This window comes from Strigops habroptila, chromosome 15 (genome assembly GCF_004027225.2).
Source record: "Strigops habroptila isolate Jane chromosome 15, bStrHab1.2.pri, whole genome shotgun sequence".
NCBI classification, from domain to species: Eukaryota; Metazoa; Chordata; class Aves; order Psittaciformes; family Psittacidae; genus Strigops; species Strigops habroptila.
In genome coordinates, this window is record NC_044291.2 from 1,606,326 (window position 1) to 1,676,754 (window position 70,429).

At 49.2% G+C, this 70,429-nt stretch overlaps 1 protein-coding gene across 3 annotated transcripts; it reads left to right on the forward strand.

Annotated features, from left to right (window-relative positions):
- The first annotated feature begins 748 nt into the window (after positions 1 to 748).
- Positions 749 to 57,797, forward strand: NACC2 (NACC family member 2). Of its 3 annotated transcripts, none has more exons than XM_030507017.1 (6): positions 749 to 1,041; positions 36,351 to 37,274; positions 46,177 to 46,344; positions 49,398 to 49,503; positions 49,792 to 49,889; positions 52,236 to 57,797. In XM_030507017.1, exons 2-6 carry the CDS (start codon positions 36,413 to 36,415, stop codon positions 52,733 to 52,735), a joined length of 1,734 nt encoding a protein of 577 aa, XP_030362877.1. In that variant the 5' UTR covers positions 749 to 1,041; positions 36,351 to 36,412; the 3' UTR covers positions 52,736 to 57,797. The 3 variants fall into 3 exon arrangements, with proteins under 3 accessions (XP_030362877.1, XP_030362879.1, XP_030362878.1); XM_030507019.1 differs by lacking the exon at positions 749 to 1,041 and adding an exon at positions 29,661 to 29,695; XM_030507018.1 differs by lacking the exon at positions 749 to 1,041 and adding an exon at positions 34,761 to 34,941.
- The last annotated feature ends 12,632 nt before the right edge of the window (positions 57,798 to 70,429 follow it).

The following is a 70,429-nucleotide window of genomic DNA, read 5'->3' on the forward strand; positions in this document are numbered from 1 at the left end:
AATGCAGAACAGACAGAAAGAAGCTCGTGCTTTAACAAGGGTTTCTGGGATTCCTTTGAAATGTGTTTAGGAGACGTGGGGTGAACACTGGGCACTCGAATCACACAGATCAGCTGCTCATTTGAATATTAGAGACGCAACAAAGCAAAATGGGTTTTTATTTTAGGCTACAGGATGGAATCTGGAATGGGAATTTGCCCAAGAAGATAAAAGAAAGTGAGATAATAAAATAAATAAAGTAAAACAAAACAAAAGATAACATAAATGGAGTAAAGTAAACCAAGATAAAATAAAATTAAAGTAAAATAAAATAATAACATAAAAGAAAGTGAGATAAAATAAAAGGATAAATGAAAGCAGGATAAAAGAAAGTACAAGAAAAGAAAGAGAAAAAAAGAAAAAAGAAACTGACATAAAATAAAAGTAAACAAAAGATAAAATAAACTGAGGTAAATAAAATAAAATAAAATAAAATTAAAATAAACCAAGATAAATAAAAAATTAATAAATTAACCAAGATAAGATAATAATAAACCAAAATAAAATAAACCACGGTAAAAAAATATTAAAATCAAATATTAAAATAAAATATTAAAATAAAATAAAATAAAATAAGATAAAGTAAATAAGATAAATAAGCCGAGCTGAGCTGAGCTCAGCTAGACCGAGAGGGGCTCGCCCAAGGTGCCGCGCACCGCAGGGGCACACCCGGAGCGCCGCCGCCCCGCCCCGTGACCCGCCCGCGCCCGGCCGCGCCCTCCCCGCGGTGCCCGGTGGGGGCTGGGGGTGTCCGCGCCGGGTCCCGCCCCGCGGCCCCTCCTCCCGCGCGGGGCAGCCCGGGGGGGGCCGGTCCCGTCCCACCCCCCCCCCCCGAACCGCCGCCCCCCGCCCGCAGCGGGCGGCCCGGCCCGGTCCCGTCGGGGCCGTTTCTCGGCGGCTGCCGGCGCTGCTGGGCGAGGTCAGGCTCGGTCCGCGCGGAGCGGCCGGAATCACTTCCTGCTGCAGGCCCCGGGCAGCCTCCATGGGGCCGGCGCCCCGCAGGTGAGCGCTGCGGCCGGGCCCGGCGGGCGGGGAGCGGGGGGCGGCCCCGGAGGCAGCGCGGTGTGACCCCCCCCGGCGGCAGCACCCGGGCACCCCCCGGCACCCTCATCGGGGACACGCACCGCGCTCATCCCCCGCTGTCCTTCATTGTCACGCCGCGGTTACCGGAGGGAGGGTTGGGCTCAGCCCAAGGGGTGCGAGAGCGGGTTTCGAGGGGGCTGGGAGGAGGGAAGGGGGGACCCACGGGTGCCGGGACCCCCCCCGCCCGTGGGGAGCGGGGTTCGGGGGGGGGGGGGCGTGGGTTAGTTCCTGCTGTTTCCAAGTCTTGCACGAATGTGGGAAATCGGGAAATGGGGTGGTTATTATTAGCGATACCTTCCCGAGGAGGCTGCGGTGCCCGATGGATGGCTTATTTTCTGATGGCTCCATGCAGGCGCAAGCTCGGACTTTCTCTCCCAGGGGAGGAAAACGCTGGGAAAGGGGAGCTAGTAAAAAAAAAAAACGAAACCCAAACCCCGGCAGAACGCTTAAATTTGGAGTTCAGGAATGATCCCACGGGTCATTGGGGTGCCCGGTGCTTGCCTGGGACAGCGGCGGTGCCCCCATCCCGGCACAGAAACCACCCCAGGGCGTTAATCTGTGTGTCGGGGAAGAAGTGGGGTCCGTGGTTGGGTTTTGCTGGGTGGGCGCGTTCCCCCGCTGCCGCAGCCTGCAGCCTGCTGTAGTTAAAGTGCGTTTGCTGTGCTCAAGGACTTCTCCAAACATCTTCCCTGCTGTAGGGAAATGAAGCGCCGGCAGCTCCTCACGTGCTGCGCTCCGCCAGGCTCACCCGTACCCAAGTGCAGGATCACTTCCAGCCAAGTCTCCATTACCCACTGGGTCATTAATTTGAATATTCCCTTCCCCCCCCACCTTCCTTTCAGGAGGCATTTGTGGGCAGCTTGATGTGCTTCGTGCCTGCCAAATGTTTGCCTCGCGCCCGGCGTAATTGCGGGGCTGGCGTGCTGGTTTACCTTCTCTGGCTGAAATATTAAACAGTAGGAGAAGTTGGAATCGGGAAACAGACTGGAATGATTGCAGCCCTCATGGTGGTGGGGCCAGGGCGATGCTGGCAGTGGCTCTGCAAAGCCCTTCAGGTCCCCAGTTCCCGCTGGGGGTGACCTGGCCCCACTCTAAAACCCAAATCACCTTGGTCATAGCCTGCTATTAAATAAGCCCCTTCAACTGAAAGGAATAAAGCTGAGCCTTTCCTTATTAGCTGAACTGATGTTGTTTACCCAGCCTAGGACAGTAAGTCTGACCTCAAGGTGGGGGTAATGGAGGCAATAATAGTTTGATATGAAGTAAGCAGCAAATATAAAATAATGAGGTTTCTTGTCTTCCTCCTCCTGGGAATAAATGTCCTTCCGTAGCCATCACTGCTGTGGGTTTGGGGTTTTTCCTCCTTTAGAGGCCTTAGAATAAGGCTTCCTGGGGGGAAAGTGGTAATGTTGAACCCTAAAGGGTGGGGATGGATTTCTACAACTTAAAATTTGTCAGAGAAAACTTGCAAGGCTCGCCGCAGGATGCAGACAGTTGGGAAGAGGTAATGTTTTAATGCCTTTGGTTCCAGGCTCAGACCCCCTTCCTGTGGGTTCGCCCTTTGGACCAGACCATGCTGGCCAAGAACTGGCCCTGGGGCAGGGGAACAGATGCTGGTTCCTCTCAGTGGGTGCTAGTGACAGGTCAGTGTCCCCATGGAGTGGCTGTGCTGCTGGTCTGGGGTACACAGAGCATCGTCACTGCTCCTAAGCCCACAAAAGAAAAATCCTTCCTTGAGCTTGAAGGAGACTGCCCATAAGGTCTAGGTAGGTCCTTCCTGGACTAGGTTTAGGTTCAAATCCCAAGCTGAGATGTCAGGAGGTGCGAGGCTGCTTTGCAGCATTGTTGGTTGGCCCTTGGGGAAGAAGCGCCAAGAAATCTCCTGGCAGAGCCCGTTTGACTTGGTGAGCTCTGCGTTTGCTTCAGAGAAACCTCCAGGCTGGCGTGGACCTGCCCGACTGGGGACACAGCTCACCTCGGGATGGAGACGCTGGCCCAGGGTGCCCAGAGAAGCTGTGGCTGCCCCATCCCTGGCAGTGTTCAAGGCCAGGTTGGACACAGGGGCTTGGAGCAACCTGCTCTAGTGGAAGGTGTCCCTGCCCATGGCAGAGGGTTGGAACTGGATGAGCTTTAAGGTCCCTTCAACCCAAATCATTCCATGATTCTATGACTCTAAGACTGCCCAGTTTTCCTGCCAGGCCTCATGGAGGGCCGGTGCTGGGCTGTGGAGCTCTGCAGGGATGTGCTGTATCTGAGAGGGCTTGATGGGCAATCCCAGTACTGAAATTGGTTGGTGGCTCTGGGATTCGTGGTGATGCATGGCTTGGATTAGGGATAACCATAGCGGAACCACCTGCAGAGGGGTGATGGGATCTGCTCTTGCTTCGCTCTGTGCAATGCCTGTGTTTAAAAATACCCAGGCCTGACAAAATGGGGTTAGAAGGAGACTTCAGTCATGGGTTTGAATATTCCCAGGTTTTCTGAGCCAGCCAGCTTTTTGAGGTGGGAGATGGGCTGGGATGTGCCAGGCCAAAAGGAACTGCTCCTGGAGAGCTGCAGAGGTGCTGGGGGGGGGGGGGGGGGCTGCACTTTAATTGCCTTTTTTTGATTTTACTAATTTTCCTACGTTTGAGTTCACTTGAATGCAGTGAACGAAACAAAACACAGGCATTCAGCTGGAGGAAATTAAAGTGAATTCAAGTTCCCTGCCTTACCTAATGGCCAGAGAGCATTGTGTCTTGCTGCAATTAGCCTTCAATCGAGCCTGGGCCCAGGTTTGCCCTCCGAAAAGCAGCTTCCCAGCCCTCCTATGCTTTGCCTGGGGAAGTGGAAGCAGATCCAAGAGCCTCCAGCACCCAGCTGGGGTGGGCACACCTAAAGGAGGTGTCGTGTGGGGGTTTTTTCCATCATTTTGTTGAAATCCAGCCTGTAGAGCAATTGAGAAGTAGGTGAAGCATGCTCCAAAGAGGGTGAGGCTGTTCGTTTGCTCTACCTGACTTTATTTGTGAAGTGACAGGGATTTTGACAGGCTTTGTGTCTTTTTTAGCAAATCAAGTGTCATGCCAGGTTTGCCTGTGGATGAGATCATTTGCAAAATATGTTTCCCAGCTTGCTTCAGGCATAATTCATTGTGTCAACTGCAATTGCTCATTTGCTAGGAACTGTGATTCATTAGCGGTTTATTTTTTTCTAAGTTCGACTTGTTTTTAAGCAAATGTTTGGAGGCAGAACAGAAATTGAAGAAAATTATTAAACCTTGCAGTCTTCGTACCCAAAAACGCTGCTGGGAAGGGAAAACTTGCTAAAATGCCATAAGGAGGGAGAGGCAATCCCTGCGCTGTGCAGGATTGTGCTCGGGTTTGTCATGTGGTTACTCCTAAATGGGGACGGAGGTAATAAAAATCGGACTGCTGGGACGGAGCCTGCCACATAGAGCCTGGAGAGATGGAAGGAGCATGTGGAGCTTCCTCCTTGTTTTCCGTGGTGGGGGGGGGGTCAGCCCCCTGAAGGTACCACACTCTTCCTCATCCCTGGATTCAGCTGGGGCAGAGGCTGCCCTATGGATGGACTGAGGGGTGACGGACGGGGGGCTGCTGGTGTTTGCAGCCCTTGCATGACACCAGCTCTTGCCCTGAGCTCCTTGATGGAGGAGGCCTTGGGGCTGGTGGAGATGAGAGCAATTACTTGTTACGGTGACCGAGACCCCCCAAAAGCTGATGGCTCAACGGGATAAGATGAAGATAAATAGCCCTTGGCACATGTTCTGTGCTCTGTGTGTTCCCGGGGCTGTTGCAGACACTGCAGTTTGGCTTCAGTCTTTTTAGAGGTCCTCACGTCAGACTTCTTAAAAAAACCCAAAAATTTGCATGTCAAGTACATTTTTGTGTTACATTTCCTATGAAGACAAATATTTCAGTGCATTTTTTTCCCCTGGGTGGGTGGATGGGGGGGCAGAAATCACTGCTACTGCTTCAGCAGCCACAAACTACCCTCCAATAACAAACCAGTCTGTGTGGGCTGAACAAATTGATATATTTTTCACAAAAAAGATTGATTTTTTTAAATTTTTTTTTTTTTTAAACTTTGAAGTGATTAAGTACATTTGAAGAGAAGTAACTTGACAGGTTTTCTTTTCCCCGTGCAGCAATTCCCTGTAAAGTACTCTTAAAAGGGGTTTGTTGGTTGGGTTTTTTTTCTGAGTGTCTGTGTATTCTCTCTCTGGTTTTCTCCCAATATAAAGTTTGTAAGATTAAAAGCCAAAAAGAGCTGGGAAAGGAGGAGAGCTCGTGGTAACGTGGGGAGTCTGCTGACCCGCGGCTCGCCGGCGCCGTGCCCAGGCGCTGCCGCTTTGCTGCAGAGGCTAGTGCCAGGAGCGAAGGGCAGCAGAGCGTGAGGGGAGGGAGGTGACTCCATCAGAGTGACCATATATAGTCACTGGGATGGGATTAAACACTTCACCTCCCGGTGTCATCCCCGGCAATAAAGCCAATATCAGGATCTATTAATCATCTGCAAAACCAGGAGAAGAATAATCCTCTTTTCTTCGCAGCATCTCATTTGTAGCAATCAGGGCTCTTCTGGATCAATTGATCTGGGGAGAGGAGCCAGATGTCTTTCATCCCTGGGTGTCTGGAGACTGGATTTCGGCAGCACTGTGAAGAATAGTGTGTGTGAAGAATTGCAAGTTAAATATGACCGAGCTTGTGCTTACTCAGGCTCGTGGGCTCAGTGGCAGAGCAGTTGTGTGGAAAGGGTCCTGTGTTCGGGTGCCAGCGCTGGCTCGGCTCCACGCACGCGTTCTGATCGTGATATCCACTGGGGAAGCATATGGCAGCCTCGGTTATATATATATATTGTGTGGGGGTACATGTTTTACATGCCAGTTCTCTCTGTCATAGGACAAACATTTACGCTCTGATTATATGAAGCATTAGGCAAACAAGGGTTAGGTTTGGAAATAGCATAATTCCTTGCAGAGATGTTGTGGAAGGTGCTGTTAAGTGATGACACGGCAAAGGAGTGTTAATGTTCGGTGCTTGGTGCTTTCCAGGGTGCTAAGCTCTGAAGGGATTATGCTAGATAGAGGTGTAACATGCAGGTGTATAAATAAAGGGTTGGCATTTCAAGGCGAGCCATGCAGAAGGCAATGGCCAGGTGCCTGAAAGACACAGGGAGTGAGGCCTTGTACATCTGAAGGTGGTTAAAATGTCTCCATTGCCAAGGGAAGAGGCGGATGGGCCTGGACAGCGTCGGGTGGGAGATCTCCAGCAGGACAGGATGTGCCTGGCTGCACCATGGACCCTCTTGGGGAGAGGCTCTTTGCTTGGGTGCCAAGCTCCTGGCTGAGATCCTGCTGGAATGAAACTCCCATAGACAGGGGTGACCCCTTTCCATGGGTGCCCCTTCACTGGAAACCTGCCTCGATGCTGCACTGGCTGCAGTCACCTTCATAGGACTAAAGCTGAGTAGCATAATGTGCTTTTTGGGTTTGTTCTGTTATGGTTGGAATCACGCGCTCATTGCATGATTTTATGATTTGCTAATGGTTGTATGGAGGGTTTATATCCCTCTGACTAGATCTGCCTGCTCACAAGTTCTGATGGGCTATGAAGTAAAGCGCTGCAGGTTTTGCATGGTTCCTAGAGCTGCAGCCCAGCCTCACGGGCAGGTGAAAGCATCTGTACCTCTCAGCCACTCATTTCTACAAAGAGAAGTTGCTTCAAACTTCATCTGTCTGCTCTGCAATTATCTTCTCCTTTCTGCCTCCCTCCGTTTATGCATGCTAACACCATCAATACATGCCCGTGCTTAATGAAACATTACTGCTTAGGTTTAATTGTCTCCTAATTAAGTAAAATAAAGCTTTGCATGGTGGTTGTAACTGCATCTTCCTGTGAATCCTGCTGTGGCCACGAGCCTGCAGAGCGGGGACAGCGGCATCAGAGCCCTTCAGGAGAGGGTCATGGACAACAGCAGCAGCCTCCTGTGCATCTGCTGCTCCGGAATATCACCCTGATTAAATTAGATTAATTGCCAGGTTTAAAGCATGCTTTTCTTTGGATAAATCTCTGCATGCTTTGGGAGTGCCGCCTGGGTTATTGCTTCAGCACAGCCCCACTGGAGGACACGGATCTGGGGTCATGGTGAATATCTGCGGAAGTTAAAGGCAGGGCGTGCAAGTGTAGTGCTGAATTTTTAACTCTTGTCTGAGTACAATTCCTGGTCTTAATGCATCATTAACACGGTTTTCTGCATTTCATTCCGTTCCCATTACAGCACTCAGTTCCGTCGGGTAATTTTGGTATGTTGATATTTTTGTTGTCAGCAGTTTTTCTTTTTTTTTTTTTTTTGGAAGCATATAAAACCATTAGTGTGAAAGAAGATTAAAAAGATACATTACAATTAAAATGTTAATGAAATCGGCATCATACAACTTTTGAAACCATTTAGGCATTAATCTTTCTTGGTCTTATGTCCATTAACCCAGGCGATTCTTATTCTACACTGACCCCTGCTGAGAGAGTCGTGCTATAATTGGATTTTAAAAACTGGGGGGAAGAAAAGGAGGGAGAAAAGCCTTTTAAAAACGTGGAAGTTGTGGAGGTGGCGTTAGCCTGCTGTGTGGGTGTCCATGGGAATGAAACCAACTGAAACCAGCCTCCTCGCTCCGTCCCTCCCCTGCCCAAATCCCGCCTGCGCCCTCCCCGCCGGGGCAGGTCTTGCCCTTGAACCGCTGCTCCGCAGCCCGGGAATGCCGTGGTGGTGTGTGGGGCAGAGCTCTGGGCACCACCAGGCCGGGCTCCTCCTTGGCAGCTTGCTGTCACCGTGACCTTGGGCAGGACACAAGCACCACGATCCGCTTCGGTTTATCGGAGTGTAATGTGAGCAGGGCCGTAGCGGGGCGCGGGGAAGCCTTTTTAAGGCTCTCGGAGGAAGGGAATGGGAGAACAGTAAATAATCATTCGCCCTCAGCTTTGCCCTGTTCCTCCCCAGTAGTATTTCTACAGATAAATGGTTTGGATTGGGGTTTTTAATTATTTTTAAATAGGGTTTTTTGCAGCTTACACAATATTTGGATGGGGGCCAGCGCCCCCCCTCCCCGCCGCCGGGTGAAAGAGGAGGATTGACTAATTCACAGGCTGGGTAGTGAATCCAACAACGGGACTTCTTGACTCATCAGACAGCTCTCAGGATCCCTGCCATGGCTCCATCGGGGCCATGGGCTGCTCCAGCCTCGCCAAGCCTTCAGCCCATCCATGCTGGAGTGCTTGGTCTCTGGACACCTTCAGAGCTTTACCCTGTGCTGTCCAAGAGCCTCACATCTGTGCGATGCTGGAGAAACTGGGAAGGGCAGGTCCTTTAGAGAAGAACCCCAGCACTGGGATGGGGCATTGACTTGTTAACAGGGTGGGTGTGCTGCTAGCAAGGCAGTGATGCACCTCCTGAGGGGATGAGCTGTAAGCTGAAGGATGAGCACACCCCGATGAGGGAGGAGGGGAGAACCAGCCCTGCTTGCGTTTGTTGCTGCAAGTAGGAAATTTATTATAAAGAAAGGCTAAATAGGAATTCGGAAGCTGCAGAGCTGTCATCTTCCAGCTGCTCCACTCCGAGCTGCTGTGCCATGGCAGGCAGGAGATGGAGGGACTGGAATTTGGTGTGTTGGCCAGGAGGCCCGTTGGAGCTGAAACGTCTGCAGGGCTTGGGGGTAATGATGGCCATGTCTTGGGGCTGGATTCCTGCCTTGCGAAGCACAGAGCGTCCTCCTGGCACCTCATCACAGGGATTTGGAGGCTGGATGACCAGAGTGATGGAGGCGCTTCCTTGGAGCTCTGAAGTCGTGGTTCACACACAGCAGAGACTGGGGTTTAATGGTTTTATTCCCTCTTTATGTGGGTAAAAAAGAAATTTATAGTGTTGTTTTGTGTCAAGTGTTCAGGCATTGTGTGAATTTATAACCTGAGAGAATTTGGGATGAGGATCCAAAATCATCTTATTTGACAGGAATGGGGGGAGACTTCACTGGAGCATGACCCAACCCATCCCAGCTCTCCTGGTTGGATAACTGGGGGTGTCTTGCTGGCACAGGGGTACCCCAGGATGCTGTTTTGTGCCCGTGGGTGAAACCAGCAGTGCTTATGCCAGTGCTTACCTTAGGGGGTGGGAAGGGAAACCACCTCCCCAGAGCAAGTGACCTGCAGAATACTCTGGCATGTTCAACCTCTGTCTGTGCCCTCCCATCCTGCAGTCCCATGGGGATCCTGCATGAGGAGGGCATTCCTGAGTGCAGGAGAGCTGGGAGGCTCCAAGGGTTACCTGCAAGTCTGGTCTGGAAGCCCCAAGAGATGCAGGCAGGTGATGACCACCACCCGGGATGGGATGGGAGCTGTGGCATCAGTGTTGCCCGCTCCTTTTCCTGCATTGGCATTGAGGCTTCCCGTGCTCTTCCATCTCTCAGCATGGTGGCAGACCTGCAGGCAGGGAACAAAGAAATTCCTGTTTGAAATCCTGGCTTATTTTATTGATGTGCACTGGCAGTTGTAGGCCAAGAAAGAGGGAGCAAAGCAACACAACCCCAGACAGTCCCAGTGCGTGTTTCTGGCCCAGCACACAGGTGGGACTTGTAGCAAGGTGTATTTCTGTGTTGCAGCCTGAGCAAGCAGCGCACCAGAATCAATATCTGAGTAGTCCAATAAAATCTATGGGAATTTCATTTCAAGCCATTTCAAGCAATCTAATAACTGGTCTCTCAGATGACTGTTGGGTGATTTGGTTTTTGTTGGGTATTTTTTCATGGTGTTTTTCATTGTATGACTGTAAAAATGCAGATTGAGCCCAATGTACCTGTAATGCTTTGGTGCTGCAGTGTCAGGGTCCTGCCCAAGGGCAGCGAGGGCTGGAGACCCCACGTTGCCAGCTGGGATGACTTGGCTCTGGGTGGTTTTAAGATCCACTAAGGGTGGTGACAATTCTGCTTCCAGATTGCAGTGCAGCACAAAGCAGCTTTTACATTCTTGCACAGCATTATTAAGATTTCTAGTCCCATTTCCTTGAAGGTCCATGAATTGGTTTGGGGAAGAGCCCGTAATGTGCCACCCCGTTCTGCTCCCCAGCAGGCAGCAGCCTGGAGAGGAGCACGGGATCCGGGCGAACCTGAACGCTTTCTAGCTGGTCTGTGGTCTGAGAACCGACCCTGGTGGTTCTTCGTCTGCCTGTTGCTGGATGTGGTTGGACAAACTCTGGAAGTCACCAAAACTTGTATGTTTCTGGAATGACCACAGATCTCCATTACGATCTCTATACCCCCTGCAGCAGCTGAGCAGACACCACAGCCTTGCCGAGCTCACTCTGACGCCCAAGAGGCTGTTTTCTCTGTGCCTTGACTGCACAGATCTGGTATTTGAATTTTAGACTTTGTTTTGTAGGTGGGAATAAACCACCCACCCTCCAGGCTGAATGATGCCCTGTTGTATATGATAGAGACGTGGGCAGCACTAGCCGGACTATATGTACTTTCCTCTGTGGTCCTGCTGATGCTATGGGTAGAGGCTGGGGACACTGGCTTTCTGGGGCATGGCAATACTCTTGGGAGCACAGCCTATGCCGTGAATCCTGCCTCATGCTTTCCTCCAAATCTGAGACTTACATCATTTGTACCATGAGAAATAGATTGGTCTGGAAGTGGTGTCTGGCTTTGCTTCATTGCAGTGTGTGACTCCAGTATTTTATTACCTTGTTCAAGGGCCTCCCCAGGAACCTTTCTGAATTCCTTTTGCAGTTTTATTTTAGTTCAGGGAAGGTTAGCTCAGGTTTAAACCACTTGGTTGTGGTTGTTAAGTCTTAGCGACATATGAAGCATTTAATATCTAAGTGCATTAGCTTCCCACCCACATCCCCTGTTTGAGATGGGTTGAGGGAAATAGTCGGTGCCCGCATCTAATAGGATACTGCTCAGCATGCTTGTATAAATGGCTTCCTCCTGGACCTCTTCTTCTTAGGTTTAGTTCCTGACCTAATTAGGCATGAGCAGTGGTGTGAGCAGAGATCTTGTGACTGCATCAGACAACACCTAATCCCTCGGAGAGATGTCGGGAAGATTGCTGGTGCCGGAGGGGCCGCTTTCTGTGCAGTGGGGATGTGGCCATGGTGGCCCGGTCCTAATTCCCTGTGCCCTGCTCATGGCTCTGCAGCCCCACGGGCAAAAGAAGTAACCCAGATAGACCAGTGTCCCCAGTACCTGGTGGTAACTGGGGTATGCCCCAGTCCTGCCACCTCTGCTCGGCTTGGTGTGAGTACAGATGGGAGAATCCGCCTTAATTGCGGTGGCACGTCTGATTGTGTTACATCTTCATTTCTAGGTCCTTGCTTAACTTGTGCAGTACATCAGAAGCTCTTGTGAAATGTAATGTGCTGGAGCATCGGCGCAGGAAAAAGCTCTGCCTTCTGTGAAGCCAGACTGTTGCAGCGTAATTTGTTTTGTAAGATTTTGAAAGGCAGTGTTGCAATCTGTAACAGTAGAATAGTGGGAAGATGGTCAGGTGGTTCTTGGGACTTCAACAGACAGATTTCATGTCTGTGTGTTTTTGCAACACCTTTCTATAAAGGGAAACATAATTTAAAATATGATTACTTAGTGTTGTAACAGTCTTCTCAAACGTTTTTGCATTATGCAGAGATCATTATCAGAGGCTGATATTAACTTGCAAAGAATATTATGCAAATCATTCTCCTGTTCTTCTAAAAAGAAATTTCCTTCATAATGCAAAGCGTGACAAAAAAAATTGTGCAGAGGCTTTTGGCAAAATTACATTCAGAAGATGTAACAGTTTTTCTGCTTACTCGCACAATCCATTTGTGCCTTTCTACTGGATTTTCTCAACTCAAGCTGATAAAGGCTGAATTTTAAAATGAGGGCTGGGGAGGGGGGGCAGTATTGTACCTCATGGGTTCAGGAATAGACAGGGAGGTTTTTCAGATCATTGTTTCAGATCCGTGCTGATAGTCATTAGAGGTTCTCTTCATTTTCAGCTAGTTGTTGGTCTCTGAAATCGCTTGGTGCTGTGTCTCCTATTTCCAGGGTGCGCAGCATCACCCTCACCATGGATTGCAGCTTGTAGGTACCAACTGAAATACATCTCACTGTGTCACACTCCCCACATGTCCAACAGTTACAGCACTGTTAAGGCTCAGTATCACTGGTACCACTAAGACCATCCCAAATGAGGGGCACTGCCTGAGTGATGGGAGGCTGGACCATGGACACCCAGGGTGGGATGGGTGGTCCTGCCCTGGGGTGGTCCAGCCTCAGCATCTTCTTTGTGTTTCTCTGGGCATCAACACGTTCCTGGAGAAGATCCTGGCCCTGTGAAGTCACTGTGGATTTTGCCACTGACTTCATCCCTTCTCCATGGTTTTTTTTTGGTTACAGACTGGTGGAATCAGTTCATAGCTGCCCATTTCTAATACAGAACCCAGACCCAACTGAAATCGAGAGGATTGTTCTATAGGTATTGGCTGTTCTGCTCTTATTATGGATTGATTGACAAATATAGACCCTAATAAATATTGTAACTGCCTTAAATGAGTAAAACATTTACCGCTGTGGATGGCAGGCAGGGTTGGAAAGGCTCATTCACTGTAGACGCCATTTTTCAGGCACTTCAGATCATTTTGAAAAACTGTAGCATTTGTGCTAATTTTATTTTTTTCTTGGGCATTTCTCAATACAGATGTGATTAAGAAAAGACCGTATTATTCCGAGGTACAGATTGAATTCTAGCATCATAAAATGGCAGAGGGAGTTTTCACTAGCACGGGAGATTTTTTAGCCTTTTGTGTGTGTGTCTGGTTAGATAACTCAATATTTTAAGATCAACCCAAATTAGATCAATAAGCTGGAAGTCGTAGTTAGCATTCATCAAGCAACTTAGGCTGGATGTTCAGGCATTGACAGGCTCCACCTCTAGCTGCAGGGTTTCCCTGTTACAAATGGGTGAATACTAATCCTTGTTTATTCTCTGCTGCAGGGGAATGGATTTGTCAGTGGGTTTCGATCTCGAAGCCCTTGGTGGGAGCAGGGTTGGATGTATCAGTGTGATGGTGCTCAGCTGGGTACCACCATTTATACCTTCTACCAACACAAAATACTCTGTTTTGATGGCATGGGGGGGAACTTTAATAGCCCAGAAGTGGCCCCAGGTGCAGGGCCAGGGTGTGGTTGTGATGTGATAATTACAGAGATTACAAGAGTTGGCTCTGACCTGTGCTTCCCATGGCCTGCCCTTGTCATGGTGGCCTGCTCAGCCTCATAAGGAGCTGCTGGTTGGACATTGAGGTCCTCCCTTCACGTGAGTCACATATTTCCCCTTGGGACACTGTCCAGTGACGAGGCCAAACACTCAAAAAAGCCTGTCCAGGTTCAAGGAAGACCTCAGAGTCTTCTAAAATACAGTGACATTTTCCAGACTTCTCAATTATTCTTTCTGTAACCTCTGTGCAGGGCTGCAGCATGAAGGAATAAAGTTTATTTGGGGTTTATAGTTTTTCTTAGAAGGGCATTTGCAGAGCTAATCATCAGCTGCTTCATTCCCCCTGCCTTTCCCCATTAACTTCATATTAGTCCGTGCATATTAACAGTGGCTTTTTTTCTCTCCTGCTCTTTGCCAGTTCCTACTTGCCTCCCTACAGCCACATTCTTCCCATCACACATGAATAAAAGCAAAGCAGTGGCCAGTGTGATCTTCTGCTGTGTCTGCTGGAGGGAAGCTCTTCCCAACAAACAGAGTGGAAATGGCAACTGGTTATGTAAATTATGGGCAAAGATAAAAATCCCCATTCAAGCCTGGCTTGATTTGTGAGTATGTATCTTGGAAAGAAGTTACAGCAATGCAGAGCACGGGTTATTCCATTGTGAGTTATGGGCTCACCCTTCTGCAGGCGTGATGCTAGCTCACGAGTGTGGAAGCAGATATTACAACCTTGAAGAATCTTGTAGGACATAAAAGTTTTAATTAAAAGTGTGGTTGGTTGAGGTTATTTTGCTTTCCTGTGAATGTCTTCATTTCTTCTGCAAAAGAATTAAATGAAACCCTTGGTTTTGGTTTTTTTTTTTTCATTTCTGCATATTTATTCTTGAAGTTGAAGCATTAGAAAATAATTGAGTAAAACAAAATCCACAAGGCTTCAAATTACCTCTCGCTTAATGTTTTATTTAAAGCGTTTGCTAACTGACATCCTTTATAATGAATCGGGTCACGCGCTCTAAAGAGCGCTGGGTTTCTGTTTCCCATTTAAATTTGAGGCTGCTTCCCTCAAAACTTGGGCTGTGCTGCTGTGAACTGCGGCACGGTTGTGACTTCCCGGCTCGGGAAATCTCTGTCTAATTGTTCTCAATCACACTAGTGCAAATGAATATATCCATGTTTGGAGGATCGAAGCGGTGTTGTCATGGCAATCTCCGTAAGGTCACGAGAAACTCATGGATACTGTTTGCCGCCTCTCCCAGGAGTCCTCTCCTAGTTTGCAAAACTATGGATTTGAGGGGTTTGGTAATAACTTGAGAGCACAGTTCTGTAGTGATTTGGCTAAAAGGATTCTCTGTTTCCTACACGGTAGCTGAAGGTGCCACGGTTCAGGCGAAGGTGATTATGGGCTCATGTCTCACGTGCTGACTAGTCATCGTCCTCTGGGAGCTGGTATGTGGACCAGGAATGTTGGGATCCTTATAAAGGTTGCTCCAGAAGGGATTCATATAAACCAGAGGGACAGCGGAGGGGACCCGTTTGGTGGGCTCAGTTTGCTGCGATGAGCTCTGGCTTGGGTTTGGTTGGGATGGGGTTTGTTTTTTATGCTGTTTAAAAAACCAACAACCAAACAAACCCGACACAGAAAAAACAACCCCCAAAAATCCCCAAAGCAACCCTGTTTTCTGAATTTCAGGAGGCGATGCTATCCAGAGCTGTAGCAATGGGAAGCTCAAAGCTGCCCCTCTCCCCCAGCATGGCTGGGGCTGTCACCCCGAGTCTGTCCCTTCCCTCCATGTCCGCAGCAGGCAGGGAGCAGGGATGGTGCTGAGTGCTGCGGTCACTGCAAAGGAATGTGGGCAATGAAGCACATGCGTTGCTGGGCTGTAACTCCGGGATCGTGCTCTGCCATTCCCGTGCACCGGGTGGGAGGGGATTCCTGTAAAAACTATGTGAACAGTAAACATGGGAGAAGTGGCAAAGCCAGCAAGGGGATGTTTGCTCAGAGCGCTCCTCTCCCGAAAGGGATCATGGCAGTCACAGGATGGTTTTGTTTGGGTACTGCAGGTAAGGAGTTGGTAACAAAGCACAGCTACATGGGTGCGCAGCAGGAGGCTTTCGAGATGCCAGTGTGGGTCCATGTGCTTTTGTGAACTTCTGTTTGTGAAAGGTGTTAAAGATTGAATTAGAATGAAGACTAAATTTAAAATGAAGTGTAAAACTGACCCAAAAAGTTAGTTCATTTTATCATAGAACCACAGACTGGTTTGGGTTGGAAGGGACCCTAAAGCTCATCCAGTTCCAACCCCCCGATGCCATTATCTGTGTTCACCTGGGGTTTTATTTTGTTTAATAACCTCTCTGCACCTTTTGCATGTCTGGGTTGCGGCAGCAACACCAATGAATTTACTAATACCTTGTGGAGTAACGACAAATGAATTCACTAAGATCGGCACGTAGCACGTCTTGGTTTAGGTGATCTGTGTAGTTGTGGGTTTATGGTTTGGTATTTCTAAGTTCTTCTTGTTTCTTAAAAAAAAACCCCAAAACCACAAACAAAACAAAGCCCCAAATAAGTCTTATTCATAGAGAACCATTAAAGCATTTTGATTTACAACTAAATGCATATTAAATCTGCAATCCTTTTGCTAGTCCAAAGAAGTTATCCGTACACCCCCCCCCCCCCCATCTTCATGTGAGCCACCAGACAGCTTTAGCACATACACACGCAAATTATTTACAGGCAGGTTACTTGGTTTGAACGATCTGACGTTATTTATTGATATCAATATTCTACAGAAAGGTGGGAGATCCGTGTTTAAAATTAAAAGAAAATCTTAAATTCTATTGGCTGTGGAAGAGGCGTGACTGCGTGTCGGGGTGCATGTATGTGTGTTATATGTGTTACCTACACTTAACTGCTCCTGGTTGTCATGTCTTTCAAGCTGTTGATTCTCGCCAATCTTGTCCTCTCACACCCAACAAGCACTCACGCGTCAGAGGAGAGGACAGGTTTCCACGGGTTTTGGCACCCTGGAGGTGTGCAGGCAGGTTCACCCTTCCCGAGCAAGGCCTGGCTTGCAGAGTCCCTGCCCCGGGCTGGCTTTGCCCCTACCTGTGCAGGCAGCGGCTGTGCCGTGGGTGCCCTGGCACGGGGGGTCCCGCGCATGGCAGGGGACACCCAGACTGTCCCCTCTGCCCTGCGACTTGTCTGCCCATCATGGGGTCTGTTTTGACCTGATTTTCCCTAGGACTCTACAAAGACTGAGATTAAAGGTTTTTAAATGAGAATTTTGGCTACTGCTGTAAGTCAAAGAAGGATTTCTTAGATTCGAGTGTAGATATGAGTTAGGTTTAGAAGAACCCAACAAAACACCGAGCAAGTGGAATTTAGAATTAAAAGCCTATTTACATTTAAGCAATTATTTTAAATGCTCTGTCTTTCTCTCTGCTTTCTGCAGAGATACAAAGCAGAGGCTGGGCTGAAAACAAAGCTGGTTTTCTCAGCTGACCTCCTGGCACATGGGTGTTCTCATTTACTGCTGCCTCGGCGTCCGCACACATGCACACAGGGCTTAAGCCCTTCACCTGGCACCTGTAGTAGAGCTGTTAAGAACCTCCAGTTATCCCTCACACTGGCTTTTGTAGATCGTTTGGTGTCTAACATGTTCCCTTCAGCTTTGGTGTCAATAGCATGTGAGTAAGCAGAATACCTGCATTTCTGAACAATGGCTCGTGGTGATTTCCTCATTTTCCTGAGTGAGCTCAGGCTGCTTGGGGTCTCCTTCCTGTGCCAGAAAGACTATTTGCTCATACAAAGTTCTTCATTGTAATAGGGAAAAAATCAATTTGATTACTTTCATGTCAGCATGCATGTCTAATGGCTTAGAAGTTATTGCAGCCATAAAATATACAGTATCATTTCTCTCTCACTCTGAAATTTGACAGGATTAATATAGTCAGCATGAAATCTTAGTCATAATGTCGACCATAAGTGATGGTAAAATTAGCTGCTGAAATCGTCTGCTTATGGAAAGCATCTTCTGTTTTTCCTTCTGGGAAAAAATGCCAAGGGGCTGGCATGCGGAGGGAACGGAGCTTGCAGCATTTCAGGCTCTAATACAAATATGTCCATTTCATCTCGTGCTCTTCTAACAAGGGAGATGGTGAGTGCTGCTCAGCTCTGTGGTGTTCTGAGCATGGTTCTACAGCCCGTTCATGGGCTGCCCGGGCGGTGGAGGTGGTGGTGGGGCTGGGTTTCATGTCCAGTGCAGCCCTGGTGTGGGGATCGTGGCTCTCCTGCATCCCACCCTCCGGTGAGCCATTCCACGTGTGAGCTGAGGTAATGTGCATTGCAGGGCCTGGAAAGCATCTTCCCCTTCAGGGGTTGGACTCTGGGTTAGGAACTGGGGAGCTGTGGTGTGGCCCTTTGGTGTCCTCCAACCTGCCTGCCCTGGGTGGGGGGAACAAGGCACCAGTTTATCTCACACAGCGCGAGCCTTGTCCTGGTCGAAAAGCTCTTTTCTTTCCATGGGTCAGTGTTCTGGTGAGGCTGGTAGGAGATAAGGTCCAGGTGAGCTGAGCTTTGCCCATGGTCTTCACCGTGGTGCAACCTGCTGCCTTCTAGTCAATGTCCTCCTCGCACAATTCCCTTGGGAAGCAGGCTGACCACCTTCATCAGGGGGGAGGAACACCCCATAGGAAGCTACCTGCTTCCGAGCTGAGACTGAGAACCCTGTGCTTGAAGCTGAGTTTCCTCCTGGCCACGCTGGGTGCCAGCGGAGGAGCCCAGCAGACGGCCAGAGCAGCCTCTCCTTCCTGCTTATCTACCTCAAAACTGCCTTTGGAAGTGGAGATGACGTGCCAGGGTTAGGCGGGGGGATTTTTGCTGACATGTCATCCTTCACCAGCCCAGCCTTTGAATTACTTGTTACTGGTTTTGTTTAATGACAGCTCGTTTCGGCTGCATCGTGTGAGGTGCTTATAGCTGTTTTTCTGCTAATGAAGCTGGTTCCAGACAGAAGGAGGGAGCTGGGTGTTGGTATCTTTAATATCAACTTTAAAATTAGCTTAAGGGAAGACAGTATCTTGCATCTGGGCATCATTTACCCGCTTCAAAAGGTCCAAGTCTAGGGTTCATTGCGAGCCCTTGACCAGCTTGGCTTTGTGGGAGGACATTTCTCCTGCCTCTTGATCAAAGACACTCAGGGTTTTACTTCTGAGTGGGTTTCAGGGGTCCCTGCTGTTGTATCTGAACGCTCCCACCTCCGCTGGAGGCTGTTGTCCTGCTGGTTTCACATGTTCTGCCTCCCTTGGCAGCCCGTTGTGAAAAGTTAATATCTGGTCATTGGTTTTGGCTGCATCTCCAAGGCAACTTCATTCATACGCCAGCTCCCGGTTCATACCGATCCGGACATGCCTAGATGACTAACTCCCGGCTCCTGTTACGCTGTCCCAGAAGAGCTGTTAACTCCTTCGGCCCAGGTAGGTGATGATACAGCAGAGAGGGGGCACGCAGAGCGGGTGGCTGCCACAAACACCCAGCAAACACCCACTTGCTCTGTTCCCCCTTCATCCCTTCTGCTTCAGTTTGCTTCCAGCGCCCCATCCAGCCTGGAGAGCAAAGAGCACGTTGCTGTTTAACATCCTTTTCAGTGTGGAAAGGTCTCAGACTGAGTTTGTTTCTCCTGAAATTACTATGCTTTATTATCCTTTGGTTTGGGCAGAACATTGCCTTTGGGATCCAAACTTACTGAAGAACTTGGCTGCACTGTAGTGGTATGCTCTGGAATGCAGCTAAAATGTCATTTAGCATTTCATGCACACCAAGAGGGGGGATATTCTCCAAGAGGCAGGTGATGTGGTGAGACCACCACATTCCTGATGTGTGTTGGGGGTCCGTGAACCCTGAGAGATGGAGCTGTAACAGGTTAAATACAGAGATGGCCAGTGTTGCTGCAGCGCCTGGTCCCTTGCTGATGTGCCTGTTTCTGTATGGGTTTGTCAGATACAGATTTACAGCCCCCAGACACTCCTTTTGATTCTCACCAAAAGATGTAGGAAGGAGGAAAATGAGCCAAACTCTGGGGGTTTTTTGCTGTTTGTTTCTCTCACAGCAGTGCTGAGAGGTGCCATTGCACTAGATGGTGATGATATGTCCTTAATCCCCACCGCTCGCTGGGATGGGTCCTGTAGCGCCTGGCAATTCCCTGTTGGGGCAAGTGGCTGGTCCCTGGGGAGGAGTGGGGCTGGGAGAGGGGCAGAGCAGGTCCAGCTCACCCCAGTTTAGCTTGAGCTTGCCGAGCATCACTAGGATGTGATGCCATACTCTTCCCTTGGCGCGTTTGAATGCTGACATGGTCCATGTATCCAACCTGGATGTCGTGATGCTGCTTTTCTGGGGGTCCTGGAGGTGATAGGGCAGGAGCGTAGGCAAGGCAGGAAAAGCACGCTGGGTTTTACTGGTTCCTGTCCTCCTTGCAGCCTAAGTGGGGTATCGCAGCAGAAATCAAGGCTCAAGATAGATCACTAAGATGTACAAACTTGAAACCCTGTTAATTTTTTAACGCCTAATGCGGTTTGGGAGATCCATTACGCTGAAACATCAGGTGGAGAACTAAACACGCTGGGAATGTGAAGCTGCTGGGACCTGTGACCGTGCCCAAGTGGCTGCACAAGGCTGCTCACGGCAGCAGTGGGGATACACTGTGGAAAAGTTAAATAGAGGAGGACCAGGGAAATTACCCCGAGGACCTGGGTACAACCCAAGCACCACGTATGAAGCCCACTGTCTCGCCAGCCTCCCTCCTCCAGGTGCTGCTTTCCCTTCCCAGAGAAGACAAGCTGCTGTAGGACTGTTTGAAATGTAGCTGCTATAACTCTTAAATTTTAATAATAGATTACCATTAGTATCAGCCTTATATAATGCACACCTCATTATTGCTTACTCAGAATAATTTTGCAGCCTCCTTATAGAACCTTGGAACTTTATTTGCTGAGTATAAAATATGCAGAAATGCATGAATAGCTTTAAGACTCGGTACCCGAAACTAATACAGTGCGCCTCTCTTTTTTTTCCCTGCACCATGATTGAAGTCAAATTAACATATTTACCTTCACTGCTCCCAGGAGTAGCATTAAAAAATTCAAGAGGTGATTCAGAATAGTCTCCGATTTACTGGAGAATGAAAGCTGGGTTTCATTTCTCAATAAAACCGGGCAAACACTTGACTCCCTTTCAGCTCTGCAGCCTCTTCCTCCCTGTGCAGGTCCTTGGACTTATCAACAGATGGTAGCAGTATTATTACTGCCGTGTTCCCAAAAGGAAGCTTTTTATTTAATTTTATTGGTTTTTCAGGATGGGGGAGAAAGCAGGGACAGAGAAAAGAGAGGGGAAGGAGTTATAACAAATAGCACCGAAGCGAAGCTGCTATTTTAATCTGAAATAAGGGAAAGTGCCAGCGTGATTTTTGCCTTGCTGCCTGCGAGCACTGGTTTGCTCTGTGGTGTTGGTTACGTTATCGTGCTCTGCCTCTGCCTCAGTTTATCTGTACGCGATAACCGCTTCCTAAGGCAAATCCTGAAGCATAGTTTTTGCTATATGTTGACATCTTCCCAGGAAGAAAAGCCATGTAAATGCAGGGGTAGGCAATGGAAACAGTTGCTTTGTTGCCCAGAGGGTTCTTTATCCTCAGCAATGAGCACTCTGGAGCTGCCTGTGCTGTGATTTATTCCTACAGCTATAGGATGCAGTGCATATAGCTCCAAGGATTTCAGACCCCACAACAGCCAGGTTCAGGGGTGCAAATTCCTGCCTGAAGCCCCAGGCTGCACCATCATCGCCTCAGCTACGGGCTCCTCTGGGGAAGCACCATCTCTAAAGCATATCAGTGCTGCAAGGAAAGCTTCAACCCTCTCAGTTCAAGTATTATGGGGAGCAGGTCTGTAGAAGGAGCCTTTTGCTCAGTTGGGATGAGTTGGAACCCTCAGAGTGGGACAACTCTGCTTGAAAATTTTCCTTACCACAGACCAGAGATACTGCAGTGTCTTTTTTCCCCTGCCTACTCCTAGATTAGGAAGTTATTTCAGCAGATGTTGTTTCCTAAGAAAATGGGTTAATGCTTGGTGGTTAGAATGGTGTGGCAAAAAAAGGAGCTTATTTGTGTGAGGTTTTGGCTAATGGCCGTGCAAGTGTTGCGGAGCGTTGCAGCAAATTTCCTGGGTTTCGCAATCGTGATGGTTCTGGTTTAACTGGCCAGAAAGATTGTCAAAAACACACCAATACATGGGAAAAATAGAGGCAAATCACTTGCTGCAGAAAGCTGCAGGACCTTGTGTCTGGGGTGAAAAGTCTGCAGGTGTCTGAGCAAGTAAGTGAGACTTGGGGCTGCACTGACCTCAGTTTTATCGTCTTCTAGTTGATGAAAGTTGGCTGTTGCTCTGGGGCAGGCCAGGATGAGCCCCTCTTAGAAATCAGAAGTAATTCCCAGGCGCAGAGTTCCCTGGGAGGACAGGGATGTTTGTCATTCCCAGTTCACAGGAAATGGGAAGAGGGTTCTTGTGCGGGGAGGGAAGGCTGCTGATGCACAAACCGTCCTGTGCTCCGAGTGCAGGGACCTTGGGGAAGGCAGGTCCCAGCTCTGATGTGGAAGCTCTTTCTACTGCTCTGCATCTCCACTGGGAGCAGGGCACTGCACTGACAGGCAGTAAGAAAAGGAGGGGAGATGTATTTCATGCATGTACGAAATGCATCTCCGGAAGGTCCTCGTGCAGGCGAAAACAGAGCCTGGACTGAGAAACTGGGTTTGGTTTATGTTCAATAATATTGGTACAGTGAGTCATAGAATCCCAGAGTGGTTTGTGTTGGAAGGGACCTTAAAGCTCGTCCAGTTCCAACCCCTGCCACGGGCAAGGACACCTTCCACTAGAGCAGGTTGCTCCAAGCCCCTGTGTCCAACCTGGCCTTGAACACTGCCAGGGATGGGGCAGCCACAGCTTCTCTGGGCACCCTGTGCCAGCGCCTCAGCACCCTCACAGGGAACAACTTCTGCCTAAGAGCTCATCTCAATCTCCCCTCTGGCAGGTTAAAGCCATTCCCCTTGTCCTGTCCCTACAGGCCCTTGTCCAAAGCCCCTCTCCAGGTTTCTTGTAGGCCTCCTTAGTCCTGCTGCTCCACGCTGCAATGGTCACTGACATAATGCTATCTTGGTGGGGAAAGCTGCTGGTCCCTGGTCTTGCCCACCGGTGGCAGGACTGCTCCCCACCACTGCCTCAACACTGGTCCCATCCAGGACTGATGGATGTGGAAGCTGCTCTGAGCTATGTGGACAAGGAGGAGTTTCAACCTGCACAGAGCGAGGCCAGTAGAAGGCAGATGTGCAGGGACATACAAATGCAGTGTTGCTGCTTCTAACAGCATCACTGTAGAAAAGACTTCTGCTGTGTCCAAGTGCGGTGGCGATGAACTGCGCCTGGTGGGGATGGAAGGAAACATCGGGCTGTCTCCTGGGCACTTCTGCACTGGGGTGCTGTGGGAAGGGTGGCCTCAATGTCACCCTTCAGCCAGTCCTGCCACCCCGTGCTCCAGAGAAACCCATTTCTGGGCAGGGTCCCCAGGGCCACGTGCCAGCACAGCCGACTCGGCAGCTCGTGGCATCGGCCGGCACTGCATCCCCACGCTGCTGGTTAAATGGCTAATTAGCTTCCATCCGAACAGCAGCATAAACCAGGAATAAATGGAATTGGCTTCATAAAATTAGCACTTAAATATTTTCCCAGGCAGGAAAAAAAACACATTTGCTTTCCATGCAAAACATATAAATCTTGGAAAGGTTCCCGAAGTTGCGTGTTTAACCATTAGATCTGGGTGTTTGTAGCACTGAAGTGGTTATTCCTCTGCATAATTATTTTTCTTTTTAAAAGGAAGCTGAGATGTTTGCAAGGGAGACATTTTAAGTGACTGCTGGGGATGAACAAGAGTGAAGGGAGAGTCAGGTTTAGTGATGATTGCTTTGCTTTGCTTTCTCACTGCTGGAAAGGAAGCACCTTCTCCTCATCCCCTCCCCACGAGGACTAACCACAAATGCTGCTTTTACTGTTGTGTTTTGGGTCTGTTTCTGCTCATCTTACAGGTTTTGTTGGAACATGTGTCTGGTTGCTCGTTTCTCTTTAATCCTACCAAAATACAAGAGCTGTTACTGGAGTTTATTTAACGTGGTGGAGTCTCTGCATAGTTAAAATTGCGGATGCTGTGTAAAACACAGGCTCTCCTCGTCCTTCCTGACAGCTCCAGTGCAGAAGATGCTGCAGTGGGATCCTCCTTTGTTTAACCAGTGTGGCAAGGGGTGGAAGGGAAGGGAGCAGCCTCCAGCAGGACAGGGCCATCAATGGCACTCACCCCTTTGCCGTGTGCTATCGTAGCAGGTGAGGGGTGCCCGTGGGAAATGGGGGGCTGACACCCGACAGGGGGGCTTCTGCCTCCAGCCACCAGCACTATTTGCCCTGGATGGAGATTTCCAGAGCTTTCTGCAGAAAGATCTATCAGCTGTTTCTTACATTACCCCTTCCTCGTGATCACCCCACGAGAGACCCCACTGTAGCTGTAGAAGTACAGAGATAAAGAGCATAAAATCACCACTTCACATAAAATCCCCAAGGTGATGCTGTGGAGACCTGTCACTATGGCTGGCGTGATGCCCAGCTGGAGTTGGCATCACCCTGTCCTCATTTTGGGGTGCAGGTGCTGGGCGGGGGGCAGTACCTCCAGCCCCGCCGTGGCACTAGGATGCAGGTGGGAATGGGGACTGGAGGTGATGGAGAAGCAGGTCTGTGATGACTGCCCTGCCTGGAATGGGTCAGGTTTTGGCATGAGGACAATGAAATGAGTTTGGGGGTCCCCTTATTTGATGGAGTGTCAAAACAAGATTATTTATTACTATTATTCAGGGTTTCTCAGAGCACTTTCTGCACGCTTTGCTGTCATTAACAGTCACCATTCCAGAGCTGGAGCTGTTGAATTTATTTGTGTTCTCCTCACACCTTTGTGTTTCATAAGAGCATCACCTCTCTGGGTCTGGCGGGGAGGCAGCGGTGTCTGTGCGCTCCCTCTAATCCAGGAGTGAATCAAAGCAACTTTTTACAAAACAAGATTCTCTCGTTGTTGCAAAAGAGCTTTGGGGAAATCTGGTTTTTGTGGTTAAGGATCTTACTCTGATGCACAAGGAAAATTATGTGTAGCTTTTATTTGGCCCAAAGGATTCTTACAACATTATCCGTATTTCCTTTAATTTGTGGGATTTCTAGTAAATGGGCTTAAAAATAGGTCCGGGCAAGATGCCAGGGTACATATGAACAGCAAGAAAGCTTTGCAGGCTGCGAGCAGCTCACTTTCACTTCTCCCTCGATGCGGGCTGGGACGGAGCGAGCACTCACCTTTGCGGGTTAAATTTAATGATGCCCCTGGAATTCTTTGGAAGTTGTTATTGCAGAAAAGACCTTTTAACTCTTTCGTAGGACTGGTGCAGTGTTGTTGAGCTGGACACAAGTCTGGAAAGGGGCAGGATGAGCTGTAGCGCCAGGGAGGACAAGAGCATGGGGAGACCCTCACACAAGTCCCTGGACCCACTCACTGGTGGGATTTGGGACTCTGGAAACCCGATGTACAAGTGGAGCAGAACTTGGCCATGGTTTTCATGTTTGTTTAGTTTTTCATTCTCAGAAGTCTCTTAAAGCCCTTTTTAAAACACAGAAAATCTCATGAGGGAGGGACTATGGCTGGAGCCGGAGCGACTGCCGGGTGCCCGGCTCCCTTCGGTGATGTTTAGCTGGTTCTTTCTTCAAAATCAGTCTCGGTTCAAGTGACTTCAAAATGCATTTTTCCCTGGGGACAGCCACCCACAAAAGCCTTTCATTAAGATGTAGTGGGTTTATGCAGCTGGAGTCCCAGTGGTAAAGGGAAGGTAAGTGGGGAAGGATGCCAGCTCGCTCTGCGTTCCTCGGCCAGGCAAGGGCGCCTCAGCTTCCCAAAACGTGCCGCATTTGTCCTACTTCTGCACAATTTAGTTCATTTGATTTTAATTAAATCTTTGGACATAAATCTGTAAAACTTCAGTTTGAGTACCGTGGATGCTGCGCCTCTCTGCTGTGGGTAGCTTCTTGGGAGGTGAAGAGGAGGAGCAGGGAGATGGATGAAGAGGAGGAGTAGGGACATGGATGAAGAGTAGGAGCAGGGAGACGGATGAAGGAGAGGAAGGTTTTGAGCTTCCTGGGAGCAGCAGCACAGTGTGTTGGATTGGTGCAGTGGGCAAGGAGCGGTACCTCACTGTGCGGAAGGGAAATGCAGGATTGTGGCAGCAGGGCTGGGGTTGGGTTGGGATTGCAGCGGGTCCTGTGGGTCATTACCATGAGGAACCCTCCTTGCGCAAGCAGTGAGTGGGTGCAAGCTCAGACCGTGCCTCTGCCAGCTCTCTTGAACTCAAAATGTGCATTTTCATGTGTTGATGGTGATGGACTTCCACAAAATCAAGAGGACCCTGGTGCCTGATGCAGAAGCAAGCTTGTTAAAGGGAAATTATTGATGCCATTGGCAGTAATGTACTAATAACACTTTTCATCTGAGGGTATCCAGTTGCTTTACAGATATTAAGTCTTCTGATGCCTCAGTGAACTGGGGGAAGTGTGGTGAATTGGATTGCACAGGTGAGAACACCAGGCCTCATCTCTGCTGCCCCCCAGCACAGCCTCGCTCCTCATCCTGCACCGTGCTTTTCCTTAGAAGTCATTAACTTAATTGCTGTTGTGGGAACCACCCCTCCAGGATTGTGGTGGCTGAAGTCCCACGAGCCATTAATATGACCACCCAGTTCCCAGTCCCGTTTCTGGAGGAGGCAGGTGAATTTGCTGTAGGGATAATATCCGGGATGTATCTGGAGGGCACTGGGCTCCGTTACACCAAGCCTTTCAATTTCCAACCAGCAGCTGAAGGGGATCTTGAGCCTTTCCCATGGGTCTGATGGTGGGTGCTGTAGTAGGTGCAGTAGCACCACAGGGCAGCTCCTGGCTCCAAGGGTTCTTCTGTGCTTCAGGAAGAAGCAGAGCAGAGAAGAACGCCCTGTGCTATCTCAGCATGCGTTTGGTGCATTGTGAGCAGAAATCATCTGTTTCCCTCCGGACATGGAGGTGCTGAGTGCAGGCACCCCAAGACACCTCTTTAATGATTAAACTTTGGAATTTAGCAGTTTCCAGCCCCAGGAACACTTTCCCTCCTGTGCTGGCGATGCCAAAGCACCACCCTCCAACCAGCCCAACGCCGGAGCAGAAGTTCACATTCAAGCTGATTCTTCAAGTTTTCCTCCTTAGCTGGAGATCAGCTTTCCCGGCTGCCCCGGAGGAAAAGGCCCTTGTTGTTTCTTCAGAAACCAAGGTTAAATGAGCAGCTGCAGCATGGCTGGGTGGTAAATGCAGGGTTTTAGGGGTTGGAAAGATGAGCTGGTGCCAGCACTGGCCTGGGCAAGAGTTGCAGCCAGGGCTGCTGTTGGAGTCCATTGCCAGGGCTGAGATGCGTGAGGTCTCCTCTTAAAACAGTGTCATCCCTGCTACACACCCCTTAGATTTTCCTTCTTAAAAATAATTGGGTTTGTGTGTGTGGCTGGGGTTTAGGGTTGCGTTTTGTTTTTTGGTTTTTTTGCTTTACAATTTTTAACTGAGAGACAGCAAATTTAATATTTTCTGTGTCTTGGATGTGTTGTGATTTACATTTGATTTTAGGCATAATTAGAAATGCAAATAGAGCGCTTTGTGTTTTACCTCTGCTTCGACTATTTATGGCATGATATGCAAATGAAGCAAGCTATGAATATTAAAGATTAGAGTATGTTACAAAGTATCACTGTCTTTAATGAGTTGGGTAATGGGCACAGGCTTTGCACACACTTTAATATGGAGGTGGTTTATGTTGTGTGCTGGCTCCGCGGCTCTGCAGCGCTCGGTGCCGTGTTCGGTTACATCCCAGGAGAGCGGGGCCGTGATTTAAGCCCCATCGAGCCCCGCGTCGGCTGCAGTAGGTAGGTGCCATTTCCAAGCGTGCCCATGACAAAGGCGGCTGCGGCTGGCGAAGGGTGTTGATGGATTATTTCACAGAGACTGTTTCAGTTCTCGTCTAGGTCAATCCGTTTCATCTGCTGCAGTGTTGTAGATGGAGCTGAGAATATGAAAGCGCTCGTCGACCTTTCAAGGTGCTTTGCAGCACTGGGAGGGAATCTTAAACACGCTCCTGCCGGAATGGAGCTGCTGCTGTAACATCACACAGACCCCAAGAAATTAATTTTGCCATTCCTTGCCAATTAGGTTTATTGACAGAGAATTATTTTGGGGTTTATTGACACATCTCAAGGCATTTGAAGGAACATCTTAGTACTGGATAGCAGAGGGTTGGGAAATGGGGCTCCTTGGATTAACCCTTTCTTGCCATGAGAGTCTGGGCAGCCCTGGTAGGATGGTTTTGTCTCTAAACCAGTAAATGGTTTTATCTCTAAACCAGTATCATAGTTACAAAAGAGGAAGGTTGCGGTGTCTTGGGGCACTGTGATGCACACAGAGGTTTCACCCATGGGTAATCTGAAGAAGCAGCTTCTGCTTGAGCAGTGGGGTCCCTGCAGGATGCTGCGGGGTGATGCTGGGGGGCTGCAGGAGATGGGGGGAAAAACCAGCCAGGGAGGGAAAGCAGCGGGGTTTGTGCCGAATGGGGCTTGGGGAGGGTGGGCGGCGGGGAGGGAGAATGAAGCATGCCCCGGGGAGCGTGCTTTTCAGATTGGAGGTATTTAAATTACAAATTTTGATGAGGAAGATTGTCAGCAGTATTCAAAACAGTGCTTAAATTCTTTTGAAACACTGTCGAGCTGTGCTGTGGCAGTTGAAAAGTTTGGCACACAAGAACTTGGCCCAGAAGTTGCTGCTTGGGTTTTTTCCTTTAAAACTCAATTCATCTGTATTCAAGTATCCCACATGCTTAAGAAAAAAAAATCCCACCAGGCTCATACTGGTTTGAGACAGACCCTTGTGAAGCTGCAGAAGTGACTGATCTCTGATATTAGGGGGTTTCCTTGTCAGTTAACTATTCACACTTTTTAATTAAAATAATAATCTTATAGTGCTTGTGTCTACTCATAAAATGGGCTCTTTGGCTGTGGCACAGCAGCACGAAACTTGTAAGATGTTAGTGTTGGCTCTGGAGATGTGCTTGACCATATATATACGCAAAAATATCTATATATTGACCATATCTAATCTACATTCTAATATTTATATAATACAATATTCTGGGCTGCAGCGTTGTCTGGCGGTGTTTTAGGGTGTCACGTTCTGAAGTTTTGGGCAAAATTTGTTGCATCAAGTGACGGTTTTGTTGTAAGTGCAGAGAAGTCAAATGAAAAGTCCATGTTGAGTCTCTGGTACCTTCCAGCCTTGATGCTGGGATCTGAGAGCAGGAGATGAGTCTGGAGGGGGTTTTCCTTCCAGGAAACTGGGGGGAGAGAATTGTTTGCTGAAGTGCAAGCAATAGATGCTGTGTATGAAAAATGCAGGTCTTCTGCTTTGCCCCCATCACCCTGGGGAAAGTGGGCATCAGGTTGAGGTGACCCCCTCGTGTCAAGATTTTTAGGTTTCTCAGGGGTTTTGTTCCATAATCAGAAATCTCAGTTTTGAAAAACATTCTGTGCAATCTATTATTTGCTTCTCTAAACCTAGAAGCACAGAGTTAAATGTCTGCAGTCTGTAACTTGCCTTTTCTGCAGCCTTATACTTCCATTAAGGATCAAACTCCAATGCAATTGTAGCTTTACTTTATAGAGTATTAAAAGTTTAATGTATAATTCTCTTCCTTCGCCAGAACTTTTGGGCAATATTGTTTTCCAGTGCTGAAATCCCAACAGAAACACGGCGATCCCGAGCGCTACCAGGGCACAGGAAGGGTTAATTGTATCATACCTACTTTTTCCTTAAAGCAGGGAGAATAAGCTGTAGCCAAAAGTAAAAGTCATTAATTTTAAGACAGAGATGTAAGCAAAGTTTCCTTCCCCTCTGCAGGCTGGTCAGGGTAGGCTATGCAGTAATTGAAAAGTAAAGGCAATTGAATTACAGGCTCCTGTCCAAACGGAGCGCGATTTCTTCTTCTTCTTTTTTTTTTACAACCTCCATTGCATCAGAACTAGGCAGTATTCCTGATGTTCTCATGTGTGTTAATGCTGACTCACAGACTAACTTGCACAAGAAAAAAAACACACAGGCAGCTCCACCATACTAGGTAATGAGCTCTAGCAAGAAGCAGCGTCTGATGTTTTGTAAGCTTTTTTAATTGACCTTTTAAGATATTTACTTTATTTTAAGGCTTTCTGTTCCGTAGTGGTAGAACTGAGTCATGCATGTTATATATATTGCTAGCTCTGCTGTTGTGTACGAGGAGTGAGGAGAATACCATTCAGCATGGCACTTGTCTTTTTGATGTGTTACGGATGTGGATTAGCGTTTGGATGGGATGCAGGCAGTGCAGGCGTTGCGGAAGGTGATGGGGTGCTCTCTGCTTTCTGGTGGCTGTAACTTAGTCGGGGTCTTGAGTTTTTATTAGATAGCAAGAAATTAAATCCTGCAGGATAATTGTATTTTTCCTTTTTTTCTCCATGTCTCTCCCTTCCCTTTTTCCTTGCAGCAATGTGAAAAAGAAATGAAAATGTTGCATTTTCTATTTTTGCTTTCCTTGCTTTGAGAGCTCTTAAAATCAGTGATAGAGAAGGGAGAAAAAAAAAAACCCAAAAACTTAATTAAATAATAATGGCAATAACACGCTTCGCCTTGGCTGCATGACGGCACTTTTTGGAGGCAGCAGCCTGCCGGGGGGTGACCTCGGGCAGTGCTGGAGTGTCCAGTCTGCCGGTGACTCACCTTGCAGCAGGACAGAGCCTGGGGACCAGTGCCACCAGTGCCGGGGTTCCTGGGGATAACCCCATCCCTGGCTGCCCTGGCCGCGGGGCTGCACCATCACCATTGATTTAATTCACTTTTCCATCTTCCCTCCCCCTCATTCCCTGCCCGTGCCTGCGGGTCTTTACTTTCCGTGCGAACTTTTAGGTTTATAAAGCAAACGTAGCCCCGTGCTGCATGTCTGCTGCGTGTGCGTTTGCTTGTGGGTTACTTGGTAATATTTGCAGATTCAGTTTCTGCTCCCTGTAATACGGCAGAAATCGCCTGCGCTCACCCATTGCCACTGGCTGCTACACTAAAAATAGGGAAGGTTCGCGCTGCTCACTGCTTGCCACTTGCAGCATTTCAGAAATAAATACTTTGGAGCTGCAGGAACAAATGCTGCAGAAGGGGAGAGGAGTCTCGCTGGTGCTGTCATTCGATTACCAAACTTAACCTTGTTTTCTTTCCCCTGCCAAAGACGGGCATTAAGCAGTGCCGGCGTTCCCGGCGTTTCGCAGTCATTCCCCAACCCCTCTCCTGTCCCCTCCTGGGTATTGTCCCCCCAAACCCCAAAGGGGGCAAAGAAGAGGTTTGATTTTGGGGTGGGGGGTGTAGAGACTTGTCTGTTTTGCTTCTCTGTTGCCTGATACAACGACCTGCATGGAGGGGGGGGGGAGGGGGAATATGCCCAGCCTAGACCTGAAATGTGTTTTATTTGACTTTATTTAACTCTTCATCGTGTTGTCAGCGTTGCAGCAGCTCCGTGCTCGGGGAGTGGTACTTTGCCACCGAGTTTCGCAGTTAGCTGTTGCGTATTTTTCTTCAGGCTTATGTAAAAAGTGCGTTTCCTTCTCATTAAAAATGGTGGGGGGGACACCCCAAAAATGCTGTAGCAAGAGCTGGGTGCATGGCTGGGGGTCTGGGGGCAGCGGGTGGCTTTGGGGAGCCCCTGGGTGGGTGACATCCCCCTGGCAGCCTCAAATCCAAGGGTGGGATTTTCCCCCTCTCTCCTCATTTACAGAAGAAAGGGAAGTTTCCTTTGACCCTTTGGGGCCTTCAAGGGCAGGACTTTTCAGCTCTTTTCTTTTGAGGGGTTTGGCTGGGTGGGGGTGAAAGCCCTCGGCCCCTTTGTCTCCCATCCCTGGAGGGTCCCACTGCCTTTGTCCCTGCCCAGCGCACCTTCCTGCGGGAAACTTGGGACTTTGGGGCGCTTGGGGGTATTTTTGGTGGGCGGGGGGCGAAGTCTCTTTGTACATTGGCTAAGAGAAAAGGCTGTTTAAATACATTATCTAATTTTTTCTGATTACTCCAGGGCGGGGGGGTAGCTCTGATGCCAGCATCTTATTCTGGGTCGATGCTTTTTCCTTTGTTGTCGCCTTGCCCCGACCTCGGAGCTGGAAAATAGTTTAGGAAAGAGCAAACCTGCTTTTTTTCTCCCCTTTCCAAAGCACGTGAATGCAGAAACTGGGAATTCTCCACCTCGCATGGAAGTTGTCTCAAATAACGGCTGCATTTTTTATGAACCTCTTGTGACAAAGGCTATGACTTTACAAAAATCATGCAGACATGTACAGATTGTCCTGCTCTATCCAAGGGCTGGGAAAAGAGGCTGCCACCAGAAAACAAAATGATGTCTTGCTTGAATGGTCAGGTATCGTCAACAATTAGGGTAGGAGGGGGGAGATGGCTGGTTTTAATCCTGTTTTGTCCAAGTTTTCCTGTTGAATAGGAGGTGCATTGGATGATCTGTCACCTGTAGGACATGGCAGCCCAAAAGGGGCTTTTTTGGGTGACGATGATGCTCCTGTACCCCGGGGCACAGCTCAGCTTGGGAGATGAGACTGTAAAACACAGTTTACATCTGTAATTGTTAAGGTCATTTTTCCTGCAGCACAGCTCTCCTGGTGTCAGATGGACTGAAGCCATTGCAAACCATTCAAAAGTCACTTGGTGCTCTATTAAAAAGAAATAAATCATATTTAGTAGAGGTGGTTTTAAATTAGACACTTTCAGGCATTATTGCATTCGCTGTCTAGTCACAGGAATGTTTTGTTGCTGTTGGGTTTAAAGGATGGGAGGTCTGGGGCTGAGCAGGTTCTCACTGGCTTTCAAGACTGCCTTTTATTCTTTGGATTTTATTGGGGCGGATTGATTTGTTCAGGTTTTAGATTGGGTATTTTTGTATATTCTGGTCGTACAAAGGCAGGGATAGAGAGGGGAGGAGGAAACAAAAATCCAGCAGTCCTGGCCAACACTATACTGAAGTGGTTTGGTCTTTTCAGCTTGCTGGTATTGGCTTTGCTCATGTTCCTCAGTGGTCATTCTAGACCAAACACAGTTTTTCACCGTTTCCCTGTGAGCACATTTCAGGGCCTTTTTTCTCCAGGAAAACTGGAGGATTAGACCATCATTTGGCTGCTTTGTGACCAGTAGCTATAAAACCTGCTGGAATCAGAGAAGAGGCCACTAGGAGCTGGAGTGTTGGGATTTGGGGGGTGGGATCCCTTCAGGATGGTCAGGTCAGGCTGCAGTGCATTGGAAGGTGTACCTCAGGAGGGATCAGTTGTGTGGAGCATCTTGGTTCAAACTCTGATGTCTCATAGGAGGTTTTACATAAAATCTAGTCAGTAATTTGCTAGACTGGGGCACTCTGGTGCTTCTCTCTGGCTTAAACATACCCTGAACCAGCATGATTTTGGTGGTTTTAGAGAGACATGGGTTCCTCCTGGCATGCCTGGCTTGTTTACAGAGCAAATTTGAAGCAACATGAATAATTGATATCTATTTTAAGTTGGTTTGTCTGTGCTACCAAACTGTCCTTGGCTGGTCCTGCCATGCCAGGTTTCTCCGAGGCAGGGGATTGTGAGAAGGTCCAAGGAGGTCCTGTCCAGTACCTCCCTGGTCTCTCTTCCAGCTTTGAGGGAGCTCTTGCTGGAAGAAAAGAGAAGATCCTTCTGCACCCATGGTGTGCCATCATCCTTCAGGTGCCTCAGTGGTGAAGTTCTGTTTCCTTAAAGTAACTTCACAGATACAAAGTGAATCTGTGTTTGCCAGGGCAGACTTCTTTCCTTCTCCAGTGGAGATGGGCAGCATCATGGTTGGAAGAGGTCTTGGGCTTGGCTGTCATGGTTTCATCTCTGACCTCTTTGAAGGATGTCACTTTGGTCCTTCATCTCCTCATCAACACGAGGCAGAGATCCCATTGACCTGAGGGGGGTTTGGATGAACCCATCGAGCACTCCCAACATGTGGAGGTCCTGAAGGTCCTCTTGGGAGGCTGCAGGTGCTGTGGGATGCAGAGCAGATGTTAGTGCTGTTTGCTGGAAGGGCCGGGGAAGGCAGCCAGCCCCGAGCACTCGGGAGCAGCAGCAGTTTGCTGCTGTGGAGTTGAACTTAATGCACCAAACATCTATTTGGGTGGTGGATGTGGAGGTGGGAGCACGGATCGGCAGGGAAGGGTCACGCCGGAGCATCACTGGCTCCCTACAGTTATCCTCCTCTGAGGATGCTTCACTCCTAATCTCCTACATTTTAACTGTGTGTGACCATCTGAGCAGAGCAATTGAAACAAATCTGAGACCAATAGCAGGAATCAAAAGGCTTTGGGCAAGAGAGAAGTAAGCAAAGGGAGGCCCCACCCTCTTTCCCAGAAAAAAGCACCAAACATGCTCAATAAATGCGAAGGTAATTTAAAATCTGAATCCAGGAGACAATGTGACTAGGATTTCATTACTTAAGCAAATGGATTTGCTTTTAGTGGATTCAGCCACAGACTGAAAGAAGCTTTCCCCAAGGGGTAAACATTTTTCCTGCATTTGAAAGGCTTTCTTGTATGAGGGGGGGACTGGAAGGGGGGGCAGGAATCAGGACTGTGGCTGCCCAAGAAGCACCTTTATTTGGGGCAGATTTGGGCATTCCAAATTTGGAAATGGAAAAATACCATTTGGGCGGGTGGTTTTGGGGAGATCCTGCTGTGGGATGCGGGGGGATGCTAGGGGGATACAGGGGGTGCAGGGGGATGCTCGCAGCCCCTGCCCTGCGCCTTCCTCCGGCCGCAGGAGTTAACCAGCAGCAGTGCCAGCTCTGCAGACTGTTTGGAATAGTTTAAATGCTTTGACACTCTGGATGTACTAGATGGCAGGGGAGGCAGTTTACAGCGTAATTCATATGCAAAACTGCACTATAAATTTAAAACCTGTCTCAGTTGCCGTGGCACCACTAAGCATTTCATCAGCATACAGTACAGTATTTCTGCCATCTTTGTTTGCATTGCAGTGACTCATCAAAAGTCTGTCTTGTACCAACACTGAGAGCATTCCTCTGGCACTGATATTTCTCTGTTTTTAAAGCTTCGGTTTGAAACTGGCATTTACTTCAGGTCCCTAATCAAAGGGCTCTATTCATTGCAGAGAGCAGCCTGAATGTTAATCTGCATCCGGCCTATTCATTTAGATGCTGTGCGCTGCCGGGGAGATTTGACTTGGTAAAAGCTTGAGCTACAGCAGATACAAACGCAGGGTTTGATAGCAGAGTTGGTGGGGTTCGGTGCCTGCCCTGAGCCGCAGCGTGCGGTGGGCGACCCAGAGGGACGCGGAGCCCCTCGGCGCACGGACGGGCGCTGCGGAAGGTACGTTCGAGGGCACCGGGAACTTCCTCGCTCGCTCGGGAGGGTTTTTCTGACCATGCAGATACAATGAAATTGGCTCCGAGTCCGTTCCCTTTTCTTCCTGTTACCCTGTGGCCTTGCAGATAGGACTTTTTTATTTTTTTCCTCCCAGCAATGGGAACAGAGCGGCTCTTTGTGGGTTATTATTTTCTTTTCATGGATTTTTTTCCCTGGGTAATCTTTCTCAGATAAACTTCTTTTTTCTTTTTCTTTTTTCTTTATATTCTTCTTATGAGCTTTCAGGACTAGTTAACCGTAGTTTTTCTTCAGTAGTATTGAAGGCAAATGGGGTTTTAAATCTCCTGGACTCTTGCATGGAGCTCAGGGAGGGGGAACGGGGGGGTTTGGGCTCCGGCTCATGTCGGTGAATCCGCAGTGATTTGCTTTGCTGGAGTTTCAGTGCACGGGCTGCACTCGCGCTACCTGCACGGGGCTTGTGCACGAGGTCCCTGCCCAGGCAAGGCTTTATTTGGTCGGTGAAAGGAGGAATTATCCCCATGGCCAGAAGGTACAGCCGGCCCCAGGAGCAGCCGTGGTGGGATGCGAAGCCGGAGCCGTCACCCCAAGCCCGTTTCACAGGAGGTTGCTGGGAGGGTCCTCGATGCCGGGGCGATGGGCTGGGGGCCGGGGGCTCTGGCTGCAGGAGGGGCCGGGCTGGGGCTCCCCCAGCCCCACTTTGGATTTAGGAGAGGAAAATAAGAAGACAACTCAGCTTGCTGCAGCACGTTGGTTTGTTTTATTGGGGCTCAAATATCTGGCTTAATTTGGAGATAAGCCTCGTTTTGTTGGAGGATAAATCTGTTGAGAAGGGGTTTAACTGTTGAAATGCTCCCTCTTTCTGGTGCAAATGGCAAGATTGCTTTTCAAAGTGCTTTTCCCTGGGAGCTGTCGCTCGGGCAGAATCCTGCATTTATTTCAGGCAGAATGGCACATTGTTTTATAAATATCTTTTCTGTAGTTTCAACATAGCTGCTGGTTGTTGTGTTTCTTATATAATGCTGCCCGAGGTCTGTCTTCGCTGTCTTAGGTTTGCTTTACTGTTCACTCCTCTCCCTTTATCGTTCAGATTTTCCTGTATAAAGTAAAATCCCCCCGGGGGAATAAATCAGTGGTGCTTATTTAAACAGACCACAACTCAGAGAAAATACTGGTGTTTTTAGAATCTCCTTTGCCATCCACCAATGGCATTTCCAACGTTGTTTGGAAACATTGATAAGTAATTTTTATAAGCGGTTGCTTTTCCGCCCTGGTTCTCAGAGCTTCGCGTTGAGCCTTTGATGTCGGGTGAGGTGGGTTCCTCTGCTCCTGCCTGCTTTGGTGAACTGTCTAAAAACGCTCTGCCTCTCTCCCTGCCTTCTCCCTTTTTTCAGATGTGCCCTACTTTGGATATTCCTGCATTGAATGTCTGAGGAGCTCCAGCCGATCCTGAGCCATGTCGCAGATGTTGCACATAGAGATTCCCAACTTTGGGAACACCGTTCTGGGCTGCCTGAACGAGCAGCGGCTGCTGGGGCTGTACTGCGATGTCTCCATCGTGGTGAAGGGCCAAGCCTTCAAGGCACACCGGGCGGTCCTGGCCGCCAGCAGCCTCTACTTCCGAGACTTGTTCAGTGGGAACAGCAAAAACGCCTTTGAGCTGCCGGGTACTGTCCCCCCCGCTTGCTTCCAGCAGATCCTCTCCTTCTGCTACACCGGGAAGCTGACCATGGCAGCGAGCGAGCAGCTGGTGGTGATGTACACGGCAGGCTTCCTGCAGATCCAGCACATCGTGGAGAAAGGGACGGACTTGATGTTCAAGGTCAGCTCTCCCCACTGTGACTCTCAGACCACCATGATCGAAGACCCCAGCTCGGAGCCGCAGAGCCCTTGCAACCAGCTGCAGTCGGCCTCGGCGCCCTACGTCATGTCCCCTTCCATGCCCATCCCGCTCCTCACGCGTGTCAAACACGAGAACCTCGAGCTGCAGGCAGCTGCCCTGCCCGGCCTGCCCGGCAAGCGGCCCCTCGAGCCCGGCGCCCGCGACGGGGCCGGTGGTGGCACCAACACGGGTCCCCTGAAGCTCTCCCGCGTCTCCTACTATGGGATGCCCAACCTGGCCACCCTCATCCCCAACGTCCAGCAGGTCCAGTACTCGCAGGGGGAGCGGACGAGCCCCGGCGCCAGCAGCATTCCCACCACTGACAGCCCCACCTCCTACCACAACGAGGAGGATGAGGAGGATGACGAGGCGTATGACACCATGGTGGAGGAGCAGTACGGGCAGATGTACATCAAGTCTTCGGGAGGCTACTCTGGTAATGGACAGTCTCTCTCCATGGGTTTTCTGCTCTCCTTCAGTGGTTGCTTGGTTCTTCTCCAGCCAGTGTGGGGAGTTTTGGGCTTGTTCATCAGGCTTTTGTCTTTGAGGCTTCGTTTGTTTATTTATGCAGCACGGTGCAGAAGGTGATGCATGTGGCGGGCTTGGTGCTGGTCTCCAGGTATGGCATGGGCAGGTTCCCCCGTGCCATCATTCATGGGCTGTGTCCCAGGCTCTTTGTATCATCTGCCACAGTGGATTTAGCCCTTTTTGGCTGAGGCTGCTGACAGGGAGCCTGGTGGCTACATGAGCCATGCATTGGTGGCACCCATCCCATGGCGATGACTGGGTCACTGGCTGTGGGTCATCCATGGGATAGGAAGTGTCAGCCCTTGCCCAGCAGGGGTTAGGAGATCAGTCTGGCAGTTAGTCTTCAGCGAGGTGAATGTTCCCTCTGCACTGGCTTTTTAGAGTGTATTTTTTAAAGTGATGAACACAGGACATTTGGAGGGAGGGAGAAAACCAGCAAGTAAATCATTTTCATGTATGTTGTTAATTAGGAATACCTGCAAAAAGGACAAAAGAAGGACTTTTATCCCCAGTGCCTGAAGTGACCCCCCTTTCCTTTGCCAGCCTTGCTCTGCACATCGCTGTCAAAAAGGGAAAAGCAGTTGGGAGGGGTCTTGATATTATTTTAGTTCCTCATTAGAAAGACCATGGCCAGAACTAAAGAAAACCCGTCTCTTGCCCTTCCAGAAGCTGTGGTTAAGAGGTGGTTGTGCAAGTTCCTGGACGTGCCTTAGAAGAGGTGGCTTCACTTTGATGGTGCTCGGCCAGGAGCTGCCAGCTCAGCCTCAGGGTGGGCACAGCGGCATGAGGCCCCTTCCCTCTGCCTTCCCATGAGGAGGAAGCTTCCTCGGGCATCTGGCAAGGCTCAGGCCCTGCTGAGGAACAGGGGCAGGTGGGGGTCCAGAGCCAGAGGACTCGGGAGCAGAGGAGGAGGTGCCCGGCCGGATCGCTGGCGTGCCAGCATCCAGCATGGAGGCAGCTCACAGCATCCCACGTGGAGGCTCGGCCTTGGCGCAGTGGCCTCCCTGTCGGAGCTGCAGGTGTTTGTGGCAGCAGCTTTGATCCGCGGGTGATTCCCGGGGAGGGACATCTTCCCCCTGGCACTGGCCACACGGAGCATCCTCTCGCCTGGAGCCGCTTTCCCCACTATGGCTCTGCGCTGCAAGTGCTGGGCTAATTTTGCAACTATTTCACTGGTGTGTTGGAGTGTGTTTCCTCAAAGCTGTTTGAATTTATTCCTAAGCAAGGGAGAAGATTTTACAAGTACGACCATTTCTGTTACCTAAAGCCAGGCTTTCCCTAGTACTGAGAGCAGGCTCATCCCGCATGCTGTCCCATCCCAAAGAGCAGGAGCCCAGCATCCCCTTGGCGTGTCACCTGCCAGGTATCAAGCAGATAACCAATATTTTCCAAGCTTTTTTACCAAGCCATGTGAAAAAGGAGGGAAGCAGACTGGTAGCAGTGTTACTATTTTAATATTAGAAATACTTGCTGAGACAAGTGGATGAGCCAGTCGTAGGAAATGAGCCTCAAAAGCCTGTGCGCTCTCTCTGCCGTGCTTCAAGTCCCTGTGGTTGGTACCAGGTGGGTGAGGAGGAGTGGGAGCAGGGTTGGGAACAAGGTCCAGGGTCTCCCAGCCGGCAGGAGCAGGGCCCCATGCCCTGGCTGCTGTTAGAGCCAGACCAAACAGAAATCAGGTTGTTTTCCCACATGCTGGTTTTGTTTCTATTTTGCTTTGCGCTTCCCCTGTGCTGCAGAGCACGCGGTGAGTAACGTGGCTTTGCCTTCAGCGCCGGGGCTCGCAGCGTTATTCCTCAGAGCAATGGGATTATACCCTTGGACACATTTTTTTCCTTCTCTGTCACGGGGCCAGTTCATGCAGTAACAGAACAAAATAAATTCCAAAGGCGAGGGCAGGACCGGGACAGCGCAGCAGCAGCTATTACTGTACCTAATTCCTGTGGTGCGGGAATCATCCCAGTTGGAAAAGTGAAAATAGGAGCAGCTTCCTCCAGTGTCGCTGGGGACACCAGAGCTGGGCACTAATTTTTCCTGCTTGGTTTCTGTAGGGAGAAGGCTTGAACCACACCAGGTTGCTGAGGTAGGGATCACACAGGGAGGAGGCAGGTTGGGAGTGTGGCGCTGCCCAGCCCCACTGTTACGCTCTGATGTACCACATTTGTGCTAAAATACCTCTTCCACACGAGGATGTTTCAAGGGAGTTTCGTGTTTTAAAGAAGCCAGCTATAGTATCAGGCTTCCTGGAAAAGAGGGCACACAGAAAAGAGATTAAAAAAAATAAAAGCTAAGCTATTCCATTATGGTTTGGACTTGTAGAGCTAACTGTGTTTTAATTACTCGGGATAAACTGTACCCTCAAAAGGTGCAGAATAATAAAACCATAAGATGGAAGAGAGAAGCCAGCTAATCCTGCTCCTGGCATGTAGATCCTGACAGCCTTACAAAGGCCTGGGGGAAGGGGAGCCCTTTAAAATAGTGATTGCCAAGGTTTCCAAGAGCCCCGTTTGTAAAAACAAAAACAAAGCCAAAGAAGAGCAGAGCAGATGAAGCCCTGGATTTCAGAGAGGGGGTTTTTGTTGGGTTTTTTTCCTCCTTTTTCTCCAGTTTTTCATTCCGCAGCTGAAGCATTGACTGAGCTAACGCTGGCGAGTGTGTGGTTGGGATGCTGGTGGCTGATGCTCTTTGCTTCCCTTGAGCATCGCTTGCCTTGTTCACCCCTTTTTACAGTCAGAGCCATGCCGAATCTCCAAAGCTGGGGTCAGAGACGCATCTCCAAATCCAGGATCAGAGAGACAAGGAGCACATCGTCACCTTGGCCAAGGGTTTGGTGGCAGAAGAGGGAGTGAGGAGGAGGTCTTGTTAAGCAATGTGCCTCCTGCAGCGGTGGCACTGGTGTGATGGATCAGAACAAGAGTTGGACCTGCAAAAAGAGCAGTGGATAAGTGAGAATAAGCCCAATCTTAAACACAGGCCAATGGGAGTGTTAGGTTTAGGTGTTGGTAGACAGGGTGGCAGCTTGTAGGGGGATGTGGGAGAAGGTGCCTCTGCTCCCACTGGCTTCTGGCCGCGTTTGGTGGCCGCAGCGTCACCACTGCCATCCCCGTGCCTGCCTGCTGCTGTGGCAAGCTGGGAGCATTGCGGTAAAATGGCTCCTACTTCTATAACTAGGTCTGGTTGTGGAGAACATGTGGGCCTTGAGGACACGAGTGTGACTTAATGAGGTTTCTAGCATCTGATTTGAGGAATGCACAACTCCAGAAAATATTAAACAAAGGCAAAGTATTTTTATCCTGGTTAATTACAGCGTTGTGGGCCTGATCTGAAGTGGGTTTCAGCAGGACTTGCAGATGCTTGGCGTTTCTCTGCACTGAACCTCGTTCTTGTCAGTCAGCTCTGCTCAGCAGATGCAGTTAATTCAGTTTTGACAGGCGCAAGCGAAGTTGCACGAGGGTCCATCCTCCTTCCCTGCTCCTCCTGCGCTGGTTTGCAGGGGAGAGGAAAAATCTTTATGCAGCAAATGGCTGGAATGTAAAGGCTGGACTTGAAAGTTATGAAATCCCGAACTGACAAGAGCACGCTTCATTAAAAATTCATCTAAAATAGCCATTATAGAATAGTTGTGGTAATTAGCTGAGAGAATAGTTTTCTCTCCTGGCCTCTTGATTCCTGACAGTAAGGAAAGAGGGCAAGAAACAACCCAGAATCCATAATGAGCGGCTCCGGCACAGCCTGTGCAGCATCCCGACCCAAGCTTGGGAATGACACGCTGCAGCGCTGTAAATCACAGCTCGTGACGCCGGATAATTACAGCTGGAATAAAGTAGCTGATTCTAACTGCGGGAACAGTGACCTGCTTGGGTTGGAAAGGACCTTAAAGCTCATACAACCGCACGGGCAGGGACACCTTCCACTAGAGCAGGTTGCTCCAAGCCCCTGTGTCCAACCTGGCCTTGAACACTGCCAGGGATGGGGCAGCCACAGCTTCTCTGGGCACGCTGTGCCAGCGCCTCAGCACCCTCACAGGGAAGAGCTTCTCTCCAGATTTCTTTAGATCTCACCCCCTTTAGATGCTGGAAGGCTGCTAGAAGATTTTTCTTTGGCATTTTGTTGCTTTTTCACACAGCCCTGCTGCTGGAAGCACCGCTGTGTGCTGATGGGAGCGCGCCAGCACCGGCATCGCCCATCCCGGCACAGGGACCAGTGGTGCTGAGCAGCCGGAGGCAGCCGAGCCCCACACCGGGGACATGCAGCCTCTGGCCTTTTTTGGCATTAAACCTCCAGTCCCAGTTTCCTCACCGTAAAACACAGATGTTTAATTTTAGGCTGGCAGATGTTTCACTCCTGGCTGAGATGTGAAGCGAAGGCAAGATAGGGGTATTTATAAACCAGTAATATTTTTCCTATACTAATTCCAGATTACCTCCCTGTATAAATAGGTCACAAATCAAATCTCTCCATTCCAGCCCGTTGTTATAAATGTACTAATTGTAAAACGTAAACTATCCCAGTTGGGACTATATCATCTCCCTGTCCCGCAGTGCGTGCGTGTGTCCTCTGTGGTACAGGTTTACATACGCAGGCTGATGCTGGCAATGCCGGCGCCGTAGCAGGGATGCTATTTTTGGGCTAGTCCCACTGCCAGTGGAAAATAGGCTAATGGGATAAAAATGTTTGTAAAGTGTAGCTATGTGAAAAGAAACTTCTTGCCATGTAGAGAGCAGGGAGAATTATCCCTGTGTTTGCATATGTGGTGGTTGGCAGGGGAGCAGGTGATGGTTTTGGAACCGTTGTGTTGGACCAGGGCTCATGATTTGTGGTTTCGTGCTGGGGTTCTCTAAATGTTAACTTTTGAGTGAGGGTTCATCACTCTGGTCTTTCTGTATCTCAGAATCCCATTCCTAAAACAGAGATAGTTGTTTCCTACCCACGGGAGTATGTTGTAGTTTATCTGCAGTAAATGGTCAAGAGGAGAACCCAGGCTGGTGGGGCTTGGGGATTCAGGAATAATTTTGAAGCCCTGGTGTTTGAATTGTCAGGAACTAAGGAAATAAGTGAATATTGGCCCCAAGTGTGTGGCCAGCAATTCCCAGCCCTGCCAGACCCCAGGCACTCGCCCAAGCAGGTTGTTGCCCATCACCAGTGAGGATCAACAGGAGCTGTGTGGGCTCAGCATCTCTGGTGCAACTGTCCTGCCATGACCAAAACCACTGTGCGCTCAGCAAGAAGGTGTGATGGACCTCCGAGCTGGACCGTATGTTTTAGGGACAAAGAGGACATGTGCCTCTAGCATCACACAAAGCTTGGAGCCACAGAGCACCCGTGGCTCCAGCTTTCCTCCGAGCTGCTTCTTCAGCCAGAAAACCGGGGATGTTTCCCATTCTGGTCCAATTGTTGCCAGCTGCAGCATCCATGTAAGTTCGAGATAGATAAAATATAGCAGTGTTTGGCTGGCAGCTCTCATTGCTTCCTCTGTAATGATTTCCGGCCCCTCTCCGCTAGCTGGTAGGCTCCTTTCTTGGTCGAGAACAAAACTGTGTTAAACAATACCTCACATTGTTTGTCCTTTCATTCAAAGGGAAGGAGCCGCTGCCCTCTGAAGATACAAATTAATTAGAAGCGAATACTATCCTGTTCTTCAGAGCATAAAGGCCAAACAGACTGGCTTTCTTTGAGAACATGGGACCAAAGTGTCTCTTGTATCCTGCTTCTTTACATAACCGATTGCTATCTGCTGAATTGAGGTGGCACTGAAAGGCCTAAATCTTTGGTCGGTTTTGTTTAGTATCACTGAATTTGTGCTGATGTTTTAATGGAAACAAAGTCCAAAAACAATGATTGGTGCCCATGTTTAATGAGAGATTTGTAGGCAGCGAGCCAGCAGGACAGCTGTAGTCAAAACAGAATCATGGATTGAGTTGCACTTGGTCGTTTTAGCCCAAATTTTAGTTTATGAAGTATTTGATTTCACAGGAAGAAATGGCTCACAGGAAGAAATGGCTCTCAATGGCTCCATGTATAGGAAGTGAAGTGCCTTCAAAAGCAAAGAATTCCTTCAAGGCAAGATTGTTACCAACCAGCACGGCAGCATTGTCTTCCTGAAAAGCTGCTTTTCTTTCAGGAAACAGGTTTGACACCAAATCCTTCAAAATTCCTCCAGGATGGTAGCATGAGCACAGTGCTTGTGATGATCTTTCCCTTGCCTGCCTCATTCTTGCTACCTTAGCATCTCTTTGGCCCCAAAATGGGTTTTTATTGGATGTTTGTCTATGGAAAGTGGTAGAGCAGGTAGGTTTGTCCTTGCCTGCTGTAGCTGTTTGCCACTTGGATGTTGTAGGTGTTTTAATTTCTTCAGTGACAGCATTTTGATGAAGGAGCGGGCAGGAGGAGGAGATGGCTGATGGCTGCTTAAGTCTGAGTTCTCCTCTGTTCCCATTACAGCAGTGTTGGGTCACAAGCTGTGAGGAGCCTTCTCCTGCTCTGACCTCTGTCTCATTTGGGATATTGATTGCAACTGCTTTCCCTGGAGACCCACAGCCTTTATATTGCTTAAAAATTAACTGGAGGCCTCTAAGAAACTTTCTGAGAATCCATCTCAGTCTGCATGGCTTCCCTTCAGCAGCTTAACAACTGCTGTGTCTTAGGTGGTCAGGAATGTCATAAAGCTATTGCCAAATTCTCTTTTAGCCCCCAGTAACATCATTCACCTGTCTTCTGTTGCTGCTACTGAGGTTCTTGGCACATCCCAGTCTGCTTTTTGGGATTTATCAGCAGAACAATAGCTCATATGTGATGTATATATAATTTTACCTTTTAGTTCAGCCTGTGTGCTCTGGGTGGGAGCTGATGGTGGTCTCCATTCCTCCTGCATCCTCTCCCCTTGAAATTTGCATTTTGCAGTGGCCCTTGTGCTGTAGCGTGCTGTGGTGACCATGCATTGCCAGAGCCAAAAAGCTTGTGAAGGACAGCAGAGCAGGCCCTCTCTGAGTGTTGGTTCCCCCATTCCCAGCGCCCCTCTGCTTTTGATTGTTTTAAGCTGGAAAATACTGGTATTTACTTGGATATACTCTGCTTATCACTCTTTGAAAGCATCAGAAATACAGGAGGTCTTTGACATGCTTCCTCTGTACGTGCTGAAGGTGACTCCCATCTCCAAGGAGAGGGTGTCTGGATGCTTGGAAGTGCTATTAAACAGGGAAATGTGGTAGTTGGTGAAAATGCTGTGTGCCCGTGGGACTGCACATCAGCACTGCACAGCCCTTCACATAGATAACCGGGCTGTGATGGCAAGAGAAGTTAGTTTCAAATCATCGTGGGAGTTGTTTTGCTGCTGTTTGGTCCTTAATCACTGAGGGAAATGCTGCATCTGCCACGATGCAGCTCCATGACCAAGGGGCATCCTCCTGGTATTCCGACTTTTTAGGGAAGGAGGGAGAGATGAGGGTGATGATGCCTCCAGCCCCGTGCCTGCGATAGGATGCCACGGCACAGCACGGCGGCGCGGGGCATGTCCTAGTTAGAACACTGCTCCCATTGTACCCGAGCCATCGTCCCTTGGTTACTGCAGCAACAAGTCTGCAAAACTTGTTATTTTATCTAGAGAGAGGAAAAGTGGCCCCCAGAACACCAAAATAATTGCAGGAAAAGGCACCTCTTGAGCAGGAGACATTTTGAGTTCAGAAACGCTAATTGCTGGGGTTTTTTTCTTCTCTCTGCATTCACAGGTATTGAAGCACAGAGCTGAGTTTCATTTTATGTGTGGCACTTGCACCATTATCACATTTTGGGTTAAGAAAAGATGGATTGTTGTAGAGCTGGGCTGCAATTCAGAACTGTAACTGCTCCCACCATGTCCCAATGCAGCTGGAGTTGGCGTACACGTCAGCCCAATTTGGTGTCAAAAATTGTAATTTTAGGCAAGCCTGTGGACTTGCAGTGTAAATGTGCTTTAGCAAGGAATCCTCTGTATGCCCACAAGACACAGACTTGCCCAGTGCTGGTAGGACTGCTCAGAACTTCCAGCTTTTCAGTGTTAATGGTTGCTAATGCGCAGTGGTGGGCTCCGGGAGTGATATGTTGGGGCAAGTCACAGCCGTGTCCTGGCAAACCCCAGTAGTTTGGTTTTGAAGCCACAGCTCAGTAACATTTTTGGGCTTGTTGGTTGGGGTGTCGCATGTTGCTGAGAGGAAACAGTCGCCTGCAACAGGCAGAGTAAGAGAAGGAGCTTAAGGGTGTGAGTTGGAGCTTGCAGGAGGTGGCTGGTGGGTGCCGTTCTCAGGGGAGGCTACGGTGACCTTTCTCAGTGCAGTGGGTATCTGCTGAGCCTGGCTTTTAACTTCAGCAGGAAAAAGCCATCAGGAGAAGTAGCTTTAGCACTGATGCAGGTATTTATCAAACTTGGGCAATTATTGCCTATTTTAGAAACCCCTGGTGAAGTAACCTGCTGTTCTTCAGGGAGTGTTTGGGGAAGCCAGCTTCGTATGCTGCGCTTGCAGAATGATGCCAGCTGTGCAGAGTTGCCCGTTTTCATAAATGATTAACTTAGGCAAAGTTAAAGCATAATTAGATTCTAAGAATCCCTCTCGCAGAACCTGAACGCACATACAAGGCTGCTGTGGTAGGTGATGGGGGAGACCAGAGGATCTTCCCATGCTTTCAGGTGGCATCTGCCCTGTGGCCGATAGCCCTGGTAACAGCATCTGGAGGGGAGGAATATTTCCAGCAGCTATGTGGAAAATTCAAAACCTGACCTTCTGTTAATGCTGTTCCTGCATAATGAGCTGGTTTAATGGTTTTCTCTTTTAATTTTTAAGTTGCTCAAGAGAAGCCAGAGCAGATCCCACTGGAGAACCGCTCCTGTGTCCTCATCCGACGGGATCTTGTTGCTCTCCCAGCCAGTCTTATCAGTCAAATCGGATACCGTTGCCACCCAAAACTCTACTCGGAGGGAGATCCTGGAGAAAAGCTTGAGCTCGTTGCAGGTAACGAAGGGGGAACTTTTCTTTGGTTGAGAATTCCTGAGGATCACTGATGTTTTCCTGCTTGAAGTGTGGTGTTCATCCTGCACTGTTGCTGGAGTCAAGCATCCTGTGTGCCCTTGCTGTGTCTTTCTGGATTATTCATCACCAATCATCTTTTAAAAAGTTCTAAGTTTCCTTTAATTTGCTGATAGAAAAATGTGTCATTAACAGGATTTATTCAATTGAATTAATTTAGCATTTTAATTGAATTCTCCAGCTTGTGTTCTTCCTGATTGGTGCAGGCTGCATCACAATTGTGGTTTGATTTAGATGCACAGATCTAAAAAAAACCTACTGAAAACCCCAAAACCCTCTCACATTATCAGATTTACAAAGCAATGGAGATAAAGTTTGTGTCAGTGAACAAGCTTTGAGAAGCCTGTAAAAGGTCTTATAAAATTGGAGGTGTTACTATGTGGTCAAACCCTGCAGTGGGAAGGAAGAGAAGGAATTGGGTTTGGTCCTTTCTTCCATCTTTATTTTCATTTTGAGGGGAGTTTATGATATTGGAAGAACTCACTACTTCTCTATAAAGGATTTATGGCCAACCCGAGGTAGAAGATGGTGCTGTTTAGCTTTTAATGATACTGGTGTTGTAGAGCTGGATAAAGAGTGAAATCCAGTAGCTGTCAAATGTGTCCATGCCAGCCTGCAGCCCAGGTACCTCGAGTGCTGCACAGGAGATGAATGTTTAACTGGGGTGCCCAGGTCAAATTCCAGTTTAAATAACTATATTTTGTAAGTTTTCCTCAGCTTCACTTTGCTGCAGTGCTCCTCTCAGCTTATAGCCCATGCTGCTGGGTGGTTTTTCCCCTGGATGTAGCTATGTTTAGATGAAGTGATCTTTGCACAACTGCCCATACCTGCTGCCACTGTGGGGGGTTTAATTAATACCTGTAAAGCCGTTGGTATAAAAATTATATGTGGCAGTGCAATCAATCCAAATTAGTTTTCCTTTCCTTCTGGTCATTTATCTCATGGTGAGTAGCATGATTTTATTTTCAGTCTGTAGAAGGAATCTGAATTTCAGGGGATGCCCAGAAAGGTTTCTGTCTGATGGAAGATGGGGATTTGATGGAAGGCAGGAGTAAAACACACACGCCGCAGCACAGCATACAGCCACAAGTATTATTTTATATCTGGAATATTCATTTTATGCCCATTTACATTTTATGTGAGATTTCTTAAAACCATCAAGTGGTGCAGGTTATTTTCACAGTGAGAGCTGCAAATTGGCTTGAGGCAGCTCTGCTTGATTTACATTTTTCAATCTGAGAAAAAAAGTAGATTAATATCACTAACTGATAGTGGCTGCCTTGGTTGTTTTTTATTTATTAAAGTGAAGTTACCCTCTGATGGGTTAGCTCTTAAAATACAGCTGCTGAAGGAAGCTAATTCCTGTCTCAAACTGGCTGAGAGTTGGAGCGGGGGCTTTGCCTGCAGCAAAAGTTTTCCTCAGCTCTCTACTTTGGAGCATTTTCCTTTTGTCTCTAATTACTCGTGCCATGATTCATTCTGTGAACTTCAGCAGCTCTGTCCAAGAAGGTGTTCAACAAGTCTGGCAGTCATTGCACATCTGATGGGCAGATGCTCTGCATGGAAGAGAATACGTGGAACCTGGAGAAGGGCTTTGGACAAGGGCCTGTAGGGACAGGACAAGGAGAACGGCTTTAACCTCAGAGGCGAGATTGAGATGAGCTCTTAGGCAGAAGTTCTTCCCTGTGAGGGTGCTGAGGCGCTGGCACAGGGTGCCCAGAGAAGCTGTGGCTGCCCCATCCCTGGCAGTGTTCAAGGCCAGGTTGGACACAGGGGCTTGGAGCAACCTGCTCTAGTGGAAGGTGTCCCTGCCCGTGGCAGGGGTTGGAACCGAATGAGCTTTAAGGTCCCTTCAACCCAAACCAGGCTGGGATTCTATGATAAGATGCATACTGAGAAGCTCAGAGGTCCAAGTGGTGATCGCTGTTTTCTGGGGCAGAACCGGTGGCCTGGGCTGCCATCCCTGGGCAGAGGGTTGGGCTTAGGGAGCTGCCAGTGCCTGCCCTGATGGCATGGGCTGCTCTGCAGCTCTGTCTTCATCCGGAAGGTCATGGACAATCATCCGTAGTCTTTCCTGGAAATCCAGGAGGTAATTCTATTGCTCCAGTACATGTTTTTGTATCTTGAGAACAGAGTGTGTTCTGGATCCAGAAAGAACCTGTTATTTAATCTTAATTAAAAGCAAATACCAGAACCCTCTCGTATAACTGTGTGCTTGAAAAATAGGATAATCTCCCCCTGCAAGCGGATGCTGAGGCAGGAGCAGTTTGGTCTGTGTGGCTATGTGCAAAGTAAAAGGGTTTGATAAGAAACCTGCTGTAAAGCCCTGCCAAAGCCCTGGACGTGTACAGCTGCTTTGGCAGGGGCTCTTTTTTCTGCTGGAGAACATTCTTAGAGACAGCGTGTTTCAAAGTCGGCAGTTCCTGTGCATTAGAAGGAAAATTCCCTGCACACCAGAAGTATCAGGAGGTGATGGGCTGGGGTTTTTGGAAGCAGTTACATCTGTAGTGTAACCCTGTACCCCTTCTCTGCTAGATGGGGATTTTTCTTTTCTTTCTAGCTCTGTGTTCTGCAGCCTTTCACTTGAGAAAATGAAAGGCCAAATGGACTGGGGTTTTCTTCCTTCAGAAAGAATAAATAATCTGATCTGTACATATAAAATCACAGTATAAAGCCTTGCTCTGTGTGTATTTGCAAGAAAAAAAGGAGGATACTTTCATTTGATTTCCATACAGATAAGATTAGTTATTATTCTTACGAGGGACTTGCCATGACGCCAGTGATGACAGTCCCTGCTAGGCTTTTCCAAAGATCCTGCTGCCCTTGGTGGGCTTCCATAGCAGCGTGTGAAGAACACACTCCCTCCTGTGTTAACACTGGAGGCCGACCAGCACAGGAGCAGTTTGCTCATGCTCGGAGGCGATGCTGTCAGTGAGACAAGGGTTTAATTTTGAATTCTCTCTCTCCAACCCTTCCAGGCTCAGGTGTTTATATCACCCGCGGGCAGCTGATGAATTGCCACTTATGTGCCGGTGTCAAACACAAGGTCCTTCTGAGACGTCTTCTGGCCACCTTCTTCGATCGGTATGTCCTCTTGCTCTCCAAAACACAAGGGATTTGGTTTATTTTCTGATGGTTTAAGCATGTTAGTAGACAATGTATGTCATGAGTACTTCATCCTTCATATGTGCTGCACTGATTTCTGTGCTTTTTCTTAGTGATGCATGAACCTGAGCACAAGGGTTTCCAATTCCTTACCTTAAAATTGTGTAGCATGGTGATCCCTCCATAAGAACCTAAAGGGAAGAGGACAAGGCAGTGGCTGTCACCTGGAGTCCCCAGTGTAAGGATCCTCCTTTGCCTTTCTTGCAGGAACACGCTTGCCAACAGCTGCGGAACTGGAATCCGGTCCTCCACGAGCGATCCCAGCAGGAAGCCCCTGGACAGCAGGGTTCTTAATGCAGTCAAATGTAAGGAGAGAGATTTACTGCTGCTCTGTTGGAACAGCAGGCTAAGAGCAAAGCCAAAACCTGAGCAGGGAAGGCCATCTCTGTTGTGTAACAATGGGAACTATCTGTGGTGAAATCAGGTTATAGGAAAATTAATTTTCTTAATTTTTTTTTGCATCAGTTTGGGGCAGAAGTTAATTTTTTGGTGGGTTTTGGCAGTATCTTAATATAAAACGTTATTGCTGCTTGACAGTTTTCCTATATTTTAAAGCAGTAATTTTACAGTTAATTAACTTATTGATAGATGCTCTAAGGAGGAAACTGAAGTTATGTTTTTGGCAGCATTCAGAGCTTGACACCACTGAAACAGGCCATCCCTGTGTGCTGGCTTTATGCCCCCGGGCTCATCCAAGCACTGGGCTCCACCAGATCCCCTGGTTTATAGGAGCAGAACTTACAGGTCCAGCCCGTCACCCAGAGACATTCTCCACCCATCCCTTGGTGGCACTGGCTGTGCTCTGCCTGGGCTGCGGCCATGCCCTGGACTTTTGGGACTGTTGGTCTTTGTGGTAGATGCTGGAGTGGGGTGACCCGCTCTCCATCTCTCCGACAGCCTGTCTGGTACTTTTGCAGTCTTATTTCCTTGAATGCGTTTTGTAAACCTCTATTTTTTTCTAACTACCTACAATGGGAGCCCTGCTGCAGGTAACTGCCTTTTAAACGATTGCATAAAGCGACAGGAGCTTTTGGTTTTAACGTTGGAGCTGCAGACAAAGCTCTGCATCATGCCATGTGGCTTGGCTGGTGGGTCTGTCTTTGTAGAGCTGCTGAGCTCTGTCTCAGAACTGGGGGTGCAAAAGGTTCAGCTTTTTAACACCTCTTCTGCTGTCCTGCAGGTAAGATCCCCTGTGTTTGCATGATTACACAGCACCCTAACTAGAGCCAGGGCTGGGATGTGCAGGGCTACCTGCATGTTTGTGCCCAACGTTGGTGTTTATACAAGAAAAGGAGAGTTTGGTTACTTCTATCAAGGTAGTTTAGTTATTTATGGCAGGCACTAGAAACAAATGGTTAAATACTTGGCTTTTGAAGTCACCCTTGAATACAAAGAGCGTGCTGTGGGACAAAAGGTGCCTGCTGATGAGTGAAGACCTGGGTGGTACAGGACACCCTGATGTGTTAGTGCAGCAAAGCCTGTTTACCACAGGCTTGATATACAGTGGAAAGCAATGTGTTCTCTCACCCTCGCTGGATTCTGGATAGTAAATCTTTATGTAAACGTTATTGTGCTGGAAAATGAAACTCTAAGCAGGTTTTTTATTATTATTTTTTATTTTTAAGATTGGGAAGATAAATCTTTCCTCTCCCTAACTGTTGCTGTGCTGCTGAACTCCAGGGGCCTTCCAGCCACCCCCTGAGATCTGTAGCATGTGGAGAAAAGGGATAAGATGGCAGATGTTCAGTACATAAAGACAAAATCAGTGAGCTGTGCTGGTGGTGCTCTCCTAAGACAGGCTCCCTGTTAGCAGCTCACACTGCAGAGCCCTGGGTCTGGATCTTTCAGGCTTGGTCTTTGCTGAGGTTTGCAAATGCCTTCAGAGGTTGGAAAGGCATCACTGTCCAGTGGCACTGTCATGCGTCAGGGCATAAGATGACTTCTTATTGCCTGAATTTTACCTTGTGCACAAGCTTTAGCTGATAATTATTCACTGTGGCAGTTCCTTGGATGTTGTTCCATAACATCAGGTGCTTGGTCCCTGTGGAGGAGCAGGGCTGCAGCCAAGGTCTTGCTGGGCTTCTGCAGAGTATGTGCTGGTGAAGGGATGTCGGAGCAGCCACGCTGGTGGGGCTGGGGGTCCATGCAGCACTGATTGGCCCTGCAGTGGCTGGCACGAGACGTGGGACAGACAGAGGACAGTCCTTTGGGCAGCTCCTCTGCTCAGTCAAGAGCAGCTCTGACATATCCCAGCCCCACAGCTGTGCCTGCACCTCTGTGGCTTTAAGAGCCATTAATGGATCTACTGTCGAGGTGTTCATGTCGACCTTTTCTGTGTCCATCTCTGCTTTTGGCCATCCCAGCGTGAGTGTCTGGGTCTTCTGTGGGTTAGCGGTCCTTTTCCAGCCCCCTTCCCTGGGCCAGCTGGGATTTTTATGCTTTCTGGCTTTATCCCTTATTGACTGTCTCAGTCTCAAGCTGAGGAATCCTTGTCTGTAAGTCTTTGCTTGCGAGAGCTCCGGTCCATGGGTGAAGCTCCTCTCCATGGCATCTGCAGGTCTCTAGGACGGGACAGAGGCTTTGCTCACCTCTGTGCCACCTTTGTGATGCTTCCTCTGAATCCTCAGCTCTGTGTATCCCTGTCTTTGCAGTGTATTGTCAGAATTTTGCCCCGAGCTTTAAGGAAAGCGAGATGAATGTTATAGCAGCCGATATGTGCACCAACGCCCGCCGGGTCCGCAAGCGCTGGCTGCCGAAGATTAAGTCCATGCTGCCGGAAGGGATGGAGATGTACCGCACGGTCATGGGCTCCACCACAAACAGTGTCCCCCTGGATCCTGAATTCCAGCCCAACACTGCTCAGGTCTTTGAGCAGCGAATCTATGCAGAAAGGAGGAGCGATTCAGGAACTATAGTAGCCTTGAGAACTAACACAGTGAATGTAGAGCTAAGCAATGGATCCAACCAGTCCTTCGAACAGAGCGAGGATGCCGAAGGGGCTGGCTCTGTGATACAGGAGGCAGCTGCCACAGATGCTATGGCATCGGATACCCAAAGCACTCCGCAACCTTTTGAACAAGGTTCGGGCTCCTCCAGCCGGCCCGAAACTCCTGTGAGAAGACAAGATGGTACTTTTGGAGGGACTTTATAAAGAGAGCAAACATTTCATGACCTATAAGGGATCTGTAATACTAAAGCTGCTTGCATGCATTACTAATACAAAACAAAACAATGTGATCAAGCCACTTACCTACTGAACTGCTACTGTTGCCTGAAAAAAATGTGATTTTTATTCTGCTTGTATTTAAAATTTATGAAGGAAATAATCGCATTCGTTATACTGTAAACGACTAGGTCTGTGGCGACCTACTTAAAAACTATTGGGCTCCTTTTTTGATATTCCTGAGGTTAGTCTATAAGATTGTAGCTTTTTCCTTTTTTTTTTTTTTTCTTCCTTTCTCTTTTTTTTTTGGTTTTATTTTAAGAAGGGGAGGAGAAAAGCTAGCCACCCCCCACCCCCCGTCATCACCACCCCATCCATTACTCAGCTCAGAAGTAAAGCCATCGTTAACCTTGTCCTCTAAAGAAAGTTTTAGCGTCACTTAACAGGAAAGCGAGGTGTGTGAGGGTGCAGGAGCTGTGGCTGGCGATGGTTGTCTCTAGCAGAAGGGCTTTAGCCAAGTGGGACAGGGTGGGGGAAATCGTGACAGGCTTCTGGCGTCGGAGGGAGCCCCTTGCAGTGGGTGCTGCAGGGCAGGGTGCTGCGGTGCCCAGCCACTGCTGGAGGCTGGCGGGGACTCGGTGCCGTTGTCTCCGGGAGTGTTATCCAGTTCCTGGGATCAGGGATGGTTCCGCGGGAGTTCAGGCTTGCATGTGTGGGGAGGACTGTGTGGGATGCAGGTGGAGGCCCTGGCCGGTGTTGTGGTTGTTGTCGGGTTTTTTCCCTCAATACGGCTGGGTTTGGGGTTTGGTTTCTCTCTCCCTCCCTCCCAGCGACTCCTTTTTGTTTGCTGTTCCTTCCTTGCACCTTCACATCACCCACTTCTTGGGTGATTGGGCTCATGGCAGCCACTGCAGGAGGGTGTGCAGGTCCTGGGGCCACCTCCTGGGGGGTGAATAAGCCCCCTTCAGTAACCTCTAAAGGGCTTTGGAGAGGAATCCGAGCATGGAAAACACATTCTTGCTCCAAAGGGCATGGAGCCTGGAGCTCTTGGTGTCAGCTCCCAGCAGCATCCGCACTGGAGGCACAGTGAGGTGTGCGGGGCTCATCCACTGCCCCTTCCCTCCCCCCCAGGCCAACCAGGCTCCCACTTTTTAATAATTTGGAGTGTATTGGATGCAAAAAAAGTAAAAAAAGAAAAAATCAGCTTTGTTGCCTTCTGTGAAGAGGTTTTGGGGAGGAGGAGGTGTTTTGTCTCTTGCTCATCCTCCAGACAGGCCCTCCTGGGGTACAAGCCCAATGTTGAGTTATTTCTCTATTTTTTTCCTGTGTTGAAAGCTGATGTCCCCGGGCTGTGTTGATTTTGGTGGCCCCAGATGGCCTCAGCTCAATGGTGCAGGAGCTGGGGTGGGACCTACAGGTGCCCTGGAGCCTGGCTGGGCAGCAGGTCCCATCTAACCCCCCTCGCTGCCTCCTGCCTGCATCAGCTCTGCCCGCTCACCCTTGGAATGCCCCAAGGACCTGGAGTCCCTTCCTCTTGCTGCAGCTTCACCCTGGGTGCTGCTGCCGGGCTGGGGGATGCCGGGCATCCATGGGGATGCTGAGGCCGGGGTGCCCCGAGGGATGGGGGCAGTGATGTGGAAGCCAAGTATGGCTTTTTCCTTTTCTTTTAGAATTACTATCTTTACTGTGACTAAACACCTGCTTTAATGATATTTGCAGCTTGTTCTTTAGCAAGTTTGGGACTATGAACAAGTGCAAAGTGCACAAAGAGTCACTTTGAAGGCTACTGTGGCTGTGCTCTTCTCTTTCCTGCTTTGGTTCCTGAATCCAGACAGTGCTTGCTCAGGGTTTTCTTCCTTCTTTGTATTTCCATAGGGAAAGGGGGCGGGAGGAGAGGATAACCCAACTTTTGGCCATTTGTTTTGTTTTCTTTGATACTTGAAGCAGTTTTTTGCATCGTAGTAACAAAGCTGCCTGGCGCTTAGCCTGGTCCACTGCTCCAGGAAAAGAAATCAGTGATGGGGTGGTTCCTGCCTCATGTCTGGCACAGATTCTGGTTTTTGGCTTGACATGGCTTGGCTTGGGTAGACCATGATGCCCTGGACCAGTTGACCTGCCGGTGGTGAGGGCTGGTGAGGGTGGCAGCGTGATGAGCTGCGGAGAGGTGTGTGATGCTTCAGAGGAGTGGGGACGGGCAGGGCCAGGGGCTCTATTTGCACTTTACCCACGTCAGCAAATAAAACTCGTGCTCTTGCTGAAGCCCAGAGCTGGGGCAGCTCGTCCCGTGCCCGGCAGCACCATGGGAGGAGGCTCCTTCTGCGCAGTGATGCCTGTTGGTGCTTACCTGTACCGGGGGCATGCAGCTGGAGGGCAAACATGAGCAGGGGGTGTACTGGGGACCACAGAGCTGAGCTTGGGGTGCCCTTCTTCCCCAGCCATCCCCAAGGAGGTGGAGTGGCCCAGGTCCTTGGCCATGGGGGTGTCCCCATTCCCCGGGAGCAGTTGCTGGGGTCCAGCTCTTGGGCAGCTCAGCCAGGCTGGAGGGACTGGGGGGGGCTATTCCTCCACCACCTCCCCAACAGTTTGGGTTTGCCAAAAGCTTGAGGCAAACTGGGAGCGGAGCCGGGTGTCGGAGATCAAAAGTCGTCCTGTGTGTGTCTGTGTGCGTATATATATATATTATATAAATATATATTAAAAGAGATAATGCAAAGGATTCCTCCTCCTTTTTGGCACTTGCTGGGGCTGGTGAGCAGGCCGAGCCCCGCGGCCGGCCTCTGCAGTTGGCTGTAGGGATTAACTCTGGACCAAACCCGAGCCCAGGCAGTCGGTCCTTGGCCAGTGGGGCCACCCCGGGGGCAGCAGCAGAAGTACTTGAATGGCTTAGGACAGAGAGTCTGAAGAGAGTCAAGTTGCACAGTGAAAATATATATTTTTATACCTAGCACAACTTCCTGTATATTTTGGGGGTTTTTCTTTCTTTTTCTTTTTTTTTTCCTTTTCCATTTTCTTTCATTTCTTTTTCTTTTTTTTTATTATTTGGGTTTGTTTTATTAATTATTATTATTAGGAAGGCAAACTTCTAAAATGTGAAGGGCGTTGGGTTTCTCCTTATCTGGTAGATGAGGGCAAGCATTTTGCACTAATGTTTCCTGTGTGTGGAGGATTAATGATATGTTTGAAAATGTTACATGGAAATGATTGTATTCTTCCGAGAAAAAAAAAAAACCCTACAAAAACAACAAAAAAAAAATAGAGTAACCCCTCTCAAACACTGAATGTAAGGTGGGAACAGAGCAGTCATCGATTGTATGCGGCTTTCCTGAGTGCCTTAGAATTTTTTGATCCTTTTTTTTTTCCAAGGAAAACAGATGAAGAAGATCAGATCAGAACCGACTCCTTCCTCCTCTTTGTTTACGACACTATTTGCAATTATAGAATTTGGGGCTGCTTTATAATGTGAATAGGAAACTGCATTCACCTAGGTCTGACAGTGTAAAATCAAAGCATCAGTATTTATGGTATGTCTGCACCTTTATTCTTATGCTTGACTATTAGCAATATTACATGTATATTATATATCTAAAGTTATACCAAGCACCTTTAAAGAAAACCGAGTGTAAGCATCCAAATTACCTGCAGCTGCCATATAGTGTAGAAGCCAGCCCCTCTCCTCCTCCTCCTCCTCCTCCTCCTCCTCCTCCTTAGCACCGGTTACCACCACCCTGAGAGCTGCTGCTTTGCAGAAGGGCTGCATGGCCTCTGCTGCACCCCGGTCCCGCTCGGCATCAGCCGGGGCTCACGGTGAGCCCCCGGTGCCCCCCGGGCTGGAAGGGGCTCGGGAGGAGGGATGGTGCCGGCAGAAGATGGGGAGCGGGTCCTTTTTGCCACCTTGATGGTTTCATTCTTCTAACTGTGGTTTCACCCTCGTGATCCCCCCGGGGGTTGTGGGGCTGGTGGTGGGAGCCTCTCCATGGGTGGCTCCCCTCATTCCACCCCATCCGACCCCCCAAAACTGGAACAACCCACGGCTCACCGGGGGAGCAGAGCATCCCAGGGAGCTGCCGCCTCCCTCCCCTCAGCCCTTAGCCCACAGGGGGTCCCTCAGATCACTCGTGTGTCTGCGAGTGGAGAAGGGCCCGCGGGAAGCCGGGGTGAGCCCCGGCACTGCACCCCCACCGCCCCATTGCCAGCCCGCGGCCACCCCGGGCTCCAACTGCTGTTCAAAGTGTTCCTGCTCTCTGAATCGTGCTGTGAGCAAGCGAGCCCCGAGCGCGGGCTGGGGGGGACCACGTCTGACATTGGAAACCCCTCGACTCCTCCGACGAGTTTCTTCCACTGTTAAAGCGTTTTGCACACAAAATGGTGATTTTTATGTCAAGGTAAAAGCCAAAACTTGCAATACTATTTTTAGAATAAAAAAAAAAAAAAAAAAAAAAAAAAAAAAAGAAGAAAAGAAAAATAATAAAAAAATAGTAAAACAACTGAGTATAAATGTATAAATATTTTTGACTTGAACATTTGGATGGCACTTGATTCAAATAGAACATTAATCCTTTGGACAGAATGTTTGGGGAAAAACAAAAAAGGACTTAAAGTACAAGGTTGTTTTTAAAGCGTCTTCATAGGGTATTAAGTAGTACTGTAATTCATGACTGTTAAAAATACTTTCTGTGCTGTAAGGAAATCTCACAGTACCACTGAGTTATGTTCCTCGACTGTCTCAGCCACAAACGATGCTAGCTTCTTCTTTTTGTTGGTTTTCTCGTGCATTATTCACTAGTATTTATGTGCTCTTACTCTGTATAGTTAAGACTGTTATTTTGTAGCCATGGCTGACACGATATATCAGTAACTAAAAACAAAAGAGACAAGATTAAGACCCCCCTCTGCCCCCCCGAGCTGGAACTGTGTTCGTAGCTGTTTTCATATGATGAAAAATCCATTTAAACCCCCCCTCAAAACAACCAACCCGACGTGATCATTAATTGTAAAACGCTTTGTAAAATTCACATTTACAAAATAATAAAGTAAATTACAATTAAAAGCGGGTCTTTGCTCTGGGTTTTCTTTCCTTATGGGGGTGGATGTTGTTCAACAGGAGTTAATAGGTGCTGAAGGGGCTCCAGGTCCCTGAGTTGCTCGTCTTCAAGGTATGAAACAAACTCCAACCTTGGCTAATGGTATGGTTTTGCCCAAATTTTGGGGTTTTTGGAGTTCCCTGCCCTGGGCTCTCCCCACATCTCACCTCAGCTGCTTTGGGCATCTTATGGCTTTTCTTCCTGAGCACATCCCATGGTCCCTTCTTCCCTCTTTCCCTCCCTCTTTCCCTCCTGCACTCGCTTTATTTATTATTATTTCTTTAAATTGAATTCACAGCCCCCAGACCAGTGCTCGGTTGAGGTCGGAGGATGCTGCATCAGCCAGACCCCACTTTCTGCCGGTTTATCACAGGAAAAACTTCACCAGGCGCTCAAAACAGGGGCAGGTAACTGATGGCTGCAGAGGAAACTGCATTCCCGCTTCCAGAGTGGGAGTCGGCACTCAGACATGTGTGATGAGTTTCCAGGCCTTGGGGAGTACGTGGCTCAAAGCTGAGCCCGATGAGGATGCTCCATGTGATGCAGTGTTGGTGGCTGCCTGCACCGCCGCTGCTGCCGGGGCATGAGGTACCGGCATGGATGGGGCTCTGGTGGTGAGGCCATAGGAGAGCACCGGGAGGTCCAAGCCCTGCGCTGGGGCTCCTGGCTGGGGCTGTGCATAGGGATGGGGTTGTTGCTGGTGTTGAACTTGTCTTTGGCATGGGGAGGGGAGAAAAGGGTTGCAAAGCCCCCAGCAAAGCCAAAGAGCCTGAGGTGCCTTTGCAGGGGTTGAGCGGGGTGCGAGGGACCCCTGGGCTGGGAGGGAGGGCTGGGGGTGCCGGGTGGCAGGAGCCGGGTGGGCTGTGAGCACGGCAACGCTGCTCTCCCTAATTTTTGTCTGTCTTTTCTTTTCTCCCAACCCAATTGGCCATAAAATTGCTGAGAAGCTGCATTTCCTCTGCTTAGCAGGGGAAAAAAAAAAAGCACCCAAAACCACTTGCATTTGGGGTTTCATTTAATCTCATCTCACTGAAAGGAAAAACACAGAAACTTGGATGCTCGTGTACGGCACATACCGCGCGTTATATAAACCATTTCAAACTGATTTATTCTAAATGAGTTGTTATAATCAGAATTTTCCTTATGAGCAGCTTTCTTGCAACGTCAGTGTTTCAGGGAAGGGGAAAAAAAAAAAACCCAACTCCAACCATCACACGACCGCTCCAATATTTCAAACTGATTACTTATAAACACCATTTCTAAAATTAGGTCTTTGGTGTGCGGCATTGTCAGAGTGGGTGTATTATGATCTGCAGAGAGTATAAAAAGATAAATGAGTTATTTAACCAAGTAAACGACGTTGCTGTAGAAATGTGCAGAGGGAAAGAGTGTGGTGGCGGGGAGGGGGGGGACGGGACCTCGCACTGCGGCAGCCGAGCGGGGCCGGCGCAGCAACGCGGGGTGGATGCAGGAAGGTTTCCTCTTCACATTGATGTTATTGCTGTAAAGCAGCCGGTCTCCCTCTGCCCCACACAGGGCTGTGATTTGGGAGAGGGAGGCAGCCGGGTCCACCCATGGGTGCGCTCCTCCCCAGGGCACTAAAACATCCTATTTGTGGGTGCTGTGTTGGATCACAGCTGGTTCCTGGGAGGCAACTCTGGGGTTTAAAGGCTCGACCCATCGTCATTTTCTCAGGGTTTGCTCTGGGGAGCGCTGCCCCTGCTCAAACTCCCCGAATTTTGACCTCAATCTGTGCTATTTTCTGTCCCCCAGCCTGTTACAGGGTGCAGGTTGACCCCAGGGACACAGACGGGCAGGTGCTGGGGTTGGGGACCCCTGGCCTGGGGACACTGCACCACCCTGCCATGGGGAAAATACATCCAGGTCTCTCAGTGCCCAGCGGCTCCTTCCTCCTCCAGGAAGGAAAGCCCCGGTTGAGTGAGCGCTGTTCCGGCTCCTGCAGTCCCTGCTGGGCTTTTGGGTGGTTTTATGGTTTATGTTTCCCAGCACTGCTCTGCACTGGCTCCTGATGGCCAACCACCCCGGGAGGGTGAAGGGGAGCTCATCACCTACCACAGTGGAGGAGGTGAGGCATTAGTCATTGGAGAAGGTGTTGGTCTTTGGAGAAGGTGTTGGCCATTGCAGAAGGCATTGGCTATTGCAGAAGGTGCTGGTCCTTGCCTTTGCAGCCAGGCAATGGTAGCAGGCAGACAGCCGACACTGGGGGCTGCAGTACTCCAGCACTTCGCTGCTGCACCAGCACCAAGCTCCCGTGTCAGCCCAGCACCATCCCTGCTCTCAGTCCCATGGGAAAGAGGAGAGGGCAAGAGCTGCCCCTGGCCAGAGCCAGGACCGGGTTTTACTGGATCCATCCCGGTTCTCCTCCCTTTCCCGAGGTTGCTGCCCAGGAGGGTGGCACTGGGGCGGGTGTAGCAGGGAGGGTTTGTGCCTGCGGGTGCTGGGGGTGCTGCCGCTCCCTGTCCCTGACTCCACACACGTGAATGAAGTGAGAGATTTATGCCACAGAGGCCCCCTGAGCAGATGCCATAAATCACGGCCGCGAGCGCTCCCTGCACCGGCGGCAGAGGAACACTTCACGCCTGCTCTTATTTATATGCATCTTTTGCACTGAGCCATTTTATAATAGACTGTGGAGCAGCTCCCGAGCCCCGGCGGGGGCTGATATATGTTGTGCAGGACAGAAAATACAAATAAAGGGTGAAGAGTAGGAACTGCATCATTCGCGCCGCGTGCCCGCCGCGCTCTGCGGCGCTGACTTGGGCGCACTGGCGCTGAATTAAGATCACTGCTGGCACATCAATCAGCCCCGGTGAGCAGGGCTGCAGGGAGGGTCTTTGGAGAGTTATTGTAGGGTAGCTTAAGAGTAGTAATAGGAATAGTAATGATAATGCCCCCGATGTGGTGAAGGGATGGGGGGGTGGCAGGGATGGGTTGGAGTGTGATGGACACATGCTTGGGGTGGCATCATGAAGCCTTGGTGATGGGTCTGGTCCTTGCTGGGTTTGGGCAGGGTCCCATGGGGCTGGCAGCCCTCCCTCAGCCCTCTGGAGCTCTGCTCCCTCTGGGACAGGAATTAGATCAGTCTAATTCAAGGCAAGGACAAAAAGAAAAGAAGAAATGCCAAGCCATGAACCAAGACGACAGCTAAATCCAGGAGAGGGATGTAATCTCACTCCCTGGGCCCAACCAGAAGTTACAATACATAAATTATTGCACCTAAAAGCTTCTATAATTTCACTTCTATTTGATTCACCATAAAGTACCACAATGCTCTCCGCATCTACCCGTTTGATTATACGTTTGTACCAAGACACAGCTTATGCTTAAAATAACATTACTGGAATAGAGACGGACAAGAGAATTCATTTGGTTGGAAATCAATTTGATTAGAAAAGTAAATTACGCCGAGTGTCTGAGCAGCAGATTGTGGTTCTGAATAATCATCATAATGATAAAAAATAAATGGGTGGCAGCAAAGGTTCTTAAATGTTTCCATGGAACGGAGCTGCTCGGGAAGTAGCTGTGGTCACTGCCCAGCATGGAGGTGGGGCTGGGTCTCTGGGCCAGGGCACCCTGGGCAGAGCTGCTCCACGTCCCCAGGACCATCCGTGTCTGCCTGGAAGTGATGTGCATGGCTCAGTTAGGTGCAGGGCCGCAGGTGATGGGCATGGCTGTGCTGGCTGAAGGGGGTGTGCATGGGTTTATGCGGCTGGAGGTGCCTTCAAGGGAGTGATTTCATGTACCCAGGGGTGATGCTGGTCTCAAATGGCCATTGGACAAGCAGTGCTCCCTGGGTTGGGAATCACTGCTCCAAGTGGGTGACACCTGGGATAGAGAGGACACCAGGGCGCTGGCCTGGTGGGGGAGAGGGTGTCAGTGTCCCTTTGCATCCAAGGCCTAGGAGGCCAACAAGCTGCAAGGAGCCAGGGAGGCCAGTGCCCACCAATGCCCACCGGTCGCTCCCTCCAGGTACATTCCCCTGTGCCAGCTGCGGAGCGAGGAGTCGCGGAGCAGAGCTGCACTTTGCTGAGCTGTGGTATTTTATAAATAATCAATTGGTATTTAATTCCCATGTGATAACTGTCTTATTAAATCTAAATTTAATGTGTATTTGGGAAACCCTAATTTAAAGTGTTACTGCATGCACCATCTGGTGCGCTCTCTAAATACAAATGCAATAACATAATTCAGAATTACATCATAAAAGTAAGTTATAAGAGATTGAAATGCACAACTATGTTCTTCAGTCAAGGCAGCTTTTACGCTTTTTCTCCTGATTTAGACACAAATCACAGACAAAACATCCCTGCCCTGATTAAGTGATTTTCTGCAGGGATTTTTGGTTTAGTGGCAAGCAGGAGCACACAGGAGGGAGGTTAGAGCGGATCAGGAGCTGGCAACAGGCTCTGCTGCCACTGAAGACACTGGAGCTATGGAAACCTTCTGCTCACCGGTGCCAGGTTGGTTTGGGACACCCAGTGCTGCCCAGGCGGGGAGAGGTGGCAGGCACAGGGCACCCCAGGGTGTTGCATCCCCACGACCCAACAGCAAGCTCCTCAGCACAAGAGAGAACTGCTCACCCGGAGCATTGGGCGTCTTAAAGGTAATCATAGAACAGTTTGGGTTGGAAGGGACCTTAAGATCATCAGTTCCAACCCCCTGCCACGGGCAGGGACACCTTCCACTAGAGCAGGTTGCTCCAAGCCCCTGTGTCCAACCTGGCCTTGAACACTGCCAGGGATGGGGCATTCATAACTTCCTTGGGAATGCCTTAGCGCTGGTCAGAGCATCCCCTCCCAGCCCCTTCCCACTGCCAAGGCGAGGCTCAGTGACACACCAGGCTGCCCTTTGTTGAAGAACTGGTCAAATATAATGCAGAGTTCAGTGCATCAATGATCTTTTATAGTGGCAGTAAATCTAATATCTTTGCAAAACCCCCTATTTTCTTTCTACGTTGAATGAAACATGAGATTCCTTAATAGAGAGGGAAATTAAAATCTAGTTTTATTGCAGTTCCTGTAACTGGTATCTAAGCTATTAATAATCAATCCATTCTTGCTTAAAAGCTAACATTTATCACGCCAGCTAAGATGAGCTGACGGGCACTGGGGGGAAAGTACAATTGACTGCAATTACACTTTGAAAAATGTTATCTGTGCCACTGACCACTGGGGATGAATGATGAGATTTCATTTGTTTCTTCAAGCTTCAGACTCTTTCTCCCCAACTTCTTTTTTCTTGGTGGGTTGGGTTGTTTTCTCCTTTTGCCTACAGGTTGCCTCAACTTTGGGCTGCTCAGAGCCAGACCTGAGGGAACTGGAGTGTCTCAAAGCTGTGGGGATGCTCCGTGCTGTGCTCTGATGAGTGCAAGTGCCATCCCCTGCTCTCATCCCATCTGGTTACATCGCACCATTCTCATCCCGTCATGGGGACATCATATCTAGGGACATTGCACCTTCCTCATCCTCACCTGGGAGCAGCATGCTCAGGGTGAGCAGTGATTTATGCCGCTGGGAGCCAGGACACTCATGGGTGCATGTTGAGAAGGATCTCCCAGCCTTGTTCTGGGGCCACCAAACCTCTTTTAACAAAGGCCCCAGCACAAAACGTTATTACTTTTATTCCTTCATTTTACAACGGGAAGAGGCTGGTGAAGTAATTGATTTGCTTGATTTACTGGTATTAATGAACCACTGACCATGGCTCTCCCGCAGCGATATCACGCTCCCCACGATGATTCTCCAGCCTCCAAACTTTTCAAATGAGTTTCTGCAATTTAAAATTACTAATTGTTCTGTCTAGAACAAGGATAATGAAATGCCTGTTCAGCCTCATCATTGTCAGCCCTGTGATTTGTTGTTTTCTCTGTAATAGAATTAACCGCTTTAACTAATGGTGCCAAAACTTGATAATTAAAGCTGAGCAAATAATTTGCAACAAATAATTTGCCCTCTGGGTTTGGTGGGGTCCAGGGTGGGTGTGGGGCTGATGTGATGCCAACAACCACAGTGACGGGAGCCAGCAGCGGTGCCCAACCTGGCACAGGGCACCCCGAGCAACCTCCCATTCCTTAAAATGGTCATTTTTTACATGAAAATGCTTTTATTCTTTTCTTCCCAGGAAAAGAGACTCCATCAAGGGCTCTTTCACACACCTGGAGCATGAGGCAGATTGTTCATCAGGGTTTTGTTGGCTCATCCATCGGTGAGGAAGCCCACAAGGAACATCAGCTGCTCCTTGGTAAATCCCAAGGGCTGCGTGGTTGAAAAATGGGGAGAGAAGTCCCAGTAATGAGCCAACAAAAGGAATTTGGTCAGACACAATCTTCTAGCAAGAATGGACTTTAAAACGATTGTTCTTGGCCAGGTTTCCTTCCAGCAGTACTTACAGAGGCTTTGGAAGGTATCACAATTAATTTGTAAGTTTATATTACACATTATAGCACAAAGGGGCCATTAACGCGGCGGTGACATGAAGTTTAATGTACTTGGCGAATGGGACAGTTTGTCTCTCCCTCCTCACTGTATTCCCAGGCAGATGGTTGGGATTCAGTGCTGCTGTTTGTCTCCCGGGGGGGATGCTCAAGGGGTTGGCTGGTACCGCCGGCACTGGGGATGATGGTGGTGACGCCCTGTGATGGGATGGGGCTGGGAAGCACTGACGGGAAGGGAAGTTTTGGCCCCAGCTCTGCATCACGGCCAACGGGACTCAGATGAATACAAGGAGAATATGAAATGTCTCATACCTATAACTTTAAATTAAAAAAGCAATGTAGTGTTTATTGGTTCTTCCGAGTGTCTCCGGAGCGGCAGGCTCATAAAGATCATATTACAGTACAAGCCATTATGCAAAGAGTTTACTATATATACATTTCTAAATGCTTCAGCAAACAGCAGCCTACTTATGAGCAGAGAAGGATAACTGGTTCGTTTGGGGTAACAAATGATCCTTGATTTGATTTTAAATGCAATGACAGCAAAATTTATTTCTTATTTAATCACTTGCCAGAGCTGTTGAGGACGGGCTGGTATTAAACTGCACAATGCAGCATATGACTACTGAATCAGTTGAAATAGGCATAAGAATATATTATGTTTATAGGATAGAAAAAGATTGTACAGCAATGCATATAACCAGAATGGGTATTTTTGTCATTTATACAGTAGCTTAGATCATTATTTCTTCCCGCTTCCAATTTTTCAGTAATAAAAATACAGGGGATGTGATTCTCTTTGCATTACAGATAAACCATCTTGATTCTTTATTAAATATTTTTATTAATCTGAAGTACTACAAAGCATTTGAGCAGATAAATCAGGCGCCGAATAGTCATTTCCTCTCTGCTATGGCTCTATAAAGTGGATTCATTTATGAGTGCGCAATACCAGAAAAGAAGGTTTCCATATTCATTAATATGCTCCTTACGGTCCTGTTTTCATATCCCGCTGCACCACCAGAAGGATTAGCACTAACTTAGTCCCCAAAAGCAAACAGGTCTTGGTAATCCACTCTTAATCCTGCCTGGTTTGGGGTTCAGTTTAATTAGGAACCATGGTTTGGGTGCCACCAGCCAGCCCTTTGCAGGGAGGGTGCCAGGATCTTGGCAGTGGCGGGGGCACCAGCACCTTTGGAATGATGTGAGGATGGATCCAGCCCCAGCATCATCGCTCCCTTGGCAGCGCTCGGTCACACTGCCCATAGGATGTGAGGATGCCATTATTCAGCAGAGGGACCGATGGGGATTTGGGGACCAAATCTGGAAGCTCTGCTGGAAGCTGTTCAACCTCCAAAGGTGCCTCTGGCCTCTCGCTGCCCCTTCGCGCCGTCACCCTACATCCTCTCACCCCAGAACTTTTGGACAATCCCCTCAGCGCCCATGTGGCCCCAGTCCATCCCAGGGAATGCTGCCAGGGATGGTGGATTGGTGCAGGGGCAAGTTGAAGCCAGCAGCATTCAGCCTTCAACAGCTGACAAGTCATTCAGTCATCAGAGGAAGCTGCGGAGAGGCACAAAGGAATTAAATCTATTTAAAACACAGCCAGGTGTGCAAACAAGTTTATCCTATTGTAACAGCTAAGGTGTGAATCAGGAGGGCTCTATAAAGGTTACAGCAGCTGTATGGTTATTTAGGGCTTCTTGGGAGATGTGACATTTAGTGCCTGTGTTTGCTGGGGCTGTGGGACTCACCAGGACCCCTGGAGCTGCTGCCTTCACCCCATTGAGCCTAGGGCTGTGATTCCCTGCCCCACACTGGGGTTGGCCTCATCCTGCCCCTTCACCCCTCCTCGCCCCGGCTGCTGCTGGCACCCCCGGGGGACTTGGCTTTGATTTCCCATTTTACTGCAGCAGCTGCCGAACATTTGTTTGCTGTTTGGAAACAGGAATTATGGCACTCGGCAAAAGGCAGGGTCCCTCCAGGGCTGCAGCCGGCACAGCGCCAGCCTGGCACCCTGGGGCTCCAGAATGTTCCTCCTGCTACGTGTGGCTTTTTGTGGCCGAGCTGTGATTGCATGCTGGGGAGTGGGAGCCTGGCTTTGGGGGGATTTACCCGTGCTTCTGCCCAGATTGCCACTTCTTCCTGCTTTTGAGCATCCCCGCTCCCTCCAGAGCATCCTCGGGCAGGGTCGTGCACGCTCACCTGGTCCAAGCACTCGTGGGAGCCCACCAGCATCACAGGAGGATGCACATGGTGAAGCCTGTCCCCACGGGGAAGGGTTTGCACGGGGAACTGCAGCAGTGTGGCTGATTTCATGTGTTTCACCAACCAGGTCAGAGCTGGTTTGGAGGCAGAGGAGAGGCTGTTACACCCCTCTGCATGCACCAGGATGCTTTCCTTGCTGGGAGCCGCTGGGGCTGCACATAAATCCGCCGTCAGCCACAACTGTGTCACAGATGTCCCAGGACATGAATTTTTTCTCCAGTTTTAGTGCTGTGTAAAGCTAAGTTATGGTACTTGTCAGCATTAGCAAAACCCGTCATCTCCATCCTGCCTGGAAAAAGCACAGCAGTGGAGCCTGGGGGCTGGAAGAGATAGAGGAGAGCTGGGTCAGCCCCCATTTGCTGGAAATTACAGGGATCAGTTTATTGCTGGGACTGGTGCTGGTGGTTGTCCATGGCCGAGGTCATCAGCATGGCAGCAAGAGCCATGGCAGAGTGGCTGTAGAGGCACTTTGGCCATGGGAAGCTCTTTGCCATCCCTCCACCTCCCTCTGCAATGTTGGCAAGGACCAACGGCACACTCAGACCCCTCCTGAGGCCCGTGGACATGCTGAGCGTGGTGGAAGCTGCATTCGAGCTAAATCCAACCAGAAACTCTTATGGTGCCAGCCAGGGCTTGAGCACGGACAGCTTGGGAAGTGCTGGAGGTCGGCACCTCTGCAGTAGATCAGTGCTCATGTAGAGCAGCAGCTCCTCATTCCCAGGGCACACGGGTGCTGTTAAACATCTGCTTAGGAAAAGCAGGAGCAGATGAGTTTTACACCTTCGCAAAACAATGTTGAGGAAGGAAACGAGCAGCCAGCAGTTGTAATTGAGATGGATGAAAGGGCGTCCAGCTTCCCCCAAAGCATTTCAGGCAACGTACTTGAGAAGAATATGAAGTGCTGCTGCTCTCTAAAGATCGCCACGCTGCGGCTAAATTATTAATGACGAGGAATGATTTCATATTTAATCTAAAGACTATTAATTACACTGCAGAAGAGCAACACACCATCCTGAGAGCCCCTCTCACCAGCTGAATTATTTAGTGATGCCCCATATTTTACCTCAGTGTCGCGGCGGGCGGTGACACCTGTGGCATTTGGGGCAGACACTGGTGTCCCAATGGGTACATGGTGCTGAGGACTCATCCCAGCCTCTGAACCCCCCGGCCTGATGAAGGGCGCTGTGCAAAGGGGGACATGTGGGGCTCCATGGGGCAGGGGGCACGGCTGTCCCTCCCCACCAGCCAGGCTCAGAGCCCAGCAGCAGCCCCAGCTGTGAGAACACGAAAGACAGAAGCTTGTTTGTCCAGGATTATTTGCTGATCACTGTTACAGTGATCCAAGATGATCATTAAAAAGTGAAATGGGCTGTTTAATAATAACGCTCAGAGCGCTCAGTGTGCCTCGCATTACGAGGATGTTTAAGCATGAGCCCAATTAAGTCCCTCACATCCCTACAGAATTACCCCAGTTGTGCAAACTATCAGACAAACTCCAGGCTCCTCGTACTCGCAGGCAGTGCTGGAGCCTGGCACTCTGCTAGAGACCCATTTCTATCCTGAAGCTAAATTAAAATCCTATTGTGCCAGTGCTGCTAATATTTCCTGCTCTTGTTTCCAACGATTAAACTGTGACATTGTGCCAAAATGTACGAGGAAACAAGAAAACGCTCTCGATCAGCTGGAAAGGGAAGGCAAATCCTCCCGACTGCCTCCTGCCACCCAGACACATGGTGATGGTCACCCCTGATGGATGAGGTAGCAGCACGCAGATGTGGGTATGCATCATTCTCTGCTGGCGTGTGCGGGAAGCGGGACTTTAGATATGAAGCCTAAAGGGTTTTCTTCTCCATTTAGGAAAGAAATCTGTGAATTGGGTCCCTGCAGGACCAAAGAGCAAAACACTGATGTATTGGGGGTGTGTGGCAAGGGTTTGGTAATGGGGGGCTACAGGGGTGGCTTCTGTGAGAAGCTGTTGGAAGCAACTGTGTCCAACAGAGCCAATGCCAGCCAAGACAGACCCAGTGCTGGCCAAGACTGAGTCCATCAGTGATGGTGGTAGCACCTCTGGGGTCATGTATTTAAGAAGGGTGAAAAACCAGAGAGAGGAGTGAGAATATGTGTGAGGAACAGCTCTGCAGACCCCAGGGTCAGTGCAGGAGGAGGGGAGGGGGTCAACCCACCACAACTGGTCCTAAGGAAGGACTTGAAGGATGATTCCCACCACTGCCACCCCCAGCACTGCCAGTGGCCTGATTCTGCTGCCCTTCTCATACAGGTACTGCCACATCCCTTTACATGCCCCATGACTGGGACTGGCACCCGAAGAGCTGCAGGTCCTGCAACGCTGGTGAGAGCAAGTTAACTGGTGGGGAGAAAGAGAGGAAAATAAAAGGCTGTTTAAGAAAGAAATGACTATTTGGTCATGGCTTACAAGTTGGTACTTAGAAATTCCATGAATTTTAAAATAAAGACAGGGTAAGATTTGAAGTTTCTTTTGAATACTCAGGAACTGCAGTGCCTAATACCTTCCCTGGCCATTAAGGAGCTGTGCTGGAGAGCAGAGCGCGCTAAGTAGTACACTGATAGAGCAGTTAAACACGGTAATAGAATTGTGTTTGGAGAGGCTGCAAAGCCAGGTATAGAGCCCATACATAAACAAGGCCATTACCAGCCAGGGTAAGCGGTGATAGAATTTCATGAATATCCCCACAAAAAGCTTTGTATATTTATAACAACCCACAGAGTCGTTTGGAGCACAGTCAGGGGCCTTTCAGAGTGATTCTGGAGTTAAATTGTACAACAAATCTGCGTGTCTGCACTGGGCTATCAGCTGCAGCTGCTGATGGCAAAGCTGGATGAGGCAGAGAGGTCCTGGGGTGCTGTGGGTCCTGGCCCAGCACTGGAAATGACAGCCCGATGGATATCGCCCATAATTTTTCCAGTTTCCAGCTTAAGACACTCTTTTTAGTATGTTTTTTAAGATGATCCTTGGTTTGCAGGGAAGGGGAAGCAGAAGGGAGCTGCTCCCTGGGATGGAGAGGGGAGCAGGAGCAGCGATTGCTCCTCCACTGCCTGATGGAGAAGTTCCTAAGGGGCAAGAGATGGAAGTTTTCATGTCTCAGGAAAAGAGAAATAAATCTGGGACGCATCAGCCTCGAAGCATAAGGATGGGGATGCTGTGGGGCTTCAGAGCTGCACATGGAGAGGGCTCAGAGACGTGGTGAGAGGGGGGTTCCTCTGTGGTACAGCATGATGGACACAGCCAAGGTTCCGTACAGAGGCTGTGGGCGCAAATGGATCCTGGTGCTTCCCTTGGCTGCTTTGCTGGTGATCCTGCAGCATTCCCAGGACAGGCTGTCAGACACAAGCAGGATACAGGTGTGCGCATCTGAAGCCTGGGCAAGGAGAGCCATCTGAGCCAGCACCCCAGGAAGCCTCCACAAGAAATCCACAATCCCAACCTCTGCAGCTTAAAAACAAACTCTCGAGCATATTTATTGCTTTGATTTAAATAAATAGGTATCTTAAACTTAGGAAAACTTCGCTTTGCAACTCTTGCAAAACCCAAACCCAAGTGGCAGGTCCGCAGCTCGAGCAAGAGCCATAATAAAACGCTAATTGCAATTCATAAATTATATCGGGGTGCCTGGGACTGTTGAAGATCCTGGATGAAGTGTAGTGTTCAATTTATCCTGTGCATGTTGCCGACAGTGCTGCCAGCCTCCTTTTTGTCCCCCTGTGTTGTTTTGTCATCTCTGTACTATCACCAATTCATCACAAAGGCAACTGAACTCTCCGATGTCCACCCACCGGGTGACTTTGTCTTCGCTACTCTATGACTTCTAAATTAAATTGTCAAAACACATTACTGAGAGA

Bases quoted from the DNA above. Each gene is read 5' to 3' on its own strand.
- NACC2 (XM_030507017.1), top strand. From the start codon at position 36,413: ATGTCGCAGATGTTGCACATAGAGATTCCCAACTTTGGGAACACCGTT. The intron at 37,275-46,176 runs GTAATGGACAGT...TTAATTTTTAAG, and splicing joins GTCTTCGGGAGGCTACTCTG to TTGCTCAAGAGAAGCCAGAG. The intron at 49,504-49,791 runs GTATGTCCTCTT...CCTTTCTTGCAG, and splicing joins CTGGCCACCTTCTTCGATCG to GAACACGCTTGCCAACAGCT.